This window comes from Ammospiza nelsoni, chromosome 26 (assembly GCF_027579445.1).
Source record: "Ammospiza nelsoni isolate bAmmNel1 chromosome 26, bAmmNel1.pri, whole genome shotgun sequence".
In the NCBI taxonomy this organism is placed as follows: Eukaryota; Metazoa; Chordata; class Aves; order Passeriformes; family Passerellidae; genus Ammospiza; species Ammospiza nelsoni.
Genome location: NC_080658.1, coordinates 3,657,749 through 3,721,333, shown reverse-complemented (window position 1 = coordinate 3,721,333; position 63,585 = coordinate 3,657,749). Strand labels below are relative to the sequence as shown.

Here is a 63,585-nt window from a genome sequence, read left to right as displayed (position 1 = left end):
TGAGCCCAGTCCAGACCAGCAGGTGCCCTGTGCAGGGGCAGTGTGGTATTTTCAGGGTCCCCCATCGTGGGGAGGAAAGGATGAATCTGACTCCGTGTTCTCAGAAGGCTCATTTATTATTTTATGTTACTATATTATATAAAAGAATGCTGTACTAAAACTCTACTGAAGAATAAAGAAAGGATACTTGCAGAAGGCTTAACAAGATATTAATTAAAAACTCATGACTCTCTTTTCAGAGTCTGACACAGCCTGACCATGATTGGTCACTAAGTCAAAACAATTCACATGTTGGATAAACAATTTCCAACCACACTCCAAAGCAGCAAAACACAGCAGAAGCAAATGAGATAATATTGTTTTCCTTTTTCTCTGAGGCTTCTCAGCTTCCCAGGAGAAGAAATCCTGGCAAAGGGATTTTTCCAGAAAATATGACAGTGACATTTCACCCTTTTATTGTAACTAAACTAAAAAGAGACTCTGTTTGTAATTCTTCTGCTGGGCCCTTGCAGAACACACACGTCTCAAGGGGTTTATCCATTGGCAATCAAAACCTCAATCAATTTCTGATATGGAATGATCAAGGAGATTCTTTACCTGTAGTACATCAACTTCTATCATATCACTAAAACTAGGCTTACAATACAGAAAATGCAAAAGACAATGAAAAGAATTGTTCATTGTTTTAAGTCCAAACAGCTGAGTTTCAGGAGAAAGTCCATTGACTGGAGATGTTGCTCTTTGACATCCCTGAAAGGTACTTTTGATCATGAAACAGACTTGCAGAATCCTGAAACAAAGAACAGCTAAAGAAAATCAACAATTATTAAAAATCCATTGATAAAAATCCATTGATAATTATCAACCACTATTGAGAAAATTTCTGGAATGCCGTGGCCACAGCCCTTAATCGAATCACTTGGGCTGAGGCTGACTCATGGCTTTGAATACTTTGAGCTGATAGCTCTTTTCACCTTTTTTGTTTTATTTATTTTTTTTTTAATGTAGAATCATCAGCACCAGCAGAGGGTTTTACGACCCTGTGGGGGCCCCAGTCCTGTTGGATGGACCAGGCAGCCCAGACCCGGCCCACAGAACGGTGGCCCAGGTTCGGTTAGGGGATCAAAGCCCCCCAAACCCAGCAGCGGGTGGGATGGAGGCCCCAGCCCAGAGAAACGACCCAAACAGCCCAGACTCAGCCTGCAGGGTGGGATGTCTGTTCTCACAGCCCATCCCCACCATGCTGCCAGTGCCTTGGCAGCAGTGACCAAACACCTTATCCCCACAGAACCACTGGTGCACGCCGGCGGCCGCGAAGAAGAAGTTTTCCTGGGGATCTCCATCCCTGATCTGGGGGTCATCTTTCCCCAGAACAAGAGAACAACGCTCGCTTTTCGCTGTTTCTCTCGCCCCTGTGGTGCAAACAGCAGTGTTCCTGCTTTCTGCCCCTCAGCACCGCCGCCATCCCGTCTGGGCTTGGGGCCAGAGGCAGCGCCCCATGGAGCCACCTCCCTCACACCACTGTTGTTCAAGGGGGGAGTGAGGCATTCCAAACCCCAGCGAGAAGCCCCCGACCAAACACGAATCGGTCCGCGAAAAACGCTGTGTCCCAGAAAAACACTGAGTTTGAAAGTTTTCAGCAATCAGCTGTCGAGCTGTGCTGCCTCCACTGAGGGACAAGCTGGTCTCAGGGTCCGGCACAGACACTGACATGGAAGACAGAGCCCCTGAAGGCGGTGGGACCGCCGGGGGTGGTGGGGGTGCTTCCCCTGCTAGGACTGATGCAGAAAGAGCGGCCACTGCACACATGGAGGCGGTGGCCACGTCTTCTCCTGCTTGTGGGAACAGCACTGCAGGCACATTTTGTCACACGGCTGAAGCATTGCTTAGCAACACACCAGAATCTGTGAGGGGCGGCAGGGCCGCGGGCAGGGCCTGCAGGCGGCTCCGGAGACGGTGGAAGCGGCAGGGCAGGCGGCGCAGCAGTCAGCGGGGCCTGAGGGGCTGGCGGGGTAGACGCTGCCGGAGATGGAGCGGTGGGTGTCAGTCTCAGCCCTGGGAGGGGTAAAGGAGGTGGCAGAATCGGTGCAGGGTTGATCCCCACTATCGCCACCAGCACTGTTGTCATGAATGCAATTCCTGGCTGCGATGCACAGGGACTGGGCATGCTGTGCAGCGAGGGGCTGCCGGCCGCCTCTCTCAGTGAGGGTGGGAGCGGGTCCGCACCCTCCCAGAGTACGGGGCACGGAGAATTCCACAGCAGATCTGGCCAAGGATCTCCCTCCGTGGCCGCTGGGGCATCCTCAGGCGGACAGAGAGCAGCGGGGGCACGGCCCCTCTCTGACACAGGCTGCCATCCCTCACTGCTGCTGTCGATCGCCTTGCCCGGCAGCCTGGGCTAAACAGCGAGAGACGCTGCTGCCGCCGGATGCACATGATCCACAGAAGCAGAAAAAAGCTTCTCAGCTGTGGGCAAAGCCTCACCCACCTGCGAGGTAGAGGGGGTGGCAACCCGCATTTTCTGTCCTTGGATGGATCCTTCACCTGCTGGCTCTGGTGGGGGGGTATTAACTCCCCACATGAGGCAAGGTACCCCACCAAATGGGCTCTCTGTCTCAGAACTGAGAAAAGCGCTGTAAACGCTGGATAAATTCGGGGCAGCCCAAAGCCCCATTCTTATTTCTCCCAGAAATAGGGATCCATGGATTGCCAGACCCGTATGTCCAAGGAGCATGTCAGACCTATAAAAATAGCATGAAACTTTGCCCATCTGATAAACTGATAGAAATGTCTCTTCACCATATGAATAGGCAATCAGGGACTGAGACCTGTCCTGCATGCCCCACCAATGCATTCTCATTCTCCCAGAGTGTAATCTCCCAGAGTGTAATCTCCTCATTCTCACACTCCCAAGAAGGCTGCAGACACAAGTGACTTTGAACATGCTTTTATTGATGGCCAGAAGCAGAGCTGGAGCAGGAGTGGGAGGAAGGGAGCAACGGGAAGCTGGGTGTACTTGGGACTTGCATTTACAGCTTGCCACGGAGACTGTCCTTAGTGCCAAAGCCTGTGGCTGCACCACAGGGGCTTCTCTGACTGCACTTCAGCTGCCCCTGGGAGCTTCTGAGCACCAGCAGGTGTTGGATGCATCGTGGAAAAGGGGCAATGAGCATTTTAGTCAGAGGATAGAGAGCCAGGAATATCTTGGAGTGAAAACCTCTTCAGCTGCTCATGGATCCAGGGCTCAAAGTACGAGATCCTGGTGAATGCCTTAGGGAAGAGAGGGTCATCATATCCACGAGAAACAATGCCATGAGCCTTCTCATTGCAGACTAATGGGCCACCAGAATCACCCTGTGCCATGAAAGGAGTGAGAGGGGTCAGACATGCCACAGCTCAGCTCTCCCTGCCTTAAGCAGCAAGTTTCCCTTTCCCTCCCTCCAGAGGAAGCACCTCCTCTTCCAAGCACCTCCCTCCCTCCAGACCCAGCTCTCAGTGTTTGTAGCTGCCTCACTACTCCTCTAAGCCCACCTGTGAAACAATTCAGGCCTGGAGGCTCTCTGAGATTCAAAAACTCTAAAAGAATGTTGACCTACTATAGACGTTGGGAAATATATAACCCATCAGAGCAAGGATATCACAAGGAATTTACACACCAAAACACTGGTTAGACTGAGTAGAAGATCCCAGGTAAGTAAAGAAGCAAATTTGCTGATTGTTAGGAAGATGCACCCCAATTGAGGGAGCACATCAGCTTCAGAGCTTCTGTAAGGACTCTCAGCTCATCATTCTGAAGGTCCTGGTTCATTCTGCTGTCCTTTTGCTTTCACCCGAGAACTAAGCTGAATTTTCAGCGCCAGCATCCTCCAAATCTTGCAGCCCAAAACAACACTTACCTTGTAAGTTGATTTTTTACGGTTTTCATCGCCAACACAGATCATAGACTGAGGCTGGTAGTCACTGGAAAACTTCTGACAGATTTTCTCCTTTTGCACCTTAAGTTCCACCTCCCTCAAGACATCACTCGCTGGCGGGTTCAGAGATGTCCGGCCCCAGCCAGACACCCTGCATAAGGTTCCTACTCTCACATGTTCATTTTCCTTGGCAAAGGAGATATATCGCACATACTCATTGATCTTGGCTTTTTTCTTCAGCTGTCAGAGAGAACACGGGGTTAGAGACAGCAAAGCATTAGGAGCAAGTTGGGAGATTGGGGAGGTGAGCAGGGGGAGATCCCTCAGGCAGAAAGGATGTGTTGGGCCATACCTTCAGCAGCACAATGTCATTTATGCAGCCTTTACGGGAATATTGAGGATGGATGACCCATTTTCCAACAGGGATCTTCTGCTGGCTCGGTTCTTGGCTACTTACGTTGTGGGCTCCCAGAGTGACAGTGAAGCTCACTATCCTCCTGCCAGGAAACACCAGCACATTCCAGCTGCATTGGCAGGAACAGCCCCCAGGACAGGTGGCTGGAGGGAGGTGATGTTGGAGAAACCTCCCCAGAGGAGCTCTCAGCAAGTTGTCCTCTCTCACCTGGGTTCCTTCCAGAGCCCAGCCGAGGATCCCTCACCCCACACTGACACAGCTGGGAGCTGCCCCGTGCTGAGCACAAAGGGCAGCAGGGCAGGGGACACACTGGAGCCCTTCTCCAGCAGCAGCTCTAAGCCATGGCAGGAACCATGACCCTGGAGACCCCTGTGAGCATTCCTGTCCCCAAGGACACTCAGCCCCAATCAGGCAGACAATTCCTGCCACTCACAGAGGGGAGCTCAGCTCCAGAGATGCCAGCTGAGCCTGAAGAGACACAGGGTACTGTTTCAGCCCAGAGCAGAGCTGAGGCACTCTGGGACTGTGTGAGACTGGAAAAAATCACCTGGGCAAGAACAATGGAGTCTTACCCTTTTTTATCCACACAGTGAGCTGCTGAGAGCACTGCGTCTGGGCGAATCAGGAACCCTCCACACCTACTAGTCTTTGTCGCATTTTTAATTTTTAAAAAAGCCATGTAGGGTCTGGAGTGGGGCTTAGCTTCTCGTCCACCAATGATCCTTCCTGGAAGAGAGATGGGAAATATAAATATAAATATAAATATAAATATAAATATAAATATAAATATAAATATAAATATAAATATAAATATAAATATAAATATAAATATAAATATAAATATAAATATAAATATAAATATGCTGCTGTTTCCTCTCAAGTTTGGGACTGCATGAAAGGAAAGGCTCATCCTCTAATGCCAGGTGCCAGTGATCTCAACCACTCTCCTTCCTGGTGCTGTCCAAAGCATTTCTGGGGCACAATGCAGAGAAAGACAAGCAGCACTGTCTGGGGTCTGACCACTCCTGGCTCTGGATGACTCCAATGCCATCAAGGGCACAGCTCTAGTGCCTCTAATGCCTCACTGGCTTCAGGCACAGGCTGAGATGGGAAATGAGAGGAGAGAGGAGGAGAGAGGAAAGCAGGAGAGTAGAGCCAGGAGAGAAGGCGAGGCAGGAGCCTTGCCTGAGTTTGACTGCTCAGAGTCCATCTGTGCCCTTGCATGTTCCTAAATCCCATCTCTGTGTACTCACCAGCCCCAGCCCAGGGCAGAAGGACAAAAGCATTTGTGAGCAGAAGGAGCAGCAGCATCTCCCACCACTGTCCTGAAGAGCCAAAGCAGTGGCTGTGGCCAGGCAGGGGACAGGTACAGAATGGCCAGTATAGAACCTCTATATATGTCATGTGGAGCTGACACAGGAAACCTGTGGCCATGTCATTTACTGCTTTGTTCTCCCTGCCCCCAAACTGTGGTTGGTGAGGGGCTCATGAAACATTCTCTGCGGTTTTGTCACAATCTTCTCAAAAAATTGAGTTATCTGAGCTGGTTCAGAGCATGCACAGTGCCCAGGGAGAGGAAAGGTGTGTCTGTTGAGTGCATCTCCCATCAGAGACCTTTGGAGAGAGCCCCTGGGACTCTGCATGTGGGCTGATTCTGTCTGGATTTTGTTTTCTTTTTGTTTTTTGTTTTCCCCCATCCTCTGATAGCAATGGGGAGAGCTGGCCAGGATGAGGCAAAGTTCCTGTTTCTTATCAGAGGGGCTAACTGCCATCAGAGATGTCGTGGTGCAATCAGAAACTACCAGTCAGGGTCACTAAGAGACAAGGGCACTTGGGTCCTCTTGACCTCAACCCTGGTGTTCTAGGGGATCTGACAAGTCCATGGTGATGAGGAAGTCTGAGGTGAAGCTGGGGAGTCATTCTGTGAGCCCATTCCACACCATCAGGTGCCCTGGGCAGGTGCAGGGCTGGCTGAGACACAGCTGGAGCTCAGCTGAGGACCAGGCTCTGGGTGTCCCCATGAGAAGGGAGCAGCCCTGCCTGGGCCCTCTCTGAGTCCTCCCTGGCAGCTCTGGGTCAGTGCTACAGCCTGGAAGGGACTCAGCCCCTGTTTCCATCACCCTCCTTTGGCCATGAGCCCAGCCAGTGAAACCTCCAGGATCTGTGACTTTCCTACTTTGGCTATGTTTACATGTGTCCCCCCAGACCCCTCCTAGCAAGCCAGACAGTTCCATCCCAGGATTCCATTCCCTCTTGCGTTAAAGCCACTGTTTTTCTCTTTTGCGCACTCTCCCACTGCCCCCTCTTTGAGCCGCGTGGATTCCACGCTCCACCCGCGCCCTGCCGGCACCCGCGTGGGGCAGCTCTTTGCAGCCAGCACCGCTCTCCACCGTGAGAAAGAAGAACGTGGTGATAAGTCCCGTATCTTGGCCTTATCACCGAGCAATGCAGGATAGTGCGGATAACTCAGTCCCTCAGGGAGACAGAGTGCCCGAATACCCAGTCAGCTTGCAGCCGCCACAGGCTGCCCTTAGCAAGCTTAGTGATTGCCACATCTTTGGTGATTCTCAGCTCTCTTAGGATTTCAGCTCTTTGCTTGCTTGCTAGGGCGCCTTTGGCTGAGGCAGATGCAGACACGAGAGAGGAGAAGGAGAGGTCCTGGTGGTTCCAGGTGGTTCCAGCGATGGTTTACTGGGGAGTCTGCGAAGGGTTCCAGCGACAGCTCTTCTTCTGTCGAATGGGCTGAAACAGCCCCTTTTTATAGGTTATACCGGGATCCAAACTTGTCCAATACTAAGGGTCAGGGAAAAGTGACCTATGAGGTTACAGAGATAAGCTATGGGGCGAGGGGTAGAAGAAGACAAGAGCTTATTTTACTGTCTCCTCATGACTCAGCAGTTCCTACAGTTAAGTCTCAATCCTCCATGGAGCTCTCCTAAGCTGCATGGGGTCTGCTACAGTGTGGCATCAGTTGCTGTGGGAGAGATTGCAGCTGTGGGCGCAGCTGTGGCTCCTGCCAAGGGACAGATTGCTGCCACGGCCGCTGCCCCTGCCCATGATTATTGTGCCCCCTGCCTCACTTCGGCGCTGCTCCTGCCACGGGAAAGAACAACTCCTGTGCCGCGCTGCCGATTCCACGCGGCGCCACCCCAACACCACTTCAGCACGGGAAAGAACTAAAGCAGCTCGAAGAAGCAAGCAAAGAGTCCTTCTTTTTTCCCTTTGAACTCATCGTTTGGTGTTGGGTCGACAATTATTGGATGCCTCTGGTGGTTTAGGACCCCAGCCAGTGGCTGAACTGTGATCCAGACTGCTGGCAGGGCACAGCCACTCCAGGACCACACATGGTCCTGGCACATCTGCCGATCAACCCCCATTGAGGACACAATATAAGTCACCTCCTTATTCTCACACTCAGGGCTTCCATCCAGCTCCCAGGAAGGCTGCAGACACAAGTGACTTTGAATATGCTTTATTGATGGCCAGAAGCAGAGCTGAAGCAACAATGGGTGGAAAGGAGCAATGGGAAGCTGGGTGTACTTGGGAGCTGCATTTGTAGCTTGCTTCGCAGACTCTCCTTAGTGCCAAAGCCTGTGGCTGCACCTCAGGGGCTTCTCTGAGTCCACGTCAGCTGCCCCTGGGAGCTTCTGAGCACCAGCACGTGTTGGATGCATTGTGGAGAAGGGGCACTGAGCATTTTAGTCAGAGGATGGAGAGCCAGGAATATCTTGGAGTGAAAACATCTTCAGCTGCTCATGGATCCAGGGCTCAAAGTGGGAGATCCTGGTGAATACCTCAGGAAAGAGGTTGCGATCACATCCATAAGAAACAATGCCATGAGCCTTCTCATTGCAGACTAATGGGCCACCAGAATCACCCTGTGCCATGAAAGGAGTGAGAGGGGTCAGACATGCCACAGCTCAGCTCTCTCCCTGCCTTAAGCAGCTTCCTCTTCCCTCCCTCCAGGTGAAGCACCTCCTCTTCCAAGCACCTCCCTCCCTCCAGACCCAGCTCTCAGTGTTTGTAGCTGCCTCACTACTCCTCTAAGCCCACCTGTGAAACAATTCAGGCCTGGAGGCTCTCTGAGATTCAAAAACTCTAAAAGAAGAACACAGACCTACTTCAGCCATGGGGAAATATCTAAGCCATCTGAGCAAGGACATCACAAGGAATTTACACCCCAAAGCACTGGTAAGGCTGGGTAGAACATCCCCAGGTAAGTAAAAAAGCAAATGTTGCTGATAGTTAGGAAAATGCACCCCAATTCAGGGAGCACATGGGCTTCAGAGCTTTTGTGAGGACCCTCAGCTCATCATTCTGAAGTTCCTGGTTCATTCTGATGTTCTTTTGCTTTCACCTGAGAACTAAGCTGGCTGTCCAGTCCCAACGTCCTCCCAAGCTTGCAGTCCAAAACAACACTTACCTTGTAAGTTGCTTTTTTACTCTTTTCATCACCAACACAGATCATAGACTGAGGCTCGTAGTCACTGAAAGCCCGCTGACAGATTTTCTCTTTTTGCACCTTCAGTTTCACCTCCCTCAAGACATCAGTACTGTCCTCTTCCTTAGATGTCCAGCCCCAGCCAGGCACATTACATTTAGTTCCTACTCTCACATGTTTATTTTTCTTGGGAATTGATATACATTTCACATACTCATTGATAGTGGCATTTTGCTCCAGCTGTGAGGCAGAGAGAACACGGGGTTAGAGCCAGCAAAAAATCAGGAGCAAGTTCAGAGTTTGGGGAGGTGAGCAGGGGGAGATCCCTCAGGCAGGAAGGATCTGTTGAGTCATACCTTCAGCAGCACAATGTCATTTATGAAGCCTTCACGGGAATATTCAGGATGAATGTCCCATTGTCCAACAGAGATCTTCTGCTGGCTGCATTCTTCGTCACTTATGTTGTGGGCTCCCAGAATCACAGTGACGCTCACTATCCTGCCAGGAAACACCAAGACATTCCAGCTGCTTTGACAGGAACAGCTACCAGGACAGGTGGCTGGAGGGAGGTGGTGTTGGAGAAACCTCCCCAGAGAAGCTCTCAGCAAGTTGTCCTCTCTCACCTGGGTTCCTTCCAGAGCCCAGCCGAGGATCCCTCACCCCACACTGACACAGCTGGCAGCTGCTCCGTGCTGAGCACAAAGGGCAGCAGGGCAGGGGACACACTGGAGCCCTTCCTCAGGAGCAGCTCTAAGCCATGGCAGGAACCATGACCCTGGAGACCCCTGTGAGCATTCCTGTCCCCAAGGACACTCAGCCCCAACCAGGCAGACAATTCCTGCCACTCACAGAGGAGAGCTCAGCTCCAGAGATGCCTGCTCTGCCTGAAGAGACACAGGGTACTGTTTCAGCCTGGATCAGGGCTGAGGCACTCTGGGACTGTGTGAGACTGGACAAATTACCTGTACAAGAAAAATGGAGTCTTACTTTTCTATATCCATACAGTGAGCTGCTGAGAGCACTGCGTCTGGGCGAATCAGGAACCCTCCACACCTACTAGATTTTGTCTTATTTTTAACTTCTAAATAAGCCATGTAGGGTCTGGAGTGGACCTTAGCTTCCGTTCCACCAATGATCCTTCCTGGAAGAGAGATGGGAATTGTTAATATGAATGTTAAATATAAATGTTTATATGCTGGTGTTTCCTGTCAAGTTTGGGGCTGCATGAAAGGAAAGGCTCATCCTCTAATGCCAGGTGCCACTGATCCCAACCACTCTCCTTCCTGGGGCTGTCCAAAGCATTGCTGGTGCACCATGGAGAGAAAGACAAGCAGCACTGTCTGGGGTCTGACCACTCCTGGCTCTGGATGACTCCAATGCCATCAAGGGCACAGCTCTAGTGCCTCTAATGCCTCATTGGCTTCAGGCACAGGCTGAGATGGGAAATGAGAGGAGAGAGGAAAGCAGGAGAGTAGAGCCAGGAGAGAAGGTGAGACAGGAGCCTTGCCTGAGATTGACTGCTCAGAGTCCATCTGTGCCCTTGCATATTCCTAATCCCATCTCTGTGTACTCACCAGCCCCAGCCCAGGGCAGAAGGACAAAAGCATTTGTGAGCAGAAGGAGCAGCAGCATCTCCCACCACTGTCCTGAAGAGCCAAAGCAGTGGCTGTGGCCAGGCAGGAGACAGGTACAGAATGGCAGGTACTCAACCTCTATATATGTCATGGTGAGCTGACACAGGAAACCTCAGCCTGCCTGTGGATGTGTCATTTACAGCTTTTGTTCTCACACCCCCCAAACTGTGGTTGGTGAGGGGCTCATGATGACACGTTCACTGGGTTTTTGTCACGATCTTCTCAAAAAGGTGGGGAGAACTGGGCTGGTTCAGAGCACCCACAGTGCTCAGGGAGAGGAAAGGGGTGTTTGTTGAGTGCATCTCCCATCAGAGACGTTTTGAGAGAACCCATGGGATGCTGCATGCAGGGTGCATCCAGAACAACTCCTGTGCCGCGATGCCGATTCCAGAATTTATTTTTTTATTTTGATTTTCGTTTCCTCCACCCTCTGATAGCAATGGGATGAACTGGCCAGGGACAGGCAGAGTTTGTAGTTTTTATCAGAGGGGAATGTCCTATAGAAATGTCCTTGACAAATCAGAAATCACCAATCATGGTCACTAAGGGACAAGGCCAGTGGAGCCTCATGACCTCAGCCCTGGTGTTCTAGGGAATCTGACAAGTCCATGGTGATGAGGAAGTCAGAGATGCAGCTGGGGAGTCATTCTGTGAGCCCAGTCCAGACCAGCAGGTGCCCTGGGCAGGTGCAGGGCTGGCTGAGACACAGCTGGAGCTCAGCTGAGGACCAGGCTCTGGGTGTCCCCATGAGAAGGGAGCAGCCCTGCCTGGGCCCTCTCTGAGTCCTCCCTGGCAGCTCTGGGTCAGTGCTACAGCCTGGAAGGGACTCAGCCCCTGTTTCCATCACCCTCCTTTGGCCATGAGCCCAGCCAGTGAAACCTCCAGGATCTGTGACTTTCCCCCTCTAGGCTCTGTTTACATGTGTCCCCCCAGACCCCTCCTAGCAAGCCAGACAGTTCCATCCCAGGATTCCATCCCCTCTTGCGTTAAAGCCACTGTTTTTCTCTTTTGCGCACTCTCCCACTGCCCCCTCTTTGAGCCGCGTGGATTCCACGCTCCACCCGCGCTCTGCCGGCACCCGCGTGGGGCAGCTCTTTGCAGCCAGCACCGCTCTCCACCGTGAGAAAGAAGAACACCCACGTGGTGATAAGTCCCTTATCTTGGCCTTATCACCGAGCAATGCAGGATAGTGTGGATAATTCAGTCCCTCAGGGAGACAGAGTGCCTGAATACCCAGTCAGCTCGCAGCCGCCACAGGCTTCCCTTAACAAGGTTAGTGATTCTCAGCTCTTTGGTGATTCCCAGCTCTCTTAGGATTTCAGCTCTTTGCTTGCTTGCCAGGGCGCCTTTGGCTGAGGCAGAAGCAGACGCGAGAGAGGAGAAGGAGAGGTCCTGGTGGTTCCACAGCGATGGTTTACTGGGGAGTCTGCGACGGGTTCCAGCGACAGCTCTTCTTCTGTCGAATGGGCTGAAACAGCCCCTTTTTATAGGTTATAGGGGGATCCAAACTTGTCCAATACTAAGGGTCAGGGAAAGTGACCTATGAGGTTACAGAGATAAGCTATGGGGCGAGGGGTAGGAAAAGACAGGAGCTTTTTTTGCTCTCTCACCATGACTCAGCAGTTCCTACGGTTAAGTCTAATACCTCCATGGAGCTCTCATAAGCTCCCTGGGGTCTGCTATAGTGTGGCATCAGCTGCCACGGGAGAGATCACTGCCATGGCCACTGCCCCTGCCAGTGCCCACGAGTGTTGTGTCCCCTGCCTCGCTTTGGCGCTGCTCCTGCTGCGGGAAAGAACAATTCCTGTCCTGCGATGCCGATTCCACGCAGCGCCACACCGGCACCGCTTCTGCACGGGAAAGAACTAAAGCAGTTCATAGAAGCAAGCAATGAGTCCTTCCTTTTTTCCTTTGAACTCATCCTTCGATGTTGAGTCCAAATTATTCAATGCCTCTGGTGGTTTAGGACCCGAACTAGTGGCTGAACTGTGATTTGGCCTGCTGGCAGCGCGCAGCCACTCCTGACACATCTGCCAATCAACCCCCCCCCCCCCCCCCCGAATAAGACACAATATCAGTCGCCTCCTCATTCTCACACTCAGGGTTTCCATTCAGCTCCCAAGAATGCTGCAGACACAAGTGACTTTGAACATGTTTTTATTGATGGCCAGAAGCAGAGCTGGAGCAGGAGTGGGAGGAAGGGAGCAATGGGAAGCTGGGTATAGTTGGGAGCTGCATTTGTAGCTTGCCAAGAGACTCTCCTTAGTGCCAAAGCCTGTGGCTGCACCACAGGGGCTTCTCTGACTGCACTTCAGCTGCCCCTGGGAGCTTCTGAGCACCAGCAGGTGTTGGATGCATCGTGGAAAAGGGGCAATGAGCATTTTAGTCAGAGGATGGAGAGCCAGGAATATCTTGGAGTGCAAACCTCCTCAGCTGCTTACGGATCCAGGGCTCAAAGTGGGAGATCCTGGTGAATGCCTCAGGGAAGCGGTTCTCTTTGAGTGCATGAGAAACAATGCCATGAGCCTTCTTATTGCAGACTAATGGGCCACCAGAATCACCCTGTGCCATGAAAGGAGTGAGAGGGGTCAGACATGCCACAGCTCAGCTCTCCCTGCCTTAAGCAGCAAGTTTCCCCTTCCCTCCCTCCAGGTGAAGCACCTCCTCTTCCAAGCACCTCCCTCCCTCCAGACCCAGCTCTCAGTGTTTGTAGCTGCCTCGCTACTCCTCTAAGCCCACCTGTGAACCAATTCAGGCCTGGAGGCTCTCTGAGATTCAAAAACTCTAAAAGAACATTGACCTAGTTTAGCCATGGGGAAATATCTAAGCCATCTGAGCAAGGACATCACAAGGAATTTACACCCCAAGGCACTGGTTAGGCTGGGTAGAACATCCCTAGGTAAGTAAAAAAGCAAATGTTGCTGATAGTTGGAAAACGCACCCCAGTTCAGGGAGCGCATTGGCTTCAGAGCTTCTGTGAGGACCCTCAGCTCATCTTTCTGAAGGTCCTGGTTCATTCTGCTGTCCTTTGGCTTTCAGCAGGGAACTAATCTGACTTTTCAGTCCCAATCTCGTCCCAGTCTTACAGCCCAACACAACACTTACATGAGAAGTTGCTTTTTTATTGTTTTCGTCACCAACACAGATCATAGACTGAGGCTGGTACTTAGGGATACGATGCTGACAGATTTTCTCCTTTTGCACCTTCAGTTTCACTTCTCTCATCACATTAGTCTTGTTTCCTGTGTCAGATGTCCAGCCCCAACCAGACACCGTGCATAAAGCTCCTTCTCTCACCCGTTCATTTCTCCTGGGAATTGAGATAAACTGCACATTCTTATTGATCCTGGCCCTTGGCTTCAGCTGTCAGGCAGAGAGAACACGGGGTTAGAGGCAGCAAAGGATGAGGAGCAAGTTTAGAGTTTGGGGAGGTGAGCAGGGGGAGATCCCTCAGGCAGGAAGGATCTGTTGGGCCAGACCTTCAGCAGCACAATGTCATTTTTGAAGCCTTCACGGGAATATTCAGGATGGATGACCCATTGTCTCACACGGATCTTTTGCTGGCTCCGTTCTCGGCTGTTTATGTTGTGGGCTCCCAGAATCACAGTGACCCTCACTGCCCTGGCTTTTTTATCCACACAGTGAGCTGCTGAGAGCACTGCATCTGGGCGAATCAGGAACCCTCCACAGGTAGAAATATCTGAGCTATTTTCAATTTTTAAATAAGCCATGTAGCGTCTGGAGTGAGCCTTCACTTTCGTTCCACCAATGATCCTTCCTGGAAGAGAGATGGGAAATGTTAATATATGTTAAATATACATGTTAATATGCTGCTGTTTCCTATCAAGTTTGGGGCTGCATGAAGGGAAAGGCTCATCCTCTAAAGCCAGGTGCCAGTGATCTCAACCACTCTCCTTCCTGGGGCTGTCCAAAGCATTGCTGGTGCACAGTGGAGAGAAAGACAAGCAGCACTGTCTGGGGTCTGACCACTCCTGGCTCTGGATGACTCCAATGCCATCAAGGGCACAGCTCTGGTGCCTCTAATGCCTCACTGGTTTCAGGCACAGGCTGAGATGGGAAATGAGAGGAGAGAAGAGGAGAGAGGAAAGCAGGAGAGTAGAGCCAGGAGAGAAGGTGAGGCAGGAGCCTTGCCTGAGTTTGACTGCTCAGAGTCCATCTGTGCCCTTGCATGTTCCTAATCCCATCTCTGTGTACTCACCAGCCCCAGCCCAGGGCAGAAGGACAAAAGCATTTGTGAGCAGAAGGAGCAGCAGCATCTCCCACCACTGTCGTGAAGAGACAAAGCAATGGCTGTGGCCAGGCAGGAAACAGGTACAGAATGGCAACCTCTATATATGTCATGAGGAGCTGACACAGGAAACCTGTGGCCGTGTCATTTACTGCTTTTGTTCTCACACCCCCCAAACTGTGGTTGGTGAGGGGCTCATGACACGTTCTCTGCTCTTTTGTCACGATCTTCTCAAAAAATGAAGAGATCTGGGCTGGTTCTGAGCACCCACAGTGCACACAGGAGCAGGAAAGGGTTGTCTGTTGAATGCATATCCCATCAGAGAACTTTTGAGAGAGCCGCTGGGACACTTGATGTTGACACTTCCATCTGGATTTTTTTGTTGTTGTTTTTGTTGTTTTGTTGTTCTTTGTTTTTTGTTTCCCCCAATCCTCTGATAGCAATGGGGAGAGCTGGCCAGGGACAGGCAGAATTCCTATTTTTTATGAGAGGGGCTGAGTGCCATCAGAGATGTCCTTGGGAAATCAGAAATCACCGATCAGGGTCACTAAGGGACTGAATCTGACTCCATGTTCCCAGAAGGCTAATTTATTATTTTATGTCACTATATTATATTAAATAATGCGATTGTAAAACTATGCTAAACAATAGAGAAAGAATACTTACACAAGGCTAACAAGATAATATTTAAAAACTCGTGACTCTCTCCTCAGAGCATAACACAGCCTGACTCTTATTGGCCATTAAGTCAAAACAATTCGCATGAAACTTATCAAACAACCACCTGTTGGATAAACAATCTCCAACCACATTCCAAAGCAGCAAAACACAGGAGAAGCAAATGACATAATATTGTTTTCCTTTTTCTCTGAGGTTTCCCAGATTCCCAGGAATAAAGTCCTGGCAAAGGGATTTTTCCAGAAGATGTGATGGTGACAGGTGCAGGGCTGGCTGAGACACAGCTGGAGCTCAGCTGAGGACCAGGCTCAGGGTGTCCCCATGAGAAGGGAGCAGCCCTGCCTGGGCCCTCTCTGAGTCCTCCCTGGCAGCTCTGGGTCAGTGCTACAGCCTGGAAGGGACTCAGCCCCTGTTTCCATCACCCTTCTTTGGCCTTCCAACCAGTGAAACCTCATGATGTTCCAAATTTTACATGGCTTTGATCTATAGAAGGCCCACAAATAAATCCTCCAGAGCACATTGGCATTTCCCCTCAGCCTGTGTTCTAAAAAGACCATGGGCTGTAGTCCCTGTCCTGGGCATCCTCCTGGAAGCTGTTTGGGGGAAGGTACAATTTCAGAAGTAACGGGAGATCTGGAAAATTCACATGAATTCCATCCTTAGAGTGTTTTCTTCGTCTCTGCTGACCACACAGGAGGATTGGCTCAGGAGATCATCAGCATTTGCCTGCCATCAGATGACTACAGAAAAGAAACCTCTGTTTGCTGCCCTCTCTTGTATGGATAAGAAGCAAATTCTGTGAAATTAAAAGGTTCAGTCACTGAATGAAGAAACTTTATTTCCCCTCTCACTTCAATCTCCTATTTGTCCTTGATCCTTTTGCCTTTGATGCAGATTTGGTCCTCATCCTCTGGTTCTCTTATCCATCTTTTCCCAGACCAGGTGTCTCTGACCACATCAGGGGTAGATGCTGCTCACAGCTCTGTGCAGGTTGGTACAGAGTTAGTTCCTGAAATTCCTGTCAAATCTGATTTTTGTTGGATTGGATCTTTTTTCCTACTGTACCTGATGGAAGGAAATGAGAGGAAGGAATGAATTTAGGAGGAAAGGAAAGGAAAGGAAAGGAAAGGAAAGGAAAGGAAAGGAAAGGAAAGGAAAGGAAAGGAAAGGAAAGGAAAGGAAAGGAAAGGAAAGGAAAGGAAAGGAAAGGAAAGGAAAGGAAAGGAAAGGAAAGGAAAGGAAAAAGGAAAAAGGAAAAAGGAAAAAAATAGGAAAGGGAAAAGGAAAGGGAAAAGGAAAGAAGGAAGGAAAGGATTCACATTGACAAGCAGTCACTAAAAATTGAAGAATGAGCTGTGAGTGTCTGGAGTTGAATGAAAACTCTCCCAGCAGAGACAGCACTGCCTCTAAAGGCACCAGTCCAATTAAACAAAGGCAGCATCAGGCTAATTCTGCCCTTGGTGTCACACATCCCTTGAGATTTCCAGCTGCTGCTCAGACCTTTCAGGTTAACAATCAGTCCCCAGCTGGTGAGGATGCAGAATTCACAGCCTTGGGCATGTAAGAGATGAGATTCCTGTGTGTGCAGGAGTCCCTCTGGTCCCATTTTCCAGACAGTGAGGGAGGGCTCCATCCAGAACAGCATCTCAGTGCTGGTGTGAGGATGTTTGCCACCTCCCCTTGCCCACAGAGGGAGCACAGCCCTGAACAACCATCCCTGACAGCTCTGAAATCAGATTAAATCAACCCCACCTCTAGGGGATTTGGGGATTTCAAGAGACTCTATTTAAGCAGCAGAGGCAGCTCAGCTGTTCCCTTCATGGGCAAAAAATAGAGATGCCTCTCAGCTTTCAACTGAATTGAAACAAATCTAACAAATTCCTTTTCCTCCTCTCTGTGAGACAAGTCCTTGGCTGACTTTCTATGGTGTATGCCATGTGCTAATGTCAATAGATCATTCCAGCTGTGGCAGAAGAGCATCTGCATTTAAAATAATTTAAAATAATTTAAAAGCATTTTTAATCTACAGTGTAAGCTGACAGTAGGAATCATCAGCCCAACACCATTCCTGATGTAAGAAAACAAGGGAAATCCTTCTATCAAAATTGGAATGAGCCATTTTGGAGGCACTGGATGGCAGAATTGCTGCAGGTAGGACACTGCTTCAAAATCTCTATTGTGAATGTATAGAGAAAATCCAAGGAAGAGCTAAGGCCAAAACTTATTACAAAAAGAAGTTTACTCATTTTTACACAAATTATATAAATTGAGAGTTGTTTCTGAGAGGTGCTCTGAATTAGGGGATTAAAGATGAACTGTCAGTAAAACAGTGGCTGCTGTGAGTGTTGCTGACTTTAGTAAAGAGCTAAAGATGACAGCAATAGTCTAAACCTTTCACATGGGCTTGGAGGGCAGAATTAGGTGGTTTCCACTTCAGCTACATGGATCTAACAAGTTAAAAGCAGTGTGAATGTGTGCAGGGAGTTTTTCATGTCATTCTCTATCTGTCATGCACAGACTCTATTGAGATACCACTCCAAAAGTGTCCTTTCATTCCTGTGGTAATGGAAACAGCCAAACCCAGAAAGATCATTTTAAAATACATCAGAGCACCAAATGTCTGATAATATTGGGAGTTTCCTTATTGTGCTTGTGTGTTTAAATCATCTGTGGCTCCAGGATCCACAGCTTTGTGTTCAAGTCATAAAACCCAGAGACAGAGCGGTGTCACCACATTTCACAGAGAAAAGCAAGGCTCAAAATTCTCCCCAAGAATATTTCTGGGTTTCACATTCTCTGAATCTCAGGGAAAGGAAAAACAATTTTTATCATTTGCTGTGCCTGTGCAATGTGGAGATTGTTCACCCACAGTGAGGGTGTTTGGGTTCCTCGGCCTGTCAGGGCATTTGTGTAATATAGTAATAATATAATGTAATATAATAATAATATAGTGTAATGTAGTGTAATATAGTGTAATGTAGTGTGATATAGTGGAATATAGTAAAAATATAGTGTAATATAGAAATAGTGTAATATAGTAATAATGTAATATAGTATAGAATAATATAGTATAATCAAGTAATTAATTATCGTTCTGATAAGATAGAGTCAGATGCATTATTCTCTCTCTTTGTTGGGAGGAGGGAATATAGTGTAATATAGTAATAATATAATGTAATATACTAATAATATAGTGGAATATAGTATAATATAGTGTAATATGGCAATAGTGTAATATTATATAGAATGATATAGTATTATAAAGAAAATTATTAGCCTTCTGAAAGATGGAGTCAGATGCATAATTTCTATCTCCTTGTCAGGGGGAGGGAATATAATGTAATATAGTAATAATATAATGTAATATAATAATAATATAGTGTAATATAGTATAGTATAGTAAAAATATAGTGTAATATAGTATAATATAGTGTAATATCGTGTAATATAGTAATAAAGTAATAGTATAATATAGTATAGTAATATAATATAGAATGATATAGTATAATAAAGTAATTAATTATTCTTCTGATAAGATGGAGTCAGATGCATCATTCCTCTCCCCTCATCAGAGAGAGGGTATATAGTGTAATATAGTAATAATATAGTGTAATATAGTAATAGTGTAATATAGTATAGAATATAGTGTAATATAGTGTAATATATAATAGGAGAATAGAATAATATAGTATTTAAAGTAATTAATATGAAATTAATTAATATTGATATTTATTTAAATTTTAAATTTAAATATTCTTTAAAAATTAAAGTAATTTATATTAAAGTAATATAGTATTTTAAAGTAATTAATTAGCCTTCTGATAAGATGGAGTCAATGCATCATTTCCTCCCCTCGTCAGGGGCAAGAATATCATGGACAGAGCAGCCCAAGGTGGCTGGTGGTGGCAGAGCTTGGAGCTGTGTCCCTCACTGTGTGCCAGCTCTGCTGATTGTTCCTTGTGTGTACAGAGCCACAGGTGCTTCCCCCACTGTTCATGGACACATTTCTGGTGCCAAAATTCATTTTGTGCCTTGAGATTTGCTGCTGTAGGGCAGTGCCTGGTGGCCCCTTTGGTGAGAGATGCTGAGTCTGAAGGACACAGAATTCACCATCCTTTCTCCTGTGTGGCAGCAGGCTGATCTCCTCTCTTTCAGTGCCTCAGTTTCCCATCCTGGGCAGTGAGGAAACAGAGCTGGTGCAGCACTTTGTGAACATCCCTCACACAGGAGCCCTCCCCAGGGGAACGAGGCCATGTGAGTCATGAATGGATGGTCCTGAGCTTCTCCCTCTGCATTTCCTCATCATTCCCCATGGGTACCTCTGCCTCGAATAATTCATTCTCCTTTGCCTGCCTATAGACACAAATTTTTATTTGGTTTAATTTGGTGCTGATTTCTTTGCTCTGTGGTGTTTTGGTGGGCAGGAGTTGGCTTAGGACTTCCCTTCACAGCTTCTGCTTGCTCCATTTGGGAGTGCTTTCCCCACAGCTGGGCTCCTGGAAGAATTTCTGGGCTCCTGGAAGGATTTCTGGGCTCTTGGAAGGATTTCTGTCCCCCTGGCTGCTGGGGATTGATGTGAACATGAGCCAAAGCCTCCCACAGCCTGAACTTCCCTGGCTGTCATCTGAAGTTGGGTTGCTCTGGACTTCAGATGTCCTGGAGGGAGGCTGTCTGCCCTGTCAGCCCACTCAGGAGGAGAAACAGAGTGCAAGGAGCATTGCCCACTGCTCCCTAGGGTAGCACAAGGGTTTTTCTTCCTTTCTGCGGTCTGTGGGTGTTTCAGTTTTCACCTGAGCGTTCGCTGGGAGCAGCTGGGAGCACAGACCTGACATCTGGGGGCAGAGCAGATCCTCAGCATTAACCCTGCACCCATGATGGAGCCACCCCTTCAGTGCCAGCTCCTCTTGGTCAAAGGCTTGGTGACACCCCCAAACAATGACACTTGGAGGGCAGTGGCACCACGCACTTCCAGCCACTGCCTTCTCAGTGTGCTCAGCCCAGCCTGCTCTAGACTTCCTCCCTTTGATCCAGCAGCTCTCCAGGCATCCCCCGGAGGCTGCTCCTGGTTGGAAGCAGAGTGATCCTGGTCTGACAGTCTCTCTGATTCCTCCCAGATGGAGCCAGCAGAGGAACAAGATGCAGGAAACCACACCCTGCTGAGTGAATTCATCCTCTCTGGGTTGTCCAGCCGCCCGGAACTCCAGCACCTGCTGTTCTTCACAATCTGCTTCGTTTACAGCATGACTCTCATCGGGAACCTCCTCATCTGCATGGCCACAGCTCACCCCACCCTCCACACGCCCATGTACTTCTTCCTCCGCGTCCTGTCCATCCTGGATATTTCCACAGCCTCAGTGGTGGTCCCCAAGATGCTGGTGAGCACCCTGTCAGAGGACAGGAGCATCTCCTACCTGGGCTGTGTCACACAGCTCTACTGTGTGGTTTTCTTAGCGTCCACTGAGTGGTACCTGCTGGCAGCCATGGCCTACGACCGCTACGTGGCCGTGTGCCGCCCGCTGAGGTACCCGGCCCTCATGAGCACCAGGGCTTGCTTCTCCATGGTGCTGCTCTCCTGCTGCAGCGGCCAGGTGGTGTCGGTGGTGCAGACAGCCTGGGTGTTCACCCTGCCCTTCTGTGGGCCCAGGAGCATCAACTACTTCTTCTGTGACATCCCGCCGCTGGTGCTGCTCTCGTGCGCGGACACCTCGCGCTACGAGCGGCAGCTGATCTCGGCCACCGTGCTCGTCATCTTCACGCCCTTCTGCCTCATCCTGCTGTCCTACACCTGCATCATCTCCAGCATCCTGAGGATCTCCTCTGCAGAGAGCAGGCACAAGACCTTCTCCACCTGTTCCTCGCACCTTACCGTGGTAACGTTGTACTGCGCCAGCGGGACTTTGATTTACTTGCAGCCAAAATCCAGTGATTCACAGGAGGCCAAGAAAGTCCTGGCTCTCATATACACAACTGTAATTCCCACTTTAAACCCCCTCATTTACAGCCTGAGGAATAAAGAAGTGAAAGAAGTACTAGTCAGAGGGATGGCTGTGTTGATGAAGAAATAAAGATTTTCCTCTCCATGAATGTGTGGATTAAAAACCTTATTTCCATTTTTTGTGAGTTCTGATGGTTATCTAGATCAGAGGAAACTACAGGCACAAAGATATATTTCACACTTTTAAATATTTGTCTTTATTCTTTGCTTTAGAAGCAAATTATTTAGAATTTCTATCTCCATCTCTTCCTTAGTACAATATAAATTCCAGACGTTTCTTATAAAGCAGAAATATGGTAACGTTGTACTGCACCAGTGGGACTTTGATTTACTTGCAGCCAAAATCCAGTGATTCACAGGAGGCCAAGAAAGTCCTGGCTCTCATATACACAACTGTAATTCCCACTTTAAACCCCCTCATTTACAGCCTGAGGAATAAAGAAGTGAAAGAAGTACTAGTCAGAGGGATGGCTGTGTTGATGAAGAAATAAAGATTTTCCTCTCCATGAATGTGTGGATTAAAAACCTTATTTCCATTTTTTGTGAGTTCTGATGGTTATCTAGATCAGAGGAAACTACAGGCACAAAGATATATTTCACACTTTTAAATATTTGTCTTTATTCTTTGCTTTAGAAGCAAATTATTTAGAATTTCTATCTCCATCTCTTCCTTAGTACAATATAAATTCCAGACGTTTCTTATAAAGCAGAAATATGGTAACGTTGTACTGCACCAGTGGGACTTTGATTTACTTGCAGCCAAAATCCAGTGATTCACAGGAGGCCAAGAAAGTCCTGGCTCTCATATACACAACTGTAATTCCCACTTTAAACCCACTGATTTACAGCCTGAGGAATAAAGAAGTGAAAGAAGTACTAATCAGGGGGATGGCTGTGTTGATGAAGAAATAAAGATTTTCTTCTCCATGAATGTGTGGATTAAAAACTTATTTCCATTTTTTGTGAGTTCTAATGATTAACTAGATCAGGGGAAACTACAGGCACAAAGATCTTTTTCACACTTTTAAATATTTTGTATTTATTCTTTGAAGCAAATTATTTAGAATTTTTATCTCCATTTCTTCCTTAAAGTACAAAATATATATTTCAGACATTTCTTCTAAAGCTGAGCACTTCCCATGTCTAATTCAGGTATCCAGGCTGCCACTCATCACTTCATTGCAGGAGTTCTCCTCACCCTCTTACTGAAGAAATACTTTTATAGTGAATTTTCCAGGCTAAGCACACACTAATTGATAGGGACTACATGTTTTGCTTTTCCTTTTTTTCCCTTTTTTTATATATTTTCCATTCCTTCTGGCAGAAAAGAGCTCTACTGAATGACAGTGATAAGGAAATTAGTTCACTTCTTTCAGAGCCTTGTGTTTTTCATTTAAGGTGTTGGGAAAGGGAAGGAAAGGAAGATTAACTGGAGATAATTCCTTATTTCCAGCAAGAACTCAGCATTTAATGCAGTGCAGTGCCCCCACCCTCCGAGCACTGCATGGGATAAGAGCATTCTGGAAATCCCAGCTGGAGAAATTCATCCAGGCATGAAAAGAAGAATTTCCAGAGGATTAGCACACAGAGAAAAGGGCTGCTACAACCTGGGAGTATTTATTTAGGAGGGTTTTGAGGTTTATTCTGGATACAGGAGGTGCTCTGGCTTGGTGAATAGCCTGGGCCAGAGCCTGCAGCATTCAAACTGTACTTTCCATATTGAGGTCAAGAAAAAGAAATCTTCACTACCAATGTGGCCATGCTGAGCTCTGAGGTGTCTCTGTTTCATCTGACTGGCCATAAAGGCAGAAAAGGGCACTAAAATTGAGTATAATGTTCTTTTTTTTGGTTTAGTTTGCTTGTAAAAGAGGAAAGCAATGTAAGTCATCTCAGGATGAAGTCATTGCCTGACTTCACAAACTTCACAACAACAGTTAATGACAGAGTGTTAATTGCATTTGGCAATGTTGTTTGCTTAGACTCCTCTAGGGAGCTTAATTTGTCTCTGTATTGTTGAAACTTTTTTTTTTCTGCATAACTGGAACACTGGAGAAAGAGTTAATGAAACTTCATTTACATTTCTACAGACTTTGCTTCTGGGAGCTGATTTACTTTTACCTCTGTGAAAACAGAGAATTTTTTTTTCTTGTTTTATTACTCAGAAAGATAATACTGAAAAAAGCATTTCTTAAAAATAATAAAGTTTATGACTCTAGTATAATAACAATAGCGTTGATCACTTTAAGGGACTTTGCATTCCAAATGGTTAAAGCTTTTGATTTGCCTCTTTTAAAGATGTTTCAGACTCTGATACAAGGAGAGACATCCACAATCACTCATCCATTTGGAATAAACCTTTTTTATTCCTGCTGCAGTGCCCTCCCACCAAACACTATCAGCAACTTTCTGTTTTTCCTGAATTCATCTCTCCTGTTTCCTGTTTCCACATGTGCACAAAGAGAAACTGAGGTGGGGTAGGAAACAAAGCAGGTTTTTAGCTGGTGTAAATCAGAATTTCACCTCTAGCAAGGAGAACTGATTGTTGGTCCCTAAGAACCACAGCCATGGGTTTTGCTAGAGCTGAGCTCACACTTACACCATCCTGTTTCCTCTATAAAAAAGGGAAATTCTGGTTAAATTACATCATTCAGTGGATTCCAGCTTCACAAATAGACCAGGGCAGAAGTTTGTGCCTGGATTCATCTCCCCAACCCCAATATGTGAACTATTGATTCTAGCACTTTTATGGAAGAATGCATTTTTAAAAATCATATATTTTAACATGTTAATTTCTTTCTATTAATTATTTTCAGAAGTCCGTGTGATTGGGTATTTAATAACTAATTAATTCACTTTTTCTGGCAAAAATTGGTACTGATTTAAATGTCTGTCTTGATATGGGCTGCTGAGCTCAACGTGCTGCCATAGTTTGTGGTTCTGTGAACACCTCCTGCCATGGGTGCACTTGATCTCCTTAAGGAAGCTCCAAGAAAACAGCTAAATTAGTCATTAGTTGTGTGTTGCTGGTGCAGTACTTGATTCTTCACTTTAGAACCACATAGTGAAGTTTTAGCATTGTTGGAATGTGCTGCTTCTTTATTTCCGCTTATGACATTAAAGGTCAGCACTGAGTTTAAATTTTTATTTGCATTACAAGGGGGTTATTAATATACATGTGTCTATGTAGTATAGAATGGAAGGGAGAGAGAAAGAGAAGAGAGAAAGAAAAAGAGAGAGAGAGAGAGGGAGAAAGAGAGGAAGGGAGAAAGAAAAGAAAAAGAGAGAAAGAGAGAGAGAGAAAAGAAAGAGAAAGAAAGAAAGAAAGAAAGAAAGAAAGAAAGAAAGAAAGAAAGAAAGAAAGAAAGAAAGAAAGAAAGAAAGAAAGAAAGAAAGAAAGAAAGAAAGAAAGAAAGAAAGAAAGAAAGAAAGAAAGAAAGAAAGAAAGAAAGAAAGAAAGAAAGAAAGAAAGAAAGAAAGAAAGAAAGAAAGAAAGAAAGAAAGAAAGAAAGAAAGAGAATTATTTGATGTATTGAATTTTTGAATTAATAAGTGATGTGGAGAATTCTAGACAATGGCTTCTAGAGGCCACATGGTTCAGAATTATATAAGTTACAAGAAATAATAAATACAATAAATAATTACAAATAAATTCATGCATCTTAGAGCTTTAACTAAGGCACCTGAGTTAGCACTGCTGATGCCACAATTCTATAATTATCACCCCTGGAGCCAGAAACAATCAACACACTGAAGAGACAAAGAAAACTTTATCCAGTGTAATATAGTATAGTTTATTAAAGCAATTGTTCAGCATTCTGAATCAATAGAGTCAGACACCCATCATTCCCAGAGTCAGGGGCACCCTACCTTCTTTTACACAGGAATATCAGTGATGAACACAGTTTTGTCATGGAAACACCAGATTTGATGGTGCCAGAAACAACCAAAACACTGAAGAGGCAAAGAAAACTTTATCCAGTGTAATATAGTATAGTTTATTAAAGCAATTTTTCAGCATTCTGAATCAATAGAGTCAGACACCAATCATTCCCAGAGTCAGGGGCACCTCACATTCTTTTATACAGGAATTTCAGTGATGAACACAGTTTTGTCATGGGATCATCACATTTGATGACTTTGGTCTGCTGTCCGCTCCAGTTTCTGCTTTCCTGCTGACAGAAATATTTTCCCCAGCGTTCTCCTGATGGCCTTTTTCATCTCAGTGTTTCTGAGTGTGTAGATCATTGGGTTTAGCATTGGGGTGACCACAGTGAAAACAACAGAGACCACCTTGTCCCCAGGGGATTTCTTATAAGGCTGGGCGTAGGTGAGGATGCAGGGGATGAATATTAAGCTCACAACAGTTATCTGTGTTCCACAGGTGGACAGAGCTTTTCTCTTCCCTTCCGTGATGCACGTCCTTATCTTCAGCAAGATGACAATGTAAGAAATAATCAAGATCACAAAAAGGCTGATGAGGATCATTCCACTGTTAAACACCATCTGCAGCTCAGCCACGCGAGTGTCAGTGCAGGCCAGTTTGATGACCTGGGGGACGTCACAGTAGAAATTGTCCAGTACATTTGGGCCACAGAATGGCAGCTGGAGGAGAAGGCCAGTTTGTGTAATGGAATGAAGAAATCCACCCAGCCATGCAGCTGCCACCAGGCCTGTGCAGGTGCTCCAGCTCATGATGGACAGGTAGCGCAGGGGCTCACAGATGGCCACGTAGCGATCCACCATCATCCCCAGGAGCAGAAATGCCACTGCACCTGCAATGAAATGGAAGAAGAACATCTGGAGGAAACACTGGCGGAAGGAGATGACTTTGTGCTGGGTGAGGAGGCCTGACAGCAGCTTGGGAGTGTTGACTGAGGAGTCACTGACGTCAAGGAAGGCGAGGTTGGCCAGGAGAAAGTACATGGGGGTGTGGAGGTGGTGGTCCACAGCCACAGTGGCCATGATGGTGAAGTTCAGCAGCCAGGTCATCACATAGATGAGAAAGAAGATCACATAGAGAAAATACTGCACCTTGTGGCTCTGTGTCAGGCCCAACAGGACAAATTCTGTCACAGTGGTGGTGATGTTCTTTGATTCCATCCTTTATCCCTGCACAAACAAGAGCAATAAAGATGACTATAAATGTGTGTTGGGCTATAGAATTATTAAAACATAAAATCACAGAATGATTTATGATTAATCCAGGAGGGATTTTTGGAAGTCATCAAGTCTCACAAACTCTGTGAACTGTTCAAGTATATAACCAAACAAAACAAAACAAAGCAAAACAAAAAACCAAATTCCCTTATATTCAGTGAGAACTTAGGATGTTCCAGTTAGTGTCTGTTGCCCTTCATCTTATTGTTGTACACCTCCAGGAAGGCTCTATCTGCTCTGTATCTTCATCTCATCAGCTAGTTATACACAGAAATCAGGTTCCCCTCAGCCTTCTCTCCTGTATGGGTGAACAAACCCAGTTCTCTCAGCCTCTCCTTGAATGCCGTGTCATCCAGCCCATGATTAATTTGGAGACCCTCCAAGGAAGTCAATCCAGTGTATGTATGACTGTCCTTCTTGTCCTGGAGTGCTGGTCTTGACCCACTGAGGAGAGATGGAATCATTTCCCTGCACTGAGCAGGGCTGGGATCAGTTCCCTGCAGTGAGCAGGGATGGGATCAGTTCCCTGCACTGAACAGGGATGAGATCAGTTCCCTGCACTGAGCAGGGCTGGGATCAGTTCCCTGCACTGAGCAGGGCTGGGATAATTTCCCTGCACTGAACAGGGCTGGGATAATTTCCCTGCACTGAGCAGGGCTGGGATCAGTTCCCTGCAGTGAGCAGGGCTGGGATCAGTTCCCTGCACAGAACAGGGATGGGATCAGTTCCCTGCACTGAGCAGGGCTGGGATCAGTTCCCTGCACTGAGCAGGGATGGGATCAGTTCCCTGCAGTGAGCAGGGCTGGGATCAGTTCCCTGCACTGAACAGGGATGGGATAATCTCCCTGCACTACCTGGCCAGACCTCTGCCGGCAGAGCTGAAGCTTCACCTTCTATGACAGAGGAACACATTCCCGTCTCCTGTTCAGCTGTTTGCCAGGGTCACTATCTGTGGAAGAGATTTTACAGCAATTTCTGCGAGCCAGAGAGAAGGTTGAGAAGAGGATCCATGTTTACCCCTGAAAGAATTTCCTACCAAGGTCATTGACATAGAAACCAAGAAAGAAAGAAGGATAAATAAGAGAAACTTGCAGCTGCCTATTCTAATGAGCACTTTGTTTGTCTGAGTAAATTGAGTAAACTTATGAGTTTTATAAGAATGCCTAAAAAGCATGCAGGCTATAATAAAACTGGGTTTGAAGCCTTCTGAAAATGGAGTGTTGCTTTGTATTATCTCAACTGTGACCATTATCTACAAAGCTGCTTCCTGGCCTCCAGCCTCTGCTGATTGCACAGGCTTGTCCTCTCCCAGAAGCAGGATGAATATTTACTTATGTCAGACTTCATAACATTCATGCCAACCTATTTCTCCAAACTCTCCCTACAAATTCCTGCCCTGCCATCCAGTGTACTGACTCCTCCCTCCATTTTCCTGTCCTCAACTCCAGTCACCACATGAGTTTGTGTAAAATCCCTCTCTGTTTCTCTTGCAGGCCACTCCCTGGTGCAGGAAGTCTGCTGAAAGGTTTCCACAGAGATTTCTCTTCTCTCCATGCGTTAAATTCAGTGAATTTGGAGACACTGTGGGGAAGTTCTAAGAGATGATGGCAGCTGCTCACCTGCACCCACAGACCAAGGTGACGGAGCCATTTCCCTGATGGGAAGTTACTACCTCTACTTGGCTGCTGAAACAAAAATCTAATTTTTTACAATAAACCACAGCTTTTTTATTTTCCCCTAGAAACTGTTAAACTATTCCCAAAATGGAATTTCAGAGAACTGTAGAAACAAGAACTCTCTGCACATTTCCATTCCCTCTGGTGAATACTCTGCAGGGATACTGTAATTTTTTCCCATAACAGTTTCCTCCTTAGTGTCAGTTCATAATTCCATTTTAAAGCCTTATATAATTAATCCTATTTTCTGCTTGAAAATTGCAGATCTTTTTCCACAGATCCAAAAAGGAAAACCACTTTTGGCAGGAAATCACATTTTCGAACAATCTACAGCTGATACTGTAGATTCTTTGTTCTCATTTCCCATTAAAAAATAGTATTTTCACAGAATCTTGGAGGAGAGAAAAAGCAATTTGCTTTCAACTCTAATCCAACCTTTCTCTTTTGTCTCAGTAATCCCTCTAACACAAAAGTAAGACTGAGCTGCAGCAAAACCTGAAATACAGAAATGCTGAGACAGGTATGATTCATGCCTGCCTTCCCTCAGACCTCTCCCAACACATGGGGAGTGTCTCTGAAGCTCTGTTAAGTAATATTATATATTAAAAGTGATAAACATTTTCCGGTAATTTCCTCTTTCACAAATAATCATTGCCACAGGCAGCATGTGGAATTATTCATCCTTGCAGTATTTTTGGCAGAAAGAGCAAATACCTTCAGCAAACTCCTGTTTCTGTGATCCAACTTCAACAGACAACAAGAATTCATTCTCAAATTACAAGATAAAACAGCACAGCTCTACTCAGAGGAGATGATTGCAAACCTACCTCCAACAGAAGACTCGAACAACCTTCCCTTATAGGATTCATGATGCCTTTGTTAAGGGAAATTATGGGATTCAAAAAGAAAGCAAAATCCCAAATCACCTTGCACTTCTGGTCATTCAAAAAAGAATAACAATAATATAATTAGCAAAACTAGATTTTGTCACCTTGGGGCTAATTAAAAAGTTCTTCATGTCATGTGGATCAGGACACGTGCAGATGAAGGAACCTTGTGATAATTGGAGCAGAACTAAAATGGGAATTTTCATGGCAGTGTAGTCACTCCTTCCCTTTGCAAGATGAAAAAATGCAAATTATAACTCTCCCAACCACAGACTCTCAAATTATAACTCACAAATTGCTGCCCTGGAGCTTGTGTTCAACTGTGCTTTGAAATAAAAAAGTTCAGTCATTGCTACAGGATTGTTTATCAGTAAAGCCTTCAGGGCAGTGATTAAAACACTTCTCTGCTCCTTTACAAAGTGAATTTTTCTGGTTATACAATAAAAACTTGGTCTACACATGCACAAAGGGGCACAGATGCCCACCAGCAGGTAGAGAAACCAGAGAGGAACCTAAGCAGAGAAAAGGACACTCTGATCCAGCTCTTCCAAGGGCTGTGCCAGGAGATCCAGCAGCCCCTGCTGGGTGTGGATCTATTCCAGTGGCTCAGTGGGAACAGCTCTGGGGTCAGCTCACAGCCTGAGGCAGAGTTAATGCCCAGGGGATAAAGGACCCATTATGGAATGGAGGGGAAAAGCATCTCAGATGGTTCCAAGGTTTGCTAGGGACTTGTCTGGCCGTGCCCTGCTGCTGCTGAGTGCAGCCAGGATTCCCTGTCTGGGTGAGGGATCTCTATTCTGTGTGTCCATGGTGCCAGGTGCCACTGGCCTGCCTGGCCACCTGGGCACACTGAGCCATTGTCACCCAGCATGCCCAGGTCATTCCAGCTTTCCAGGCCCTCAGGGCTAAGCCTGGAGCACTGCATGGATTTGTTGTGACCCAGGTGCAGGACCCTGATGAGCCTCCTACCACTGGCACTGCCCATGGCCGTCTGCAGAGCCTGCCCACCCTCCCAAAAATGCCATCCAAGCTGGGTCTGCCAGCTCACTAAGAGTGCACTCAACCCCCTTGTCACGGTGGTATTTTATGAAAAACCCCTTCTTCATGATTTCTACTCCTGGCAAGATGAGAAGCCTCAGTTTCTCAATGTTTTGCTCCTCTGGAATGTGATTTGGAGAATTGTTTACACAGCATGTGAATTGTTTTTAATTAATGACCAATCCCAGCCAGCTGTGTCAGGACTCTGGTCAGTCATGAGTTTTTATTATCATTCTTGTCCAGCCTTCTGATGTCTCCTTTCTCTTTCCTTAGTATAGTTTATAATTTTATTTTAATATTATATAATATAATATAATATAATAATAATCAGCCTACTGAGAACTTGGAGTCAATTCTCATCTCTCACCTTGTTCTGGGGACCCTCACAACACCACAACAATTGGTGACCACACCTCCCCATGCAGATCACTGGTGAAAGACACTAAAAAGGACTAAAAAGTACTGAGCCCTGGGGAACACCAGTTCTGATGGGCCACCAGCTGGGTTTAACCCTTCCCCACCTGGGTTTAACCCTTCCCCACCTGGGTTTAACCCTTCCCTACCTGGCACTCAGCTGCCCAGACTGGTTTGTACCCAGAGCAGGGTATGCCCATGCAGGCCAGGAGCAGCCAGTGTCTCCAGGAGAGCACTGTGGAAAATGGAATCAAAGGTTTTACTGAAGTCCATGGTCAGTGGAAATCAAGGGGTACATGGAAGGGAAACACCAACTTTAATTAGGGAATCAGTGTCTTACAATTAGTGAAAGAATGTTTAAAGCAGATTAACAATACAAATGGTGCAGAACTATGACTGCTACAGAAAACTCTGAATTAAGCCTTGCTGTCTTTAATACTGTTGCAGCTTAGCAGTCAGCCCAGAGCTAACCCCAAAGCAAGGCAGCAGTGCAGATCACTCAGCTCTGTCAGAATGAGACCACAACTCCAGGCTCAGCTGCTCACAGATGTCACACAGATGTCTCCAGTATGTACTGAACAGAGACAGGAGACTCATCTAGACTTCACCAAGACTGATCCTTCAGCTACTCTGGCATAAACAGAAATGAGTGAACTGCTGTTGTTGTGGATGGCACAGAGTAGGTCTTTATCTGCCTGAAGTGCCTTTTAATAGTATTTTCTAGCCCCAGCTTACATCACACTAGGAGTATTTCTCCAGAAGTACTGCTACAATAAACTTCACTGCTCTGTGGACTTCACACCCTGCAACCCCCTTTGGGATATGGAAGTGGGTCAAGGGAAGCACATGGATGCATTTTCTGCCACTGTGAGATGATGAAATTGCTTTAAAAGGGAAGAGGTTCTGCTTCCCAAGGCAGACCAGGCAGCTGGGATATCCTCAGTGCCCAGTCAGGGGGAACACCTGAACACCAGCACCACCTCATGGGATCAGTAAAAAACCACCCTGGTGTGAGGTAAGCACAAGGAAGGCAATAGCTGAAATGCTCCTTTGGACTAAAGCTGTGACCAAAGCTCACACAGGGATGTACCACCCAGCTTTCCCGAGCTCAAGCTTAGATGGGCACTCAGCCAAGGCAAAGCAGCCCAGGGGCCACAGTCTGACTGTCACCCTTTCCTCTAGAGGCTGGCAAAGCAGGGCTCTCCCTCATCCCTGCCACAGCACAAGGGGAATGCAACCCTGGAAGGGTGCAACTCTTTGGGTTAGACATAGCTGAAGGTACTGAGACATCCACTTGGTACCAGGCACAAGAAAAGAGAGGGCAGAGTCTCCAAGCAATTTGTATTCAGCACCCTAAGATGCATCTTCTCCCACAACCACCAACACCAAGAGACTTTAGCTGTTCTGCTTTGCCTGTCATCATGGAGAAAACAGGAAGGGCAACTTCCAGTACCATGGAGGAATTACAAGAGCATTAGGACTGTTTCATGCTGCCATATCTCTCAGGAGAGAAGACAGGACACCCCCAGCTGCTTTGCCAGCAGTTCACACGCACACCACACAAAGGGAAGATGGGCAATCCCACAGTCCCAGTCCTGTGAGGGGCTCCTGCCCTTCCCCAAGTGCAGGTGATGTTAACATTCAGGTGGCAGTAAGAGGGATGATTCCTCAACAGTGAGATACGGGAGGGCAGGATTGCTCACCCCTGCTGTACGTGGATGGGGAAGTGTCAGGGGGCAGGGCTCCCCTCTTTGATAGGGAGCTCACACAAACAGGGCCCAGCCCAAGCAGGGAGGCCTCAAGCCACAATGTCCTTGAGAGCTGCAGGCAGCTCAGGGAAGATGAAGCGGTAGCCGCTCTCCAGGGTGCGCTTGGGCAGCACCCTCTGTCCCTCCAGCAGCATGGCCGCCCTCTCTGCCCCAAAGAGAGCCCGCACGGCCCAGGCGGGCACCGGCAGCAGCGCCGGGCGCCCCAGGGCTGCCGCCAGCTCCTGGGCAAAGGTGCCATTGGAGGTGCCAGGCGAGGACGGGGCGACGCCGTTGAGGACGCCTCGCACTGACTCCGTCTCCAGGGCGTGACACACGATCCCAGCCAGGTCCTGGATGTGGATCCACGGGAAGGGCTGCAGTCCAGAGCCCATGGGCCCTCCGAGTCCCAGGCGGAAAGGCAAGAGCATCTGGGAGATTGCGCCGCCATCTCGGCCCAGCACCACACCTGTGGGGAGAACAGAGTGACAGAGTGACACCAGGTGCTGCTGCCAGAGGGCAAAACCTCCTTCACACCCACACCTACAAGCAGGAGAACCCTTAAGGGGCTGGCTGGAACAGCACCCCAACAAGGAAAGAGAGAAGAACTGATGCCCTTTACCCAGCTCTTCCCAGCAGTAAAGCAATCCCCATTAATAACCACGATGCCCCATCTCACCTGATCTCACCACAACACCACGAGTTGGGCTCTCAGGGATGAGAGCTGCAGCCTCCCACGAGCTCACCAGGCGTGAGAAGAAGTCAAAATCCCCTCCTGCACTGTCTTCAGTGTACTCAGCTGTGGGGCTGGGCCGGTAAAAACCTGCAGGGTGACAGCAGAAAGGGGGTCAGGGTTGAATGATCACACCAAGCCCCTCTTTCCCATCAGACCTTCTCTGCCTCCAGGAGCCCAGAACTCCTGTGAGGAAAGGCTGAGAGAACTGGGATTGTTCAGCCTGGAAAAGAGACCTAATTGCAACCTTCCAGTACCTGAAGGGAACCTATAGGAAAGCTGGAGAGAGACTACAAGGGCCTGGAGTGCCAGGACAAGGGGGAATTGCTTCAAATTTAAAGTCAGTTTAGACTGGCTGCTAGGAAGGAAATCTACCCTGTGAGGGTGGGGACGCCCTGGCACAGGGTGCCCAGAGCAGCTGTGGCCACCCCTGGATCCCTGAAAGTGTCCAAGGCCAGGCTGGATGGGGTTTGGGACAGTGAAAGGTGTCCCTGTCACGGCACTGCATTGGCTTTAGGGCCCCTTCCAACCCAAGACCATTCTGGGATTCTGTGAGCTTGATCACTCCACCAGGGATGTCCTCACAAGAACAGCTCAGGGTCTCTGATACTGACAAGTTTTTGAACTACCAATGTGCTCTACAGGTTCAGCAGGATGCACTAACACTCAGGCAGCCCCAAAACCCAAACAGGCCTGCAAGCAACACACTGAGGTGGCTGGAAGGTTTAAACCATGGCAGCTTTAAAGATAAATCTCAGCTTAAAAGACTGCAGCAAGCAGGAAGTTGGAGATTATGCAGAAGGCCTTACTGACACAAATTGATTCTACAGGATGCCTAAAGGCTTTCACAGGAAAACACAGAACTGCCCTAGACAAAGCACAGGGAGCCAAATTCCTCTCCAGCAGCACTAAAAGCTTATCAAGGCTTGCCTAAACACAGTGACACTGATAGCAATACAGCTGACATTTCAAGGCAAGAAGGTGCTCCTGAGGAACTGTCTGCAGGCAAGGCCTCTCCAGGTCAGCAGGAGTGCTGTCTTGGCCAGGCCCAACCAATACCTACGCCAGTGACGAGGACCCAGGCACGGGGAGGCTGCTCAGCAGCACCGATGGCTTTGGCCAAGGCCTTCGTGGTCTCCACCCGGCTGCTGACGACCTCCCTGCAGAAGTCATCATTCCACCTGGGAAAGGGAGAGCCAGGGATCAAACACCTCACAGGACACTGCCACCAAGGGGGACCCAGCCAACACCAGCTCACACGCACAGGGTGGTGCCTCAGGTTTTAGTTTTTATATTTTTCAGGTTCTATGTTGCTTTAGTGGGTGGCTCTGGGCTTCTATTAGGGGATGGTGAGCTCTGTGCACAGAGCAGGGAGACAAAACAATTCCTGCTCCAGCTGGGGACCAAGGACAAATGAGCCAAATCTCAGGCCAAGAGCACAAACACCGTGGGCTGGAGAGGGAAAAACAAGGATGGGACTGCATGGGCCAAACCTGGAATTGGACAATTAACTCCAATAGAGCAGATATGCAAATAGAGCGGAACTTATAAAAGTGAGAGACCTCATGAGCATTGTTGTGCATTTTGTGACCATTTTGGTTCATTTTGTGTTACTTTTGTGGCCATTTTGGTTACCTTGGGTGCAGCCCTGGCTGGGCTCTTGTAGTGCCCAAGGTGGATCCATGGAGGAGATCCTTTGAATAAATCCCTTCATTATTCTCTAATTGGACAATTAACTCCAATATGCAAATGGAGCAGAGCTTATAAAAGTGAGAGACCCTGTGACCAGTGGGGCATTTTGTGACCATTTTGGTTCATCTTGGGTGTAGCCCTGTGCTGTCCCAGGTGGATCCATGCATCCTCCTAATTAATCCCTGCTTTATTCTTGAGCTCTGTCCAGTCTCTGTTCTAGGGCAGCCTGCACAAGGCATCAAGGAGAGGTCACAGGAACTCCCCTCACCTCAGAGCAAAGGGAGGACATGTCATCTTACAGCACAAAGGCAGAGGAACTTTGGGAGATGGTGGCTCTAACCCTTACAAGACTGAAGGGTTTGGACTGCCTTCAGACAAAGTCAGCAAAGGAGCTAGACAGCAAAGCTGGTGCTCCTCCCAGAAGTCAAACTTTGCATGCAGGCATGCCACCCAATCTCCTTTTGGAAATGTGGAACTAATGTTTCTGGCCTCCAGCTGTAGATGCAGGAGGGAACTTTTCTTCCAAAGGTCTCTCAGAACCTACCAGGCCCACAGAAATGCTCTGGGTACTTGAGGGTGCAAATGTCAACCCAAGAGCTTCATGGTCATGTTGTTTCCTCCCTTTCCACATTCGCTGACAACACTAGCCTGTCTTCACTCCACCTTATCCCAAGAGCACTATGGAACATCAAGTTACCTGCGGAAAGGGTTGAGGACATTTTCACCAGCCAAGTTGACCACAGCTTCACACAGGGGCAGCCCGGAGTGGGACAGCTCCTCCTGGGCAGGAGTGACAGACATGACAAATCAGGCCACCCCTCGGATCAAGCCTTCCCTGCAAATAAGCAGAGCAGGCTCCCAAGAACTTCACCCAGTTTCTTCCTGACATTTGCAGAGACAGCACGAATGGAGAAGATTTTGTTTCTTGGAGCTACAGCAGTACCCATTCTAATGACTCTGACCCATGGAACACCCAGCAAAAGGACATCCAGAGGAGCCAGACCTCCCCTCCATGCCATGGAAAGCCACGACACACAGCCTGGTTTCTCAGCCCTGTCACACTCGCCCTGCTGTGACCGCTCTCATTTCATACCCAGCTGATCCGATCCGTGCCCCCTCTTCGTGACACATGGGTCACTTGGTGCCCTCGGCTCCGCAGCAGCTGGGTCAGGGCTCTGCCCACGAAGCCCGTCCCACCACCTGGTTAGAGAGACAGAACATCAGGGCTGTGTTGCTGTGCCATCACCCCTCTGCAGCAGAGGCGGCCCGTGCCTGGGGCTGCATCACCGCAGCACCGCCCGCGCTCACGGCCAGCTCCCATAGCCGGGGAGGAAGCGGCGGCTTGGCTCCAACCCAGCGGGCAGCACCCACAACCCAGGCCCGCCTGGCCCTTCTCCAAAACTCCGTTCCGCTCAACACTCCCGCTCCCTCACGGGACCCGCTCCCTTACGGACCTGCTCCCACAGGCACCCGCACCTCCACGGGCCTCGCTCTCTCTTCCGCCGCTCCCTCACGGCCCCGCACCCTCAGGCCCCCGTTCCCTGAGGCCGCGGCTCCCTCACGGCCCCGCTCCATCAGGGCCACCGCTCCCTCACGGCCCCCGCTTCAGACCTTCAGACCGCCGCTCTCGCAGGCCACCCCTCCCTCACGGGCCCCGTTCCCTCAGACCTCCGCTCCCTCACGGACTCCGCACCCTCACGGTTCCCGCTCGCTCACGCCCCCGCTCTCTCTCGGTCAGCCGCTCCCTCTCGGGCTCCCGCTCTCTCTGTCCGCCGCTCCCTCACGGGCCCCGTTCTCTCTTGCCCCTGCTCCCTCACGCCTCGTTCTCTCTGGGCCCTGCACGCTCACGCCCCGCTCTCTCTGTCGGCCGCTCCCTCACAGCCCCGCTCCCCCAGCCCCGCACTCACCCACCACCACCCGCATCGCCGCGCCGCGCATGCGCCGAGCAGCGCCCACGGCGCGTGCGCCCCCGCCGCGCACGGCGCCCCCTAGCGGCGCGGAGGCCCTTAAAGGGCCAGCGCATCCCAGCGCCGGGGCCGTGCTCGGGAATGGGCGGCGAACCGGGCTGGAACCGGGCTGGAACCGGGCTGGAACCGGGTTGGGGACACGGGGAGCGGCCCGGGGCTGAGGGGACACTCAGGGAACAGAGCAGAGCGGGGCTGAGGGGACATTCATCATCCATCCGGCCATCCATCCATCCATCCATCCATCATCCATCCATCCATCCATCCATCCATCCATCCATCCATCCATCATCCATCCATCATCCATCCATCCATCATCCATCCATCCATCATCCATCCATCCATCATCCATCCATCCATCCATCCATCCATCATCCATCCATCCATCATCCATCCATCCGGCCATCCATCCATCCATCCATCCATCCATCCATCATCCATCCATCCATCCGGCCATCCATCCATCCATCCATCCATCATCCATCCATCATCCTTCCCCCAGCCCCAGTCTGTCACTCAGTCACAGAACCATTAAAGTTGGAAAATACCTCCAGGATTGTTGTGTTTGACTGAACACCACCATGAGCTAAATCATGGCACCAAGTGCCATGTCCTGTCTCTTTTTGGGCACTTCCAGGAGTGGTGTCTCCCTTGCTTCACTGAGCAACCACAGCTCTCCTCATCCCTCTGGCCACCAGCTCTATGAAAGTGCCATGTCCTGTGGTTAAGAAAAGAAGAAATGGGTTTTCTACGAGGAGCCAGCTTGGATATTTGAGTTTTAAGAGTTATTTGCAGAGACACATCTCTGTGCTTCACTCTTGTCTGACTTAATTTAGCTGTGGATGTGCAGAGTGAGAATGCCTCCAACCTGAACTGGCTGTGTTCCAGAAATAAGTGCCAGAATCTGTTTGTGTCCTGTTTTCACATGTTCAGTACACTTAGGTGTGGCAGCAGATTCTGCTGCCAGAATCTGAATTTTCTGTCCTATTTTACATGTTCAGTACACTTAGGTACTGTTCAAATTGTCCAACCCATCATGTTAATTATGGCTTTAAAATGCTGGTATGTTTTGAATGGCTATAAGAGGCCTCTAAATTACAGGTCAGATGACTTGTTAAAGTCCAATTATGGTTAAATGAAACCTCACTTTCATCTGCTCTAGAAAAGGAGTAAAGCTGGCCAGAGAAAAATCAGAAAAAAAGAGATACTTTTGTTCACAGTAATGTAAAAGAAAATGTCAAAATTGTGTGTCACTGTGATCAGCCATTTAACAGATGTGTGGCCTTGGCTTACTTAATTGGCCTTACTTTTAAATTCTTATCTTTATTCTGGTTTTATGGGTAAGCATCAATGATTTAAGTGTAATTGATGTAAACTTATGAAATAATTTCATAGAAATCAAACATATTGCCCATTGAAGGATATCCTATCAGAAATTGTTTAGTTGAAATAACAATCACTAGATTCTCATAGATTTGTTTATATATCCTGCTTTTACTGACCATCTAGAAACACAAAAGAGTCTTGAAAGCAGGTCCTGATTTCCTTAATTTTACATCCTGTCCTTTATTTTACATCCCGTCCTTTATTTTACATTCAGGTCCTGATGTCCTTTATTTTACAAATTGAACGTGTGCTCATTCTCAACTTCAGGAATGGTGCTTAAAAAACCCTTTCCTTTTTAACTGTTTTTTCAGAGCCCCTTTTACCTCCCTGTTTCTGAGGGTGTAAATGAAGGGGTTCAGCGTGGGAATAACAACGGTGTAGAAGATGGAGATGATGTTGCTCTTGCTGGGTGATGAGGATGCAGCTCCAGGCTGAGCATACATGAAGAACACTGTCCCAAAGAACAAGCAGATTGTCACCATGTGAGAAGAGCAGGTGGAGAAGGCCTTGTGCCTGCTTTCTGCTGAAGGCATTTGGGTGATTGTGACGATGATATAACCATAGGAGACAAAAACCACCAGGGCAGTGCCCACAATTATTGGTCCACACACAGCCAGCATTACGAGCTCGTTGACAATGGTGTTGGAGCAGGAGGTGTGGATCACTGCAGCCACTTCACAGAAGAAGTGCTTGATTTCTCTGTGCCCACAGAAGGACAGGCTGAAGGTGAAGCCTGTCTGGATGGTGCAGTTGATGCAGCCTGACAGATAGGAGCCCACCACCATGAGCACACAAAGCCTTCTGCTCATAACCACCTGGTAGAGCAGCGGGTTGCAGATGGCAGTGAAGCGATCATAAGCCATCACAGCCAGGAAAAAAGCTTCTGTTGTGCCAAAGAGAGAGAAGAAGAACATTTGGGAAGCACAGCCAGCATAGGAAATGCTCCTTCTGCCCAGCAAGAATGCCAGGGCTGCCCTGGGAGTGATGGCAGAGGAATAACAGATGTCCAAGGTGGACAGGTTCCCCAGGAAGAAGTACATTGGGGTGTGCAGCTTGGGCTCCATCCTGATGATGAGGATCATGCCGATGTTTCCCACCACAGTGACAAAGTACATTGTGGAGAAGAGAGCTGAGAGAAGGACTTGGGATCCTGGGTGGGATCTGAACCCCACCAAAATGAACTCACTTATCCTGGTGTGGTTTTCCATCTCGGCTTTCCAAAAGGAAATTAGGATGCAGTGGATTGCAGATAGTTTGCCTGGAGAAGCAATTGTACAACAAGAAGAAAATATATGATATCAATATCTATGATATCAATATATATCTCAATATGTGACATCAATATATATATTATATATGAAACATAAGAAATATAAATTAATACAATTAATGCTCACTATAAATTATATGTATTAATTATATAAAATAATATAAAACAACATTTTATTATTCAAAATATTAATACAATGTAAATAATATCTATATATAATATAAAATAATAATATTATATATAATTAATTAAAATTATATATAATATATAATATATTACTATAACCATTATATTAGTAAAAATATAAATTATATATTAATGGATATAAATATTATTTGTAATAATTATAATTTATGCATAATGTAATATATTATATATGTTATGTAGCATTATATATTAATTATATTCTATTTATATTATTTTATTAATTATTAATTAATAAATTTAAATAGGGATATGGGAAAAGGTATAAAATTTATTGATATATCATATCTGCCGATTTTTGTCAACTACTACAGGGTAATTTATAAACTAATAATCTTGTAATATCTTCAGTATAAAGAAACATTCTGCATGCAGCTTATCCAACCTATTTTAATTTAATAAACTTTACAACCAACTAGAAACAGACATTTCATTCTACAGTTGAAGACCTATTTCAGATTTAACTGGCAGAAAATAATCTCACCCTAAGACTGCAACTAACCCACAAGATTGCAACTAATGCACAAGATTGCTCTCCCCTAAACAAAAGAACAAGGAAAAATGCTACTTCAGATGATGCAAAACAATTGAAAATATATGAGCCAAGAAATGTATTCATTTAGATAATTGTTTAAAAAAATTTCAAGTCTATTATTTTTTAAAAAGCTGAGTGACAGAAATGGTATTTAATTTGCTTTGCTGTCATTTCCATTAGGTAATTTTTCTTAACCAGCATATACTTAATATTTTAAAACCATTGAATTAATTTTTAACAATTTCTCCAGCTATCCCTCCGTGGTCCTTGAAATGTAGCCTTACTTCTAGGTACCCTCAGAAGGTATTTAATGTATTTAATCCTTTGTTCTATTCAATCCTTTGTTCTTATTTACCCACGAGTCTTAGGAAAGGGAAATAAATTTGGAGAAAGAATTTCTCTTTGCATAACCTTGCTCATCAAATATTTTGGTGAGTTTTCCTGGGGATTTTTGTGTGCAGAGAGCTCAGGTTTAGGCAGTCAGGTCAAGTATCACTCAAAGCCTTTCCCAGGTTGTTGTCTACAACTTTCACAATTCCTAAACCTTCCTTTATTGTCAAAAGAGAGAAATAGATGCATCCACAGTGTGATCCTTCTAGTCTCACCCTACCTGTTCAAAACAGGGGAAAAACAGTGCCTTAGAAGTAGCTGTTTTTGATAAGAATTAATAAATCCAGCCAGAAGAGAATAAGAAAAAAAGAGATACTTTTGTCCACAATAATGTAAAAGAAAACATCAAAATCTTGTGTCATTGTGGTCAGGCATTCAACAGATGTGTGGTCCTGGCTTATGTAATTGACCTTATTTTTAAATTCTTATTTTTGTTCTGGTTTTATGTGTAAGCATCAATGATCTTAGTGTAATAGATGTAAACCTATGAAATAATTTAATGATAATCAAACATATTGTCCATTGAAGGATATCCTACATCCTATTCAAAATTGTTTTGTTGAAATAACAATTACTACTACTTAATTTAATGGCTTTTTAATAAAGGTAAACACCTCAGCTAAGAATGAAGATGCTGCAGATACTTTTTTAGCCAGTGAGAAAGGAAGATTTTTGATTCACCTGAGAAGTCTCTGGATCTATGTGTCCCTTGATTGATCAAACAAAAAGTCTAAATGCAGACACATTAAAAACTGTCTTCCTGATAATGTATTTAATTTCCAGGAGAACTAACTGTATACATAATTACTGCATTCTATATAATGAAAAAAAAAGAGAAAACAGAAACTTTTAATCCAATTCTGTCACCACATTTAACAAAGCAAAACTCAGATTTCACACACCACAATACACATACCTTGTAACACAGTTATTGAAGCCAGGTTTGGTTTTTTGGAATTCAGGTTTCTTGAACACATTGCCAAAAATACTGAACATTTTTTCTACTCAGCTGACTTTTCTCTTGTAATCAATACATCACTGGCTTTTCCTCTGCTTCTAAGAGCATTCTCCTTAGCATGTTGCTTATGTATACTTTAATAAGTGTACATAAAAAACACCAGGGATTCAGTTTCCACAGTCCTGGACCTTCACAGCAAACATCTGAAATCTCAAATGAGATATTTTTCCCTTGTGCCATTTTTCTTTGCCTGCAAAAGAAGAAAAATATCCGGAATAGAAGAGATAAAATAACAAACACAAGCAATAAAGTGTAAAGCTGTTTCTGTGTGTCTTCTACCCCTATTTTTTTCACTGCTTCTTATGCAGAACCCTTCCTGCCTCTTGTAGAATTTTTTTTCTGCTAAGCAAAACACTGTGGACCTAATCAAGATCTCATTAACCATTAGAATCTGCTTCCTTCTGTTGTAGTTGAGACAGAGACAGCACAAAGTCACATTCCATTTTCAGAAGGCTTCAAACTGTTTTTATTATGGCCTGCATGCTTTTTACACATTCTTACAAAGCTCATAAGTTTACACTTTACTCATTGGCCACAAAATACAAAGTGCTTATTGGAATAGGCAGCTGAAGTTTCTGTTATTTATCCTCCTTTCTGTCTTGGTTTCTATGTCAAGGACTTTGGTAGGAAATTCTTTCAGGGGTAAACATGGATCCCCTTCTCAACCTTCTCTCTGGCTCACAGAAATTGCTGTAAAATCTCTTCCAGATTACCAAAATAGAACAGACACCCTTGCCTTCTCCCCAAGCAATAATGGTTCTCCTCTCTAAACAAAAGCAAGTTTTCACTAAATGTGTTTTCTTCTCTGACTCCAGGAGTGTGCTCACCTCTAAAACTGAGAAATCTGGTTCAGGTGAGGGCCCAGCCTCTATGGAACGCTGCTCTGGGGGGCAGCAATCACCCCAGGAAGGGAAAAACATCTCACAACTCCTGTTTGGGTATCTCACACACCCTAGGACTTGGCTGTTTTTCAAAAAGCAAATTTGCATTCTTCTCAGCACAGGAGTGTCCCATTTAGTTACAGCAAACTATATTAAATTTTCTTTGTTTTGGCACGTGGTTTTAAATAAATCTGCATGAAATAGATGTTTCTGTTCTTGATATAATGGCTTCCCATATTTTGTGACTGACAATTGATCAGTGTCTTCTAAACCCAGACTACCTTACATTTGCATACATTCCTATCAGTTTCTCTTATCTGCAGGCAGAGAGTGAGATTAAGAGAAAGTTTCCCAAAAGCTGAGATTGGACTTTGTTTTACCTTCTTTACTTGTGGGTGGTGACTTATTTACAGTACTTTAAAAGTACTTGAATTTGTGAAAGTGTTTATTAGGAAAACTTCCAGAAATAAGCTTAGATGCAAGAGGGAACTTGCATTCTCAAAAGGTTTGTGTTTGTGTAACACTTTTCTGTGTTCTCTCCTTTCCTAAGGAACCTCTGTGGAATAGGTTATGAATTATTTGTTTCAGGTTATCTAACAATATTATTATTAGTGTACATAAACCCCATAATAATTGGATTATGATCCTCTTCCCAGTGTATTTGAAGGATTTTCCTAAAATTATTTCAAAACAATCACTTCAGATCAGTGCTTTAAAACCAGTCAATGTGTGTAGCCATATCACTGCATTAAAGAAACTTCAAACCTTGCAAAATTTCAATTAAAAACTCATGAAGGAGTTGTGGAGCTGAGACAGAGGCCAAGTGACAATGCAGCTGTACCATGTGAATATTCACACTATACCTTCTCTAATGCCATATTAGAAACATTTTCTTCTTCAGAGGATGGTTCCTTTTATCCTACACCAGGAATCTAAGAATGTTACAATTACCCATTCTTTTCTGCTGCCTATTTCTCTCAAGGGATAGTAACAAAATTTTGGATTAAATGAATCACAAATAGCTGATTTTCACATGCATTTACAGTGTTTTCTGGACTTTATTCCATCTAGAGCAAACAAATTTGGGCTTTATTTTCCAGCATTTCCAAACACCTTTAAAAACAGCAGTCATTCAGTTGGAGACTTTTAAGAAAAGGTGACAGCATTGATTCTTAGGAGGAAAACAAGCAAAAAAATCCCAAACCCACGCATCTCGAGTCAAAACCATAGTATATACATAAATATACCAAGGTTTAGTTCAATAAATATGAGTGGTGGTTGCATGGATTAAGGTTTGGACCTCCTGACTTCATCTCCTCAGCGCTGCCGTTGATCTTCATGAGCAAAGCCCCTTCAGTTGGTTTCTTTGGTGCCTCTTCTGCAAGTAAAAGTCCTCCTCATGGCAACCCTGATCTCTTTGTTTCTAAGGCAGTAGATGAGAGGATTCAGAAGCGGCACAACCACCGTGTACAGGAGTGACACCAGCTTGTTGGCACGATGGGTGTACATGAGCCTGGGGTGGGCGTAGGTGAAAAGAGTGGTGGAGTAGAACAAAACAGAGCAGTCATTCAGCTGGAGACTTTTAAGAAAAGGTGACAGCATTGATTCTTAGGAGGAAAACAAGCAAAAAAAACCCCAAACCCACGCATCTCGAGTCAAAACCATAGTATATACATAAATATACCAAGGTTTAGTTCAATAAATATGAGTGGTGGTTGCATGGATTGAGGTTTGGACCTCCTGACTTCGTCTCCTCAGCGCTGCCGTTGATCTTCATGAGCAAAGCCCCTTCATGTGATTTCTTTGGTGCCTCTTCTGCAAGTAAAAGTCTTCCTCATGGCAACCCTGACCTCTTTGTTTCTAAGGCAGTAGATGAGAGGATTCAGAAGCGGCACAACCACCGTGTACAGGAGTGACACCAGCTTGTTGGCACGATGGGTGTACATGAGCCTGGGGTGGGCGAAGGTGAAAAGAGTGGTGGAGTAGAACAAAGCAGAGCAGTCATTCAGCTGGAGACTTTTAAGAAAAGGTGACAGCATTGATTCTTAGGAGGAAAACAAGCAAAAAAACCCCAAACCCACACATCTCGTCAAAACCACAGTATATACATATATATATATATCAAGGTTTAGTTCAATAAATATGGGTGGTGGTTGCATGGATTAAGGTTTGGACCTCCTGACTTCATCTCCTCAGCGCTGCCCTTGATCTTCATGAGCAAAGCCCCTTCATGTGATTTCTTTGGTGCCTCTTCTGCAAGTAAAAGTCCTCCTCATGGCAACCCTGACCTCTTTGTTTCTAAGGCAGTAGATGAGAGGATTCAGAAGCGGCACAACCACCGTGTACAGGAGTGACACCAGCTTGTTGGCACGATAGGTGTACATGAGCCTGGGGTGGGCGTAGGTGAAAAGAGTGGTGGAGTAGAACAAAACCACCACGGTCAGGTGGGAGCTGCAGGTGGAAAAAGCCTTCTGCCTCCCCTGGGAAGAAGGAATCTTCAGCACAGTGAAGAGGATGCAGATGTAGGAGGCCACCACAGCGCACAGAGGCAGCATGATGACCAGCAGGGCCAAGGTGAAGTCCACGAGCTCGGCCGAAGAGGAATCGCTGCAGGAGATGTTCAGGAGGGGGGAAATGTCGCAGAAATAATGATTGATTTTGTCCACGTCGCAGAAGGAGAGGCTGGCTATAAAGCCCAGCTTGATGGAAGAGGTGGCCAAGCCACACACCCAGCAGGCAGCCACCAGCTGAGCACAGAGCTTGTGGCTCATGATCAGGGGGTACCTGAGGGGTTTGCAGATGGCCACGAAGCGGTCGAAGGCCATCACGGCCAGCAGGACGTACTCGGTGCAAACAAAAGTCACAAAGAAATGCAGCTGTGCCATGCAGCCCTGGAATGAAATCCTTTTGTCATGGCACAGGACATCTCTGATCATCTTTGGCTCAATGGCAGAGACATACCAGATCTCTAAAAAGGACAGATTCCCTAGGAAGAAATACATGGGTTTTTGCAGGCTGTGGTTGTTTTGGATGATGAGAATGATGAGGAAGTTTTCCAACACAGTTAATAAATAAGCCAGAAGTAAAGCAGAGAAGAGAAGCAGCTGCTGTTCACCAGTGGTGGGAAAACCCAGGAGAAAGAAATACATGACTTTGGTTTCATTCCTCCCACCCATTCTGTAGAAGAAAGATGAACCTTATCCACCTGCAAGAAATTAATGCAATCACACCTAACTACCAGGCTTAAATTCATAGCCATAAGTTACACCACCACTTAAAGACTCTGTAAAAGTTCAGACATTTTTTGCTGGGTTTTTAGAAATTAACTTTGTGAAATTTATCTGCTCAATTCAGATTTTTTTCACTTTAAAAATTAAAACATGCTTTTAAATTTACATTTCATGGAGATAAACATACATTATAAATTGACATTTCATGGAGATAAATATACATCACAAAACTTTGTGGAATTTATCTGCTCAATTCAGATTTTTTTCACTTTAAAAAATTAAAACATGCTTTTAAGTTTACATTTCACGGAGATAAACATACATTACAAGTTGACATTTCATGGAGATAAATATACGTTACAAAACTTTGTGGAATTTATCTGCTCAATTCAGATTTTTTTCACTTTAAAAAATTAAAACATGCTTTTAAGTTTACATTTCACGGAGATAAACATACATTACAAATTGACATTTCATGGAGATAAATATACATTACAAAACTTTGTGGAATTTATCTGCTCAATTCAGATTTTTTTCACTTTAAAAATTAAAACATGCTTTTAAGTTTACATTTCATGGAGATAAATATACATTACAAATTGACATTTCATGGAGATAAATATACATTACAAATCTCACCTTAGACAAATGATGACTGATGCTAATATATTTTCCATCCAGTATAAAGAAGTGACAGGTTATGAGCTTATAGACAGACATTCACAATTTCCAATGCTTTAGTTTCTGCATCTAAACATTTCTAAAGTTATATCATATATATCCCAGGAACTGTAAGAGAAATGTGAAGCACCATAAGGATATATTCATTTTTAAAATAAAAAACCTCTCCAAATACATCTGAAAGAGCCCACTAAAGGTTTCTGTATCTGGCTCTGAGCACACTTACATCTACACAAATCTATTGAGATGGTACACAGAGATCTCAGATACAGCATAAGTACAAGCAAATTCCAATTTTAGGTCTGGGTTGTTTGCAGCTAACTCAGATTAATCCTTCAAAAATAAGAGTGGCTCAGCCTGTGCTGTTAAAAACAAAACTGTTCTCAACCTTCTGTAGTGGGAACCCACTGGTGCTGCAGAATGGGACCAGTAGGGAACAGCTGAATGTGGGCTGAAATGTCAGTGCTGTGATTTATACCAGCACAGAGAAATCAACACTTTATTTACCTGTGGTGTCCCATGAGGTCTGATTCAGAAATTGTGGTAACCTCCCAATGGAAGCAATCACGGAAAGAGGAGGGATGTTATTGTTTCCTCTGTGATTCCATGCAGAGCAGAAGAAACTCGGAAGATTTTTTTTTTTTCCTGAGACACTGAACAATGAAAGAATACCAGCTGGTGTCTGCTGATTTTTATAGGGCAGAGGAAAGCAAAAACATACCCCGAGGCAGGGGATATGGCAGTCTTTTACCAAAAGGTAATCTAGAAAAATATTTTAATGCCCTTATCTAAATCAGTGACCTTAACTGGTAATGGCTTTTGGAGTGAGTGATTTTGGATAAGTGTAGTTTCACCCACACTGGAGTTGTGTTCAGACCCACAAATAGCCAAGTTATGCATTTTCCTAATTTTTTAAAACACTACAAATGTGTTCAAAGCAAAAGGAGGATCAGAGATAACATTTATCTGTCCCCTGATGAGGTCAGCTGCCTCCCAAACAGAGCTGGGAGCTGCTGCAGGATTCTATAGCATGAAAAGTACAAAACCTGATGTGGTCCCCCCTCCATGCTGCAGCTGTTTGTAAAATCTCCCTCCACTTGGTCTCATATTAATTAGATATCTTCCTTAAGCCAGAACCATGACTAAAACTACATTTATTACATTTAAATTACGTTTATTACATTAAATTTCATTAATTAGATTTAAAATTACAATTCTTTTCATGCAGTGAAAATAATGGGACTTTAGCATCTAGGAGAGCTGGAATCACAGAAGTTATTTGGCTGTTGGGGCATAGTTTGATTTATTTTGCAAATATGTAAGAATCTAGTGACATTTGACATACCTTATGGTGTGCTGCTGAATTCTAACTTCTGGCCAAAGCCACATGTGCATGCTCAGGAATGTAAGGGAACCTCATAAAAAAGACAACTTTAAAATAATGTCAGTGCATGGAGAAGGGAGTAGTGTTAGTTCTTACCTCATTTCTGTTAGGCTGGTGAGGATCCAACTACCATGGACCAGTTTTGGGTTCCCTGGTATTTACATAATTTTAATTTATATTATTTATTTATATAATTTTAATTGATATAGTTTTATAATTTATGTATATATATATATATATATATATATATATATATATATATATATATATATATATAATTCAAGGAATAATATATATATATAATTCAAGGAAAATGTGGATTAACTAGAGAGGTGCTTACCAAGGCCTGCTAGGATGTGAAGATATGACTCAGGGTACATGAACCATGAAAAGAAGTTATTGGGTTTGTTAAATATGGGGTATTGGAGGCTGTGACAAGCTATAAAAAGGGATAAAAACAATAATTTTCAATTCAGTAGCTGCTATTTAGGCCTTTAGATGTGAGGTCAGAGTGCTTAAACAGCTTCCCTGAGAGATTTTAGTACCTCTGACATTTTCAGCTCTCAGCTAGACCAAGGCACAGCTGATGTAACAGAGACGTGGGCAGAGTTATGCTATAAAATTATAAATTATAAATATATATTAACATCTGGAGTACTGCATCCAGGAGTGACATGGATCATCTGCAGAGCATCCATTCCCTGGATAGGATTGAACATATTGCTCAATCTGTGGGTACCAGATTCACTTCCCTAAACATCAATTTCTGTTGCAGTTTGTGATGCCACAGAGTTTTCCATTTGACATCCAGATCAAAGAATCATACAAAAACTCAGGTTTGAAAGGCAGAACTTTAATTCCAGAATATTTTAACTCACTCTGCTGTCACAAACATATTTCAGAGTTTCAGGGACTTGTCAGGTCGAGCTTTGCAAAGCTCAAAGGACAGAGATTTCTTGACCTATTTGGGACTGTGTTGTGGTGCTTCATCACTCTATCTTATCTGAATTTAATTTTGTTGGAACAAGTTCCTGTTGCTTTTGTCTTTTCAGGCATGCCCACTTAAGAATTGCCTCTATCTCCTCTGTAATCCTCTTCAGGTGGTGGCAGACTGCAGCTAAACACCTCCTCAACATTCTCTTTTCTTAAAAAACTGCTCCCATCTGTCTCCCTCTGTGTGCTCCCACCCTTCTGTCATTTGGTAACTCTCTGCTGGAATTTCCATTTTTGTCTTTCTTCTAGTGGGAAGTTTCAGACTGATCACAGTAATGTTGATGTAGTCCTGGGTAACAAACAGAGCCCAGGATCATTTACCATCAGGCTGATGATGCAAGATTTTGTGTCTGTGTGTTAAATTACCTTAAAGTTCTTCCTGACCCTCTCCTTTGAATGTTCCTTTCTGCAAGATCTGTGTTTAGGCAACTGATTCTTCTCTTAGTGCTTCTATCTCCTTATGTGATGTTGAAGGACCACCGGAAAAATTTAAAAATCAGGAGGCTCATTTAGCACTAAAAATGGAAATTAAACTGTGCAAATTAACCCTCTTGCCCAAAAGTAAAGGTTTGTTTTCTGAATCTGAGCTACTTCCCAAAGTTATATTTGAAGTTAATGAAGAAGAAACTTCTCAGTGGAGTTTCATGGTCTCCTATCACAGCTATCTAAAATGACTGAAGTTCCCATCCTCATTCCTGTGAAGAAAGCTGACATAACTATTTATTTGGTGCCTCAAGTTCTTGAATCCTAGTTTCATGTTAAGTTGAATCAGGGTGAGAATGCAATTTTGTTCTTTGATGCATACCAAAAAAATACATTCAGAGAAGACAATTATTTTTATTGCCTTTTCCATTCCTCGGGAATGATGTGTGATGTGTTCAGTTAGAAAAACCTTTTACATTTGCATAGATTCAGAGATTTTAGCTGAACATGCAGATTGACTCCAATAACCAATAACTGGAGAACCCCAATAACCCTTTCTGTCAAAGTAAAAATCTTATTAGGTTTTCATAGGATTCCGACACATTCAGTTGGAAGATCATCTCCCAAGAATTCATTAGTGATCAGAGGCAGAAACTCTGGAGAGAGCAGTCCTGCTACACAAGACCTTCAGCAAAGAGTCCTTCACCTCCTGGTTCCTCAGGCAGTAAATGCATGGGTTTAGCATCGGGGTGACAATGGTGTAAATGATGGAAACCAGCTTGTTGAGATCCCTGGATTCTGCACGCCTGGGCCGAGCATACATGAACAGGGTGGCTGAGAAGAAAATGATGACCACAGCCAGGTGAGAAGCACATGTGGAGAAGGCTTTCTTCCTGTTCTGAGCCTTGGGGATGAGCCAAACAGTCCTGATTATGCAGGTGTAAGAAACAATGATGACAGAGAGGGGCATCAACAAAGTGAACAAGGCCGAGATGAAATCCACCATCTCAGCAAGGCGCCGCTGGGAGCACGAGAGGTTGAGCAGCGGGCTGATGTCACAGAAGAAGTGGTTGATGACCCCGGGCCCACAGAAGGAGAGCTGGGAAATGAAGGAGACCTTGAGCACAGCTATGAGGAAGCCAAGCAGCCAGGAGGCCGTGGCCAGCTGCAGGCAGGCCCTGCGGCCCATGGCAAGGGCGTAGTGCAGCGGGGCGCAGATGGCCACGTAGCGGTCGTAGGCCATGGCAGCCAGCAGGACACACTCAGTGCACACCAGGGCGATGAAAAAGTACAGCTGGGCCATGCAGCTCGTGAGGGAGACGCTCTTGTTCCTCACCACCAAGGTGAGCAGCAGCTTGGGAACGGTGACTGAGATGTAGCAGGCCTCAAGGAAAGCGAGGTGGCCCAGGAAGAAGTACATGGGCTTGTGGAGCTGGGGGTGGGTGATGATCAAGGTGATGATGACCATGTTCTCGGTGACAGTCAGCAAATACACGGCCAGGAAAATGACAAACAGCACAGCCTGCAGCTCTCTGCTGGTGGGGAATCCCAGGAGGATGAACTCATGGATGTGGGTGTCATTTTCTTGTGCCATGATGACCTTGAAGGCCTGGAATGTTGTGGTGTTCACATTTTCTAAGACATCCCTTTGATCAGCATTTTTCTCCTGAGAAGCTGCAGAGAAAAAGGAGAACAATTATTATTTCATTTGCTTCTCCTGTGTTTTTCCTCATCTGGAATGTGTTTGGAAATTGTTTACTCACAGGTGATTGTTTCATTGGGTTCTGGTGTGAGTTGTTTTCACTCATTGGCCAATCAGTGCCAAACTGTGCCGAGACTCTAAAAAGAATGATGAGTTTTCATTATTATCTTTTTAGCATTTGGTAATATAATATAATATAATATAATATAATATAATATAATATAATATAATATAATATAATATAATATAATATAATATAATATAATATAATATAATATAATATAATATAATATAATATAATATAATATAATATAATATAATATAATATAATATCCTTTTAAAAACATGGAGTCAGATTCATCCCTGCCATGAAAATCCCTGCAAATACAATAGAATGTATGAGGAGCAAAAAGGAAAGAAATAAGGGAACATTTTGTATTATCTCCCCCAAGCATCCTCTTCAGGCCTGACTTTCAAATACACAGTTTAACTAGAGATTCCACACCAGTTATTTAATTGACATTCCTTATTATTTAACCATTCCTCATTATTTAACTTCTGAATTATTTTTGTGGCCTACAGCAGGATTGGTGATTGGAATCTTGGCTCCAAGAAAATATTTAGGCTTCACTGATTTCTTCACAGACCTTATCTTCACTTAAAACACAGTCAGAGGGGAAGAGATAACATTATTAAATGTGTGTTTGATCTTTTGCATTAATTGATAGAATTAATCTTAATTTTTCACAAAAAAATACCTGAAGTTTGATGTTTATGCCTCTTATTTTCACTTCTTAGGGAAGATTTCAAACAACATTTTTTTACATATTCCTGCACATTCCTATCCAACACTCAACTGACTTTCTAGAATGATGTTCACGATTTGTTATTCACAAAATATTTTTCATATAAAACATTAAGAGAAAAAAAATCCATTAATGTTCTGAAGAAAATATTTTTGTGATATCATTATTTATTTGAGTTTCAAAATATTTATTTCAAATTAGATTTTTCTCTTGCATATAGATAATCTGTGTAGAATCAATCTGATTACATAACTTACATATTTCATTGCAAGTACATGACTGCTGCCAAATAATAAAGTGACAGAATACTAAATACAATTTGATTTATAAGAATGGCTTTCACATCTCCCAGCCTTCTATGAGATCTAAGTTGTGGTACAACTTAAATCACCTTAATACTACAGGAAAGGCAGGCAACTCATTTTTCAATGTAGCCAGTAGAAATTCAAGCATAACAAGGAAAAAACCTAGTTTAAGTGATTTAGCAGGCTACAGAATACAAACCATAATTGAAAAGTGCCTGAACCAAAATAATATCAAAAAGAGAAAAGAAAAATTATAGCCTATTCTATTATAGGCTTTAAAGCACCTTAGAATATTGACTAGCACTACCTTAATTTTAAATTACAAGAATTTCAAGTGTCAGAATTGACTGACACTACTTTTAATTTTAAAAGGGTGATTAACTGGAGCATTTCAGGTACCTGCCCTCAACTAACAGATCACTCTCAGGTGACACAGAAAGAGAATTTCCATATTTCAAGAATTAAGCTTTTCAATGTAAAAATAATGGTGAATATTTTTTTAAATTCTAGTCCACTGAAAGTAGAATAAAAATGCCTTTTTTACCACATAAACATGTTCAGAAGCACTGCTATTACATAGAAAACACGGAGAGAGTGTGAGGGAAAGGTTATATTTAACTTATACTCTCAACAAAAGTTGTAAGGTTTTTAAAAGCACATAAAATACAGCAAGAAATTTCCATTCTTCTAGTATTTTCATCTGTTAAATCCAGCTCTGCTTTCCTTTCCAAGCAATCCCTCTCTCTTCTCTTTCACACTTTGAGAAACATGTCCATGTTTCTCTTGAAAAGTGCTCACAGCATCACAGAATCAAAAAACCACAGAATCACAAAATCACAGTATCCCAGAATCACAAAACCACAGAATCACAAAATCACAGAATGCCAAAATCACAAAATCACAGAATCCCAGACTGGTTTGGGTTGGGAGAATTTTAAAGCCCATCCCAACCCACCCCTGCCATGGCAGGGACATTTTCCACTGTCCCAGGCTGCTCCCAGCCCTGTCCAGCCTGGATTTGGGCACTGCCAGGGATCCAGGGGCACCCTCCCCACCGTCCCACAGAAGAATTTCTTTCCAATATCTAATCTAAACTTATTCCTTTTCAGTTCGAAGCCATTCCCCCTTGTCTTGCTCCAATTCTCGATAAAAACTGGGAATGCCATTTCCAGGACACTAACAACTTATGTTGGAATTTTCAGAGCTCAGGTGAGATCAGATGAGAAGAAACAGCTCTAACAAACCTAAAGAAAAATAAATTAAAAGCTTTTTGTCTAACGAGAGATCATATCTATGCTTTTCTCTCTTCTATTAAGCTAAACCTTACCCCTGTGCTGTTCTGTCTCTCTCCAGTGGCTGGAAGCTGCTTTGTTGGTGGCTGCTTTGTTAAAAGCTGTGAGCACAAACAGTTCCTGCAGGCTTTTGTCACTTCAGCTGAGCAGGAGATTTCCCAGGATGCTAAAATATCTCCCAGTACATTATCCTTCAAAGCCCAAGAGAGCTGGGAACAGAATTCGAGGGAATAATTTTCCCTCCTTTTTCTAAACCTCACGGAAAGTGTTGCTCTGCTGCTGTTGCTTGTTTGCTTGTTAATTCTTTTATGTGCTAACTATTGAAGCACTATTCATACTTTTTTGTTTTCCCTTTTCCCAAGTCACTGCTGTCTGTGTGACAAAGCATCAGAGCAGAACTCAGGATATTTCTACTTTGCTGGTGGCTCATGATGGGGAGCTCTGACAAGTAAAATTCTTCACTTATCAGTGCCTTAGTTTCTCCCTACATTAAATTGTGGAAGAGGTTTCACAGTGACTTCTGGGACCCAGAGAGAAGTTTGAGAAGAGGATCCATGTTTACCCCTGAAAGAATTTCCTACCAAGGTCATTTACCAAGAAAGAAAGAAGGATAAATAAGAGAAACTTCAACTGCCTATTCCAATGAGCACTTTGTTTGTCTCTGGTGACCTATGAGTAAACTTATGAGATTTTAAAGAATGTCTCAAAAGCATGCATGCCATAATAAGAACAGTTTGAAGCCTTCTGAAAATGGAGTGTGTTGCTTTTTGTTGTCTCCATCTCAACCATGACATTAAATAATTATTGCACTGGTCTTTAATATTACTTGAGGTTCCACAGAGACAGCAGTACCCAAGGATTAAGTATCAACAATATTTTTAGGTGTGAAAGACACCATTCAGAGGGGAAATCCAACTCACTGCATGTGACTCCAACTTAAAATGAGATACAGCCCAGAGAGAAGACACCCAAACATTCAATACACACCCATATTCAACCAATAAAACCACTTTTCATCCCCTTAATTTGGTCTGGCTCTGTTTTTAGGTAACCCACACAGGTTGCAGTGCCAGGGAATAACTGGCTGCTGCAGGTTTCTTGTTGTTTCCCCATTGCTCAGGTGTCAGCACTGCCACAAAAGGTGAGGATTGGGGTGGAGGTTCCTGCTGGCCCTGAGCCCAGGGCTGACACACACACAGGAGGATCTGGGAGCTGGTACTGGTTCAGCAGGGCTGGGAGCAGCAGAGAGCTGCAGCTGCTGGGGTGTGAGCATTGCCAGGACCACAGGTGAGTGCTGGAACCCTGGAAAATGAGAATTTTGGATTTTCTGCGCTGACAGGCACTGACCTCCAAGAGAACACTGCATTTGACCTGAGGCTGTGGAGAAGCTTCCAAAATGGAATGATAGAACTGGGATTGTGGGTGTAGAGTTTGAATAGAAGTGTGTAATATCACAGGGTGGAAAACTTAGAGTTTAAGGGTTTAGAATATAGTAATACATATAGAGCAAGATGGAGGTTTTAGGGTGGTGGCTGGTCTTTCTTCTCCTCCTTCTTTCTTCTCCTCCTTCTTCTCCTTTCTTTTCTTTTTTCTTCTCCCCCTTCTCCTCCTTCTCTTTCACCTTCTCCCCCTTCTCCTTCTTCTCTTTCACCTTCTCCTCCTTCTTCTTCTTCTTTCTCCTTCTCTCTTCTTCTCTTTCTTCTTCTTCCCCTTCTCCTCCTTCACCTTTTCCTCCTGCTTCTTCTTCTCCTTTTTTTTCTCCTCCTTCCCTTTTCCTCCTTCTCCTTCTTTCTTCTCCTTTCTTCTCTTTCTTCTTCTCCCCCTTCTCCTCCTTCACCTTCTCCCCCTTCACCTTCTCCCCCTTTCTCCTTCTCTCTTCTTCTCTTTCTTCTTCTCCCCCTTCTCCTCCTTCACCTTCTCCCCCTTCACCTTCTCCCCCTTTCTCCTTCTCTCTTCTTCTCTTTCTTCTTCTTCCCCTTCTCCTCCTTCACCTTCTCCTCCTTCTGATTCTTCTCCTTTTTTTTCTCCTCCTTCCCTTTTTCTCCTTCTCCTTCTTTCTCCTTCTTTCTCCTCCTTTCTTCTCTTTCTTCTTCTCCCCCTTCTGCTCCTTCACCTTCTCCTCCTTCTCCTTCTCCTCCTTCACCTTCTCCCCTTTCTCCCTTTCCTCCTTCACCTTCTTCTCCTTCTTCTTCTCCTCCTCCTTTTTCTCCTCCTTCCCTTTTCGTCCTCGTCCTCCTCCTCCTCCTTCTCCTCCTTCTCCTTCACCTTCTTCTCCATGGGTTTGGGTGGTTTTGTGTAATTGGATAAAAAAAAATCCACATTGTGGGCCACGGGTGATTGGTTATTGGGTTAAAAGCAAAAATAGTTGAGGTGTCATTTCGTAATTGGATAAGTTCTTTTCCCCTAAAAGACCTTGTAGAGAGAGAGACGGGGCCATTTCGTAGCTTGCTTGTGAAATGCTGTAGAATTCATAGCTTGTAAAATTGTGATATAGATAAGAAATTAGGCTGAGAAAGGGGTGACAGCAGGAGATGCTGAAATCAGAGGATGGTCAATATTGACAAACAGAAAGCCCCAGAGACTTTTCAGAAGGCTGGGACAAAGGAAGATGTGGCTGAACCCCAGCTGTGAACAGCCCCAGAATGGATGGAGAAGCTGAGCCAGAGAAAAGGACTGTGACTTTCAAATTAGAAAAAAAGAGAACTGAGCAGTGAGGGGCAGAGCAGGAAAACCAAGGCAGCAAGGTCAAAAAGGAGAGCTAGACAAAAATAAATAAAATTAAATTAAAAAATAAAATAAAATAACAAAATATAATAGAAAAACAACAGAAAAAGGTGGAGACAGAGGGAAAGGAAGAAAGAAAGACAAAGATCAGAGAGGGCACTGGCTGGGGAAAACAATAAAACCTGATTCAGAGAAAATCTGATATGAGAATTATTGCTTTGAACAATTAAAAATTGTTTACTATACTATTGTAAAATGAGAGCTCAGTGTGTAAAGATGTAGTATGTATTATAAATACCTAGGTGTCAAACTTTCTATCTAGAAAAACTAATTTTTCTCTGTATTATGTCCAAACTTGCAGTGCAAAACAAAATACTTATTCAGTATTTCATAACCAGTATTTGCTGCCTTTTTGTTTTTGTGTTTGTTTTGGGTTTTTTCCCCACTTTGCTGTCAATCCAGAGTTCACAATCTTTTTTTTTTTGCAGCACTAAGGAGATGGGAATGACAAAATTGCATGGCCTGGCTATTCTAGTGACAGCAGGGATCACTGGTGCAATCTGGTGGGTGTTTAACCTTTGATAATTATTCTCAACAAGAATTTCTTTCTACTGCCCAGACTCAGACAGGTTTCTTCTAACAAATGCAGGTACAATGTAAGCTTTGAATTTACACAAATTCAAAATCCCCTTTTACATTCAAAAGATGAAAATAAGCAAGGTGTGGACACTTTTAACATTTTCTGTGAAATTCTAAAAGTCTGATTAATAATCTCTGTGTATTCCTGTGAGTACAAATGTGTGTTTTCATGTTTACATCCCGCACTTCTGTGCTCCAGACCAGCACAAGGATGCTGGAATTCTGTGGACTGGGTTTAGCTGTGCTTGATTCAGCTGAATTTATTTATCATGGTTTGTTTGAGTCTCCCTTGGTTGTTAAGTTTGCTGCAAGGATCTTCTAGTTGTTTACCTAGACTGCCCATTCTGAAAGTAGTTTTTCTTCTTCTAAAATAAGGAACAGAAGGTATGCATGAGCAACCCCTCACCTGTACTTCAAATATTATCAAGAAATAATATAAAGAAAAAAAAAATACATATACATATAAAATATATATATTGTATATAAAAATATACATTATATATATATATAATATTGAGAATATTTCAAGTATTCTTCAATCTAAAAAAGTTGTTTTGAGGTGGCTGGTTTCATGCCAATATTCAAATCTCAGCCTTGATTGATTTGACTACAAACTCTCAAAAATTCACTTCTTTTCAAACCAGGACAGGTTTGTATTCAGTGTTCTGGAGCCTGAAATCAGAGCAGGTGGGGTTAATTCAGAGTTGGCTGGAACAATATTGAAGATCTGTTCCAGTTGTAGGAATCAGGACAAATTTTCAGCCATTCTTTCTCTGCAGCAGAGCATCAAATGCTCAAATGTGAGCACAAATGCTCACATTTTTGTTTAAATTTACACTCAGATCCCACAGAACGGCCAGAGCAAAGGGATGCTGTGAACATCTGGATTCAAGAGGCAGCTGCAGAGGAGTTCTGGCATCAGCTGAGACCAAACTCTGCTCAAAGCACACACATTGCCTTTGGTGCAAACAGTCTGGGGCAAATTAAATGACTCACAGATCCTCAGAGCTGATTGATCTTCAGATAACTTTAGGCTAAACTCCTGTGTGAAAAACACCAATCACTTTTTAATAAAATTTTAAAAATTTAATAGTAATAAAATGGTTATAAAAATAGTAATATAATTAGAGTAATAAAAATTTGGACAATTTGGATTTAGGACAATGCAAAACAATAAAAACAAAGAGTTATGGACAGTCCAGGTACCTTTTCTGGGCAAAATAAGTCTGAAAAAGGGCCCACGTTAACAGAGGATTAACCCTTAAAAGCAACAGCCTGTTGCATATTCATACACCTCATCCATGATGCATAAATTCCATTCAAACACAGGATTCTGTCTGGTCAGTGTCAACTTTTTCCTCTGAATCCTAACAGCTTCTTCAGGGCTGAGCAAGGCAGGAAGAAGTTCATTTCTTCTGATAAGGGAGCAATAAATTTTCTTTCTCTGAAAGATTCAGGGGTCCTGTGGCTGCTGAGTTCTCTCTTTAAAAAGTCTCTTACATAGCACAGTTTCTATTTTAACATTATGTTATAACCTAAAACTCTATTTAACACACTACTTAAGGAAATTAATACAGCATCACTTTCTGACATAACACATATAATATTCATTTTAATATTTGCCAAAGCCAATAATAAAATAGGCATTTTTCGCATCCTGTCTTGAAACAGCTGAGATTTGCAAACCCTCATCACCATACTGACCCCACAAATGTTCTGTTAGATTTGTTTTATAGTTTTAGTCACAATGGAAGTGGGTGAGAGGTTGATTTTGGTTTTATCATTGACTCATTGCCTTCTTATCCTGTCCAAGGTACCACTACCCTTTCTCCCCAGCCAGAGCTCAGGAACACAAAGCCTCCCCTGGAGACGATTCAGTCCTGTAAGTTCATTCTGCAAAATGAAAAAGTAATAAAAGAGGTATGGACATACAGGAGAGCGTCACGGACACATTTTATGAAAAATCCTTCTGTTAGGATGTTTTCTCCTGACAAGCTGAGAGGCCTCAGAAATGAAATGTGAACAATGATTATCTGCTGCTGTGGGATGCAACAGGTGCATCTGTGATTGGTCTCATGTGGTTGTTTTTAATTAATGGCCAATCACAGTCAGCTGGCTCAGACTCTTTGGTCAGTCACAAGATATTATTATGATTCCATTTCTTTCCTTTCAAGCCTTCTGACTAAATCCTTCCTTCTATTCATTTAGTATCATTCTAATATATAATTTTCTTTTAATATAATATATATAATAAAATAATAAATCAAGCCTTCTGAAACATGGAGTCAAGATTCTCATCTCTTCCCTCATCCTGGTACCCCTGCAAACACCACCACAGGAAAGAGTTTACCAAAGGATCAGTCCAGGCCATGAGGACAACACTCACCTAAAAGACTCCTTTTTAGGCACCAGATCCATGCCCTGAAAGTGCAAATTTCCATTTTGATATGAGCCACCCTGCAGGGTCACATTGTATATGAACTCATATAAATAATAAAATAGTGTTTGTGGTGGAGTCTGGATGCTCACTGACATTGAACCACACAAAGATCTCTTGTGGCACTCATCTCTCATAAAAAAAAAAAAAAATCTGAAACTTCTGTGCCACAATTCATTTATGTACCCTTTAATTCTCCCTGTATAATATTTCCAATATTTTTTTATTTTCATTTGCAGAAAAATAGGTGAAACATCTCTGATGCTTCCATGGTAAGTGCACCTGCTCTGGCACAATGGAATATCATGACCATGAAATCCCATTGATGTCAGAAACACAGAGTGGTACTGACAGGATAGCCGAGAGCCAGACTGAATGAAATAGAAGAAAATCAACTCTTCCATAAACCATTAAAAATGCATAGATGAAGAATCTGTAATTTGTTACTTTCAGAAAGGAAACCAAGTAATGATGATGAAAGTTGAAAATATTTTGGTTTAATTTTATCTTAATTCAGTTTTTTGCATCCTCTGTCACAACTCAGAAGCTAAAAAATCAAACTACTATTTTTTGTGATGGCAGTCACCATCATACCTGATGTGTAAACACCTATGGAATTAACATTTTTGGTCACTGGGATAAATTATTTTCTGGAATTGCCTATTCAGAAATCTGTGCTGTGATTTCAAAGTGAGACTGGAATGATTAATTCAGTGTTACATCTGTGTTTGTTTTGATGAATTTCCTGGGCCATCTCAAGCCTGCCTTCATTCCCAACCCCTTGCAGGAGGAGGGATGTGCTGGTGCTGACACCATGGCTGGCTCCAATTGTCTGGGAAGGCACGTTCAGCAGAGACATCCTGGATGCTCAATATCTGCAGAAGAACCTGGTCACTGGAGTGGCCACTTTTGCTGTCGAAAAGTACTGGTTTGTCCTTTATTTCTTGTCAAATAGTTAAACCTCTCTGCAGTACTGCTGGTGGAGCATGATTGTATCTGCAAGGGGTGAAGGAAGGAATGATGAATCTGACTACAGGTTCTCAGAAGGCTAATTTATTATTAATTTTATTTTATTTTATATACTTTTACTATCATATATAATTATTAATTTTATATGTAATTATTATATATTATATTAAAAATACTATACTATACCAAAGGATACAGAAAGGATACTTACTGAATGCTAAAAAGATAGTAATGAAAATTATATATATTCTATATATAAATTATACATATATGATTATATATATTATTATATATATATAATTACATATACTATGTATATATTATATAAAAATAACAATATATAATTTATATAAAAATAATAATATATAATATTATATAAAATTATATATAAAATTAATTATATGTATAATTAATTTTTATATATTATATTATAAATACTATACTATACTAAAGGATACAGAAAGGATACTTACTGAATGCTAAAAAAAATAATAATGAAAACTCCTGACTCTTTCCAGAGTCTCCACAGAGCTTGGCCCCAACTGGCCAAAGAGTGAAAACATCTCACAGCAGAGTAATATTTTCCTCTTTGAGCCAGGTCTCATAAGCTCTTGGAGATTTATATCACACCCAAGATAGCTCAGCTAGCTTAGAAGGCATAAAATCAGCAGGATGGCTTCTGTGGTAGTGTTGGAAACAAAAAGGTATAATAAAAGGCAAAATAACAGAACTCTTTGCAGAGAAAAACCCAGCAGCTGTGTTAAATAAAGGACACTAACATCATAAAAAGGAGCAATAGATAGAAAAAGAGAAAGAAAATGAATTTGAAAAGCTGTCACTCCTCAGCAGAAGGAGCCTCTCCATTCTCTTCCTTTCCATGTCTCTTAGCTATGTCCAGTTCATAGAAGGGTTCATGAGCTCTGCCAACAAATACTTCCTTGCTGGGCACCCCGTGAACTTCTACCTGTTCACAGACTGTCCCGAGAAGGTCTCCCACCTTCAGATGGCCCCTGAGAACCACCTGTTTGTCATCCCTGTCCAGCATGACCCCAGGTGGCAGGACATCTCCAGGAGCCGCATGGACATCCTCAGCTCCTACATCCAGAGGCAGTTCCAGCACGAGGTGGATTATCTGTACTCCGTAGATATCAATGTCCAGCTCCTGGCACATATTGGTGTGGAGATCATCGATGCCTTGGTGGCCACCATCAGCTCCTGGCAGGTCACCCCACAGCAGGAGGACAAAGCCGCTGAGAAACACTCTGAGTCACAACCTGCCATCCCTGAGGGACAAGGGGACTTCCACTACACTGCCAGCTTCTATGGGGGCAGCGTGGCTGAGGTGTACAAGCTGACCAGAGCCTGCTCTGCAGGGCTGCTGCAGGACAGAGAAAATGGCATTGAGGGTCCCTGGCACCACGAGAGCCACCTCAACAAGTACCTCCTGCAGCACAAACCCACCAGGCTGCTGTCCCCAGAGTACTACTGGGACACAGAGCTGAGCTCCAGCAGCATCCTGGTGAAGAGGATGTGCCCTGTGCACCAGCACAGCCAGAGGCAAGCTCCTCAAACAAAGAGTGTGAGGCCTTTCTTCTTCTCTGTCTGAAGTTTCCCTCATCTGCTGTTGGGAAGGATGAAAGTTTGACAAGGAAAGTCTCACAGATGCTTAGCAGAAAGATTTTTAACTGTAGAGTCTGATGAAGGAATAGAGATGGAAGCAAGTTTTGGTATAGAAGAAAAGAATTGCTGAGCCAGTCTTACTGGATAACCAAGGAGGCAAAGGGTGTGTTAGTTAGAAGGGTTTTTTATGGCTTAGAGCAAAGGATAAACCCACCTCAAACAAGAAAATGTTTTTACCAAGCACAAAGATAGACAGGCAAACAAGGCAGCGAAGTTGCAAGTAGAAAAAAGGTCTCAGAATTTTCCACTGCAAGAAAACTGAAAAACAACTTCCAGCTTAAACTGTAATGTACTGACTTTGAGTGATTGGAGAACAGTAACATGAATATGGTAATTACAGTAGTTATGATAGGCTAGAGATAAAAGTTAAGGTATAGATTGGTTCTACTGTATGAAGATGCTCAGCAAAGAAAAGTATAGAACGCAATGTAACTAAAAGAAAAATATATAATGCATTGTAACCAAAAGAAAAATATAGAATGCATTGTAACCAAAGGAAAAGTATAGAATGCATTGGAACCTAAACTAAGGGTCTCTGGAGCTGACAGCTGTAGGCACAGCTCTGTTGCCCATGACCCTGGAGTGCTGTAACCTCTTGGATGGAATAAACTGCATTTTGAATACAATAGACTGCATTTTGGGTACAATAAACTGCATTTTGAATACAATAGACTGCATTTTGGATACAATAAACTGTATTTTGAAGAGCCACCTGGAGTCCCACATCCCTCATTTCAGCTCTTAAAATCTGCCTCATGATCATCATGAAAGGGACACAGATTGGGGACCACCAAAGAAAAAGGATCCTTGTGTGAAATTCTGGCCCTGCTGGAGAAAGTTGCTTGCCAAGGACCCCAAGGCCTGAGCACATTGCTGAGCTGTTGTTCACAGGTGTGTTTGCTGCATGCTACACTGAACCTGGTGAAAAGATTTACGGGGGAGGCATTTTAATGGTGGTATGTGCTTTATTGCAATTTCATTCCTTAAGAATAGAGATTTGAAAACAGAACAAGGAGACAACATCGTGCTCAAACCTGGTTTGTCCAAAACTGGGCAGTAAAAGGTTACTGAAAGAGGGCCAGACAAGAGGAATCTGTGTGATTTGATGAGTTTTCAGATAAAGATTGGTGTGAACATTCAGCTGAAGCATTCTGGGGAATTGAGTTAGTTGGTTACTAATTTACTTAACTAGCTACTTAGGCAAAAGTAATCAAATAATTTTAGATTAATGGAACAGGACACAGATTTAGATGTAAGACTCAGAGAAAGTCAATTCTGGTATGAACCAGCCCTTTTGAATCACTTCAGAGAGCACAGGTGATGCTGGTCCCATGAAATCAGAGTGCTGAATTAGGTGAGGGGGTAAATTAATCTTCATTTTTGCAGCATTTCCCCTCTGTGAGGCTTAATCCTCTGCTGCTATCTGATTTCTCAGTCACTGCTGAACAGGTTTAACCTGTGAAATTTGACCCCTTGGGAGACAGGACAGTGCAGGGCTCCCAGTGCAGAACAAAGACCTGCACAGGTTCTGCAGCCCCTGGAACATCCTGGGCACTGGAAAATCTCTCTTCTCCATAAAGCTTCCCATCCCAATGCCTCTGGAAACTGGAATCAGGTTTCCCAGCACCTTCACAGACAGGAGTGAGCTCAGTTGGTTATTCTGAATAAGGAACACCAAATTCTCTGCCTAGTGGCCCTCATCTTACCAAGGTAAGAAATTTTAGCTGATCCTTGCACCGTGCAAATTCCTGCCTTGTGCTGGGGTCAAACCTGGCCAGGAAAGGGTTAATGGGAGTGGGTGATGGCAAAATCTACTGGAACAGCAAGAATGGGACAGACTTAGCAGAGTTCTGTACCTGGGCTAGGGCAACACTATGCAGCAGGACAGATTAGGCCAGAGGAAATGTAATTTTCTGTTATTTCCATTCAGTCAAACACCTGGCTGCAAGGGATGGTATAATAGAGTCTATGCTGAGTTGCTATTTAACTTTTAAGAGAGTATAA

General features: G+C 44.4%; 10 protein-coding genes across 12 annotated transcripts; 2 read left to right on the top strand and 8 right to left on the bottom strand.

Moving 5' to 3' along the window:
• Positions 1–3,058: 3,058 nt before the first annotated feature.
• LOC132084209 (mast cell protease 1A-like) lies at positions 3,059–5,682 on the bottom strand. The gene is made up of 5 exons (XM_059489270.1): positions 5,583–5,682; positions 4,902–5,055; positions 4,267–4,411; positions 3,897–4,154; positions 3,059–3,354 (listed from the first exon to the last, which is right to left on the bottom strand). The coding sequence occupies exons 1-5, from the start codon at positions 5,638–5,640 to the stop codon at positions 3,175–3,177; spliced, it is 795 nt and encodes a 264-aa protein (XP_059345253.1). The 5' UTR covers positions 5,641–5,682; the 3' UTR covers positions 3,059–3,174.
• Positions 5,683–7,867: 2,185 nt separating this feature from the next.
• On the bottom strand, positions 7,868–10,438 carry LOC132084214 (cathepsin G-like). Its single transcript, XM_059489275.1, has 5 exons — positions 10,345–10,438; positions 9,758–9,911; positions 9,127–9,268; positions 8,753–9,010; positions 7,868–8,207 (listed from the first exon to the last, which is right to left on the bottom strand). The coding sequence occupies exons 1-5, from the start codon at positions 10,400–10,402 to the stop codon at positions 8,028–8,030; spliced, it is 792 nt and encodes a 263-aa protein (XP_059345258.1). The 5' UTR covers positions 10,403–10,438; the 3' UTR covers positions 7,868–8,027.
• A 2,140-nt stretch (positions 10,439–12,578) lies between these two features.
• LOC132084210 (cathepsin G-like) lies at positions 12,579–14,717 on the bottom strand. The gene is made up of 4 exons (XM_059489271.1): positions 14,624–14,717; positions 13,884–14,182; positions 13,510–13,767; positions 12,579–12,966 (listed from the first exon to the last, which is right to left on the bottom strand). Exons 1-4 carry the CDS (start codon positions 14,679–14,681, stop codon positions 12,787–12,789), a joined length of 795 nt encoding a protein of 264 aa, XP_059345254.1. The 5' UTR covers positions 14,682–14,717; the 3' UTR covers positions 12,579–12,786.
• A 5,728-nt stretch (positions 14,718–20,445) lies between these two features.
• On the top strand, positions 20,446–21,396 carry LOC132084203 (olfactory receptor 10A5-like). The gene has a single exon (XM_059489258.1). The coding sequence runs from the start codon at positions 20,446–20,448 to the stop codon at positions 21,394–21,396; it is 951 nt and encodes a 316-aa protein (XP_059345241.1).
• Positions 21,397–25,448: 4,052 nt separating this feature from the next.
• LOC132084202 (olfactory receptor 4D9-like) lies at positions 25,449–26,426 on the bottom strand. Its single transcript, XM_059489257.1, has one exon. It carries the CDS (start codon positions 26,424–26,426, stop codon positions 25,449–25,451), a length of 978 nt encoding a protein of 325 aa, XP_059345240.1.
• Positions 26,427–30,791: 4,365 nt separating this feature from the next.
• SDR39U1 (short chain dehydrogenase/reductase family 39U member 1) lies at positions 30,792–36,609 on the bottom strand. 3 transcript variants are annotated; one of them, XM_059489260.1, is made up of 6 exons: positions 36,576–36,609; positions 35,762–35,868; positions 35,366–35,448; positions 34,036–34,157; positions 32,923–33,066; positions 30,792–32,712 (listed from the first exon to the last, which is right to left on the bottom strand). In XM_059489260.1, exons 1-6 carry the CDS (start codon positions 36,604–36,606, stop codon positions 32,297–32,299), a joined length of 903 nt encoding a protein of 300 aa, XP_059345243.1. In that variant the 5' UTR covers positions 36,607–36,609; the 3' UTR covers positions 30,792–32,296. The 3 variants fall into 3 exon arrangements, with proteins under 3 accessions (XP_059345243.1, XP_059345245.1, XP_059345244.1); XM_059489262.1 differs by lacking the exons at positions 34,036–34,157; positions 36,576–36,609 and adding an exon at positions 36,337–36,378; XM_059489261.1 differs by lacking the exons at positions 35,366–35,448; positions 36,576–36,609 and having other exon boundaries at positions 35,762–35,852.
• A 1,641-nt stretch (positions 36,610–38,250) lies between these two features.
• On the bottom strand, positions 38,251–39,229 carry LOC132084236 (olfactory receptor 9S13-like). The gene has a single exon (XM_059489301.1). It carries the CDS (start codon positions 39,224–39,226, stop codon positions 38,282–38,284), a length of 945 nt encoding a protein of 314 aa, XP_059345284.1. The 5' UTR covers positions 39,227–39,229; the 3' UTR covers positions 38,251–38,281.
• A 5,315-nt stretch (positions 39,230–44,544) lies between these two features.
• Positions 44,545–45,492, bottom strand: LOC132084036 (olfactory receptor 6Y1-like). Its single transcript, XM_059489033.1, has one exon. The coding sequence runs from the start codon at positions 45,490–45,492 to the stop codon at positions 44,545–44,547; it is 948 nt and encodes a 315-aa protein (XP_059345016.1).
• Positions 45,493–49,661: 4,169 nt separating this feature from the next.
• On the bottom strand, positions 49,662–50,621 carry LOC132084035 (olfactory receptor 6B1-like). Its single transcript, XM_059489032.1, has one exon. The coding sequence runs from the start codon at positions 50,619–50,621 to the stop codon at positions 49,662–49,664; it is 960 nt and encodes a 319-aa protein (XP_059345015.1).
• Positions 50,622–56,354: 5,733 nt separating this feature from the next.
• LOC132084034 (histo-blood group ABO system transferase 2-like) lies at positions 56,355–61,507 on the top strand. Its single transcript, XM_059489031.1, has 5 exons — positions 56,355–56,419; positions 58,309–58,377; positions 59,172–59,204; positions 59,720–59,854; positions 60,790–61,507. Exons 1-5 carry the CDS (start codon positions 56,355–56,357, stop codon positions 61,505–61,507), a joined length of 1,020 nt encoding a protein of 339 aa, XP_059345014.1.
• Positions 61,508–63,585: the final 2,078 nt, after the last annotated feature.

Excerpts from the sequence above, each read along its gene's own strand:
- LOC132084209 (XM_059489270.1), bottom strand. The coding sequence starts at position 5,640 with ATGCTGCTGCTCCTTCTGCTCACAAATGCTTTTGTCCTTCTGCCCTGG. Across the intron at positions 5,056-5,582 it reads TCTGCCCTGGGCTGGGGCTG|GAAGGATCATTGGTGGACGA; the intron begins GTGAGTACACAG and ends TCTCTCTTCCAG. Across the intron at positions 3,355-3,896 it reads GTAAAAAATCAACTTACAAG|GGTGATTCTGGTGGCCCATT; the intron begins GTAAGTGTTGTT and ends TTCATGGCACAG.
- LOC132084214 (XM_059489275.1), bottom strand. The coding sequence starts at position 10,402 with ATGCTGCTGCTCCTTCTGCTCACAAATGCTTTTGTCCTTCTGCCCTGG. Across the intron at positions 9,912-10,344 it reads TCTGCCCTGGGCTGGGGCTG|GAAGGATCATTGGTGGAACG; the intron begins GTGAGTACACAG and ends TCTCTCTTCCAG. Across the intron at positions 9,011-9,126 it reads ATGACATTGTGCTGCTGAAG|CTGGAGCAAAATGCCACTAT; the intron begins GTATGACTCAAC and ends TCTGCCTCACAG.
- LOC132084210 (XM_059489271.1), bottom strand. The coding sequence starts at position 14,681 with ATGCTGCTGCTCCTTCTGCTCACAAATGCTTTTGTCCTTCTGCCCTGG. Across the intron at positions 14,183-14,623 it reads TCTGCCCTGGGCTGGGGCTG|GAAGGATCATTGGTGGAACG; the intron begins GTGAGTACACAG and ends TCTCTCTTCCAG. Across the intron at positions 12,967-13,509 it reads ATAAAAAAGCAACTTCTCAT|GGTGATTCTGGTGGCCCATT; the intron begins GTAAGTGTTGTG and ends TTCATGGCACAG.
- LOC132084203 (XM_059489258.1), top strand. The coding sequence starts at position 20,446 with ATGGAGCCAGCAGAGGAACAAGATGCAGGAAACCACACCCTGCTGAGT.
- LOC132084202 (XM_059489257.1), bottom strand. The coding sequence starts at position 26,426 with ATGGAATCAAAGAACATCACCACCACTGTGACAGAATTTGTCCTGTTG.
- SDR39U1 (XM_059489260.1), bottom strand. The coding sequence starts at position 36,606 with ATGCGCGGCGCGGCGATGCGGGTGGTGGTGG. Across the intron at positions 35,449-35,761 it reads GCACGGATCGGATCAGCTGG|GAGGAGCTGTCCCACTCCGG; the intron begins GTATGAAATGAG and ends ACTCCTGCCCAG. Across the intron at positions 33,067-34,035 it reads GGTCCTCGTCACTGGCGTAG|GTTTTTACCGGCCCAGCCCC; the intron begins GTATTGGTTGGG and ends GTCACCCTGCAG.
- LOC132084236 (XM_059489301.1), bottom strand. The coding sequence starts at position 39,226 with ATGGAAAACCACACCAGGATAAGTGAGTTCATTTTGGTGGGGTTCAGA.
- LOC132084036 (XM_059489033.1), bottom strand. The coding sequence starts at position 45,492 with ATGGGTGGGAGGAATGAAACCAAAGTCATGTATTTCTTTCTCCTGGGT.
- LOC132084035 (XM_059489032.1), bottom strand. The coding sequence starts at position 50,621 with ATGGCACAAGAAAATGACACCCACATCCATGAGTTCATCCTCCTGGGA.
- LOC132084034 (XM_059489031.1), top strand. The coding sequence starts at position 56,355 with ATGGGAATGACAAAATTGCATGGCCTGGCTATTCTAGTGACAGCAGGG. Across the intron at positions 56,420-58,308 it reads GGGATCACTGGTGCAATCTG|GTACCACTACCCTTTCTCCC; the intron begins GTGGGTGTTTAA and ends ATCCTGTCCAAG. Across the intron at positions 58,378-59,171 it reads CCTGGAGACGATTCAGTCCT|AAAAATAGGTGAAACATCTC; the intron begins GTAAGTTCATTC and ends TTTCATTTGCAG.